The sequence below is a fragment of the Opisthocomus hoazin genome, chromosome 3, assembly GCF_030867145.1.
Source record: "Opisthocomus hoazin isolate bOpiHoa1 chromosome 3, bOpiHoa1.hap1, whole genome shotgun sequence".
Lineage (NCBI taxonomy): Eukaryota > Metazoa > Chordata > Aves > Opisthocomiformes > Opisthocomidae > Opisthocomus > Opisthocomus hoazin.
Genome location: NC_134416.1, coordinates 21,767,179 through 21,839,267, shown reverse-complemented (window position 1 = coordinate 21,839,267; position 72,089 = coordinate 21,767,179). Strand labels below are relative to the sequence as shown.

At 40.7% G+C, this 72,089-nt stretch overlaps 1 protein-coding gene across 1 annotated transcript; it reads left to right on the top strand.

Annotated features, from left to right (window-relative positions):
• The first annotated feature begins 16,051 nt into the window (after window positions 1-16,051).
• On the top strand, window positions 16,052-64,855 carry EMC2 (ER membrane protein complex subunit 2). Its single transcript, XM_075415682.1, is given in 12 exon segments — window positions 16,052-16,084; window positions 16,086-16,140; window positions 26,909-27,022; window positions 30,444-30,508; window positions 34,189-34,274; window positions 39,212-39,269; window positions 52,140-52,225; window positions 52,396-52,455; window positions 54,869-54,950; window positions 56,095-56,205; window positions 58,566-58,670; window positions 64,746-64,855. Coding segments are annotated over 12 exon segments (942 nt in total). The 3' UTR covers window positions 64,833-64,855.
• The last annotated feature ends 7,234 nt before the right edge of the window (window positions 64,856-72,089 follow it).

Here is a 72,089-nt window from a genome sequence, read left to right as displayed (position 1 = left end):
TGGAATGCAGGGAGGATTACCTTTGCGGTTTCCCCACAACTGAGCTTTGCCTCCTTCTAGCAGATCATGAAGGCTGCCATTGACTACAGCAGTCTTGTCTCCTTTGATAGGCTGCGGTGTTCAGCCAAGCACATGCACATCAAGTACAGGGCAGCCACAAATTCGTAATAATTTCCAATAAAAATAAAATGTGTATGAAATCTTTGCTTTTCATTAGCCAAATGTTTTTACAAACTATTCATTATAAAACTGATCAGTACAGCTGTTCAAGATTTTCAAACCTAGGAATCTAAAGCTGAGGGCAAAGTCATCTGATTGAATTATTGTACCTATGACAGTGGCTTCTTGGGCTGGGACTTACTGGTTGCATCACTGGCTAGTCAATTTTGAAAACTGGAACTATTAAGCACACAGAGTAGTTGAGATACGGAATTTCTGTAGTAAATTAGTGACTTGTAGAGTTCAAAATGAAACAAAAAATGGAGTTAAATCCATTTGACAGCTGGTCACAAGTGGTGTTCCGAGGGGGTCAGTGTTGGGGCCAGTCTTGTTTAACATCTCTATCAATGATCTGGATGAGGGGATCAAGTGCATGTTCAGTAAGTTTGCAGATGACACGAAGTTGGGCAGGAGTGTTGATCTACTCAAGGGTAGGAAGGCTCTGCAGAGGGATGTGGACAGACTGGATCAATGCACTGAGGCCAACTGTATGAGGTTCAACAAGGCCAAGTGGCGGGTCCTGCACTTGGGTCACAACAACCCCATGCAATGCTACAGGCTTGGGGAAGAGTGGCTGGAAAGCTGCCCGGCAGAAAAGGACCTGGGGGTGTTGGTCGACAGCCGGCTGAACGTGAGCCAGCAGTGTGCCCAGGTGGCCAAGAAGGCCAACAGCATCCTGGCTTCTATCAGGAATGGTGTGGCCAGCAGCAGTAGGGAGCTGATTGTGCCTCGGTACTCGGCACTGGTGAGGCTGCATCTCAAGTGCTGTGTTCAGTTTTGGGCCCCTCACTGCAAGAAGGACATTGAGGTGCTGGAGTGTGTCCAGAGAAGGGCAACGAGGCTGGTGAAGGGTCTGGAGCACAAGTCTTATGAGGAGCGGCTGAGGGAGCTGGGGCTGTTTAGTCTGGAGAAGAGGAGGCTGAGGGGAGACCTTACTGCTCTGTACAACTACCTGAAAGAAGGTTGTAGCAAGGTAGGTGTCAGTATCTTCTCCCAAGTAACAAGCGATAGGACAAGAGGAAATGGTCTCCAGTTGCGTCAGGGGAGGTTTAGATTGGATATTAGGAAAAATTTCTTTACTGAAAGAGTGGTCAAGCATTGGCACAGGCTGCCCAGGGAAATGGTTGAGTCACCATCCCTGGACGTGTTTAAAAGACGTGCAGATGTGGTGCTCAGGGGCATGGTTTAGTGGTGGACTTGGAAGTTCAAGGTTAATGGTTGGACTTGATGATATTGAAGGTCTTTCCCAACCTAAAATGTTCTATGATTCTATGAAAAAAATTTTACAAAAAGGAAAATATCGAGTAAACCTGTTCCCTGCAAGTGAAATAGGGCATTGTAAACATGGTGCCACTGAAAATGAAAACAAGGCATTACCACTCCCCCCTCCACTGCAGCGTTGGTTTTGTGGTATCTGCGTGTTCCCAGTGCTCTGCACACATTGCTCTCGCAGAGTACATGGGAAGAACAATGATGCTGAGCTGATATTGTAACCACACTGCTTCTCGAGCATACTAACCTTGTAAAATGTTCACAGTGTAGTCCAGCATCTAACTGTGTTTAGCTCCTGCAGGGTTTTCCACCCTCTCCCTCAGGATAAGGCAACAGTGTGGGGGAGAAATTTATGCTGAATGTAGCAATAAGGCATTTGTAGTCTTTACATAATTGCTTTTTCAGTCTCAGCTTTATCAAACTCAGCAGATAAATAATATATGCCTTTCCCATTTCCTATGTGAGATCATGAGTGAGGAGGTGCTTCCTGACAGATGTCCAGTGAGTATTTTCAGAAGTGATTTTTCAGTCAAGTGTAACTGTTATAGCTGTCTAGTCAATTTAACAGTGGCATCTCAGTTTTCAAACTTCAACCAAATTTTCTCATAGCTGTGACCAAAGCAATTCAGACAGAACTTCCTAACAGGACAAAAGAGTTCCTTTTTCCCTGATAAAATTATTTCAACACAATTTTTTTCATCTTCAGAAAATAAAAGTTGATGTCTCTCAACCAGGGAAGGAAAAAAATCAAATCTTTTTGATGGCCTGAAGAGAGGAGTGTAAAACAAAAGTAAGTATGGCACAAATCCTAAGTCTTTGCTTAGAATTATTACAGACATTTAGGTACAACTTCTTTTGGCATCCATAGGACGTCAGCACTTCTTTGATTCTCCAAAGGATTTTGGGCAGATCCTCTCCTACAGAAACAAAAGGCATTTGTGTTATTGAACAAAGATGGAAAATGAGAACAGTAAAAAGGCACTAGTAGAATATCAATGCATACTGAGTTTGACCTACATTATAAAAGTTTCTCTTACGTTTAGTAAGAACTCATCTCATTAACTGTGTGTAAAAATACAAGCAGTAAATCCACACAATTACAACTAAGAGTTGCAAACAGCTCTCATACCATCTCTAGCATCCTAAGCTGTAATTTCTAAGGAATTAAGACATTCCTTGATTTTTACAGTTATGAAAATGTTAATTTTCTTGTTTGCTAGCAGGAAGTATCAATATAGTAAAACACATTCTGTCTAAAAATTGCCCATTTTAATACGGGTTGTGCCATTTCATGTGAACTCCCTGCAAATGCCTAAATATACCATTCCATCATTTTATTAGTACGTGAATGGTGCTTGATGCATCAGGATCACAGCAGAACAAAGCATGACCCATATGCTGACCTAAGAAACTATATACTGGTAATATACCATGTTGTCTCTTCATAACAAAAATATGGAATATAAATTGTGTAAGAGGTAACAAGAGCACGCTGTATAGCTCTAGATGACTTATTAACACTTCGGGCAGTATTAACATACTGCCTCTTGCTTCTGACTTACTGGAAAACTATATCGCAGTATATTGCAACCTCTTGCCATTTATAGAAATAGAAATTAAATTTTTTTAGTAGGATGAAGTTGAGTAAATTCAGGACTAAATAAATCCTACACATTATCTGTGGATCTCTTCAATACACTGGTGAACATCAACTATTTAATGAGGTCATACTTACTAGTTTGTCATCAGATTATAAAATATTTCATCTAAACTGTCAGTAAATGTAAACCAAAATAAATACTGAGTAAAATGAAAGATGATACTCAAGCTAAAGATACATTCCCTTCATCAGTAGAGACTTTTTCTTTCATTCTGATTTTCAGAAGTAGAAGATTTTTTGAGCAACAGCCTGAACTACTCAGGCAAGAAGTGATCCTGTTACAACACTTTATGTATGGTGTGGTTCACAGTAGCTACTTTTTTGACAACTTTTGCACATTTTTAGTTCAGAAATAGTTTGTGGTTCATGTAGTGGAATAAGTTCTTGTTCCTTTCCACTTAATGACTCTGGGGTTTCTAGCAGTGATACCTTTGAGAAGAATGTTGTGGCTGAAACTTTCAGTTGCTGTATGAATACATCTCTGGTACTCATTGTAGAACTACTGTGGAATTGAGGGGAAGACAGTAACAACTAGTATTTTTAGCAGCCATCTATTTGCAAAGCGAAGTGCTGATGACTCAATAATTTGTTACACGTGTACTGGTCCAGATTCTGTTTGTCTTTTTCAATCAAAGCTCTCCTTGATGCGTCTAGGAGAACTGAGAGTGCAAGCATAGGCAATTCATTCCCCTAAACATTGAAGGACATGTTTTTCTACTTTTCTACCCATTAAGCATGAACATACCCTGGAAATAATATTTGTAGGGTCAGTCACAGACTAAAAAAAAATTTACTGAAAGTGAAAAATTTTGCCTTGGATTTATAACATGCTTGTATAGACAGAAAAAGTATTAAGACTACAAAAAAAAAACCAAAAAATACAGTGACAAACCGTATTATCATCTAAAAGCAAGGATGTCACAAATCTGCTGCCACTCATTGGTCAGTATCTGAGCTCAGTAACTGGCTGTCATTCCTTTGATCTCTGCCATATCTCTCAATTTACACATGCTGGTGGTCTCATTCACTCTTCTAAATGGTATCCAATGGCTACATCTAGATTAGTAAATCAAAGAGTGTTCCCAGAAGCAGGAAATCAACTGTCTCTACTATTAAACTGTCAAAACAGTCCCTGGGATGGCTGTGTCCAAGGCCAGCTAGCAATCTCCCAAGTAATTCCTGGGTGCAATTCAGGAAGAGGCATAGCCCAGAGACCATTGCGGTATGGATGCGGCCACGATGTTTTGGAGGACAAGAGAGTTTAACAGCAGAGATGCGGACCCTTCAATGCCAGTTTGCATCAGTACAAAACAATGGTCCTGCCCACATGGATTTACTTATACAGGCATAGCCAGTGAGGACCATGTCAGAGCACAGCCTCCGCGACCTCACCCACAGTAGATGCAGTTCTTTCACCAGGAATTTCAGGATACGAAATATGACAGTCCCAATAGCATAGCCCACAAGCATGAGCTTTTTTGTATTACCAGAGAAGTACATGAAGTTTTAATAACCCTTTTAATTCTCACTACAAGGGGTCTTTCACCAGAAAGCTCTCACACACTGGCAGCCAGGTTTGAGTTCAAATCCTGCAATTAATTCACTAGAGGCAACTCCATTGTAGGAGTATCCTGGAGATTTTTCTCTCCTAACCTCCACATGGTTGCTATTATAGTTAGGCGTGATCTAGCCATCAGATCTTACTTCTGTTTCTATGATGCCAGTTCTTCAAGAGATGTTATGAGTGTAAATCACAACACAGTATGGTTTCTTATGCTTGAGAGGGGTTGCTAAAATATGTATATTCACCATGTTTTTTCCTCTTGCCTGTGGAACTAGGCTAAAGACATACGCACAGTTCCTTTGGGTTTCCACAATAAGCAATTGCAGCACACAAGCGATGTTCCTTTCTGGTCAAAGTTTCCATCTGCGGCTTACTTTCAGAAGCTGGAAGACAAGAAGCTGTTTTGCAAGGAAGGACTGCTGATGTCAAAACTGTGTTTGAGGCAGGTCTGGAGTGCAGCTTGAGATTATAACTGCCCTTATACTTTGGTCCTTTTGAGAAAAGTTGTAGTTAGACAAAAGGCAGGTGGTTATTTCATGTGGTTTTAGGAGTGTATGGGTTCCCTGGTAAGTCTGGATGCACAGCCACACATAATCATCTGGAGACATTAAGATTTAAGACCTGGAGATGAGTGAAACAGAAATTTAAAAAATGACCATATGCAATTCCTGAGGGAAAGGTTTGGGAGGGCGGGTCTGGTTTTTGTGGTTGTTATGGTGATTTTTTTGCTGGTAAAAGTAAGACAGAGAAGAGAAGACAGTAGCTGCTCAAAGAAGTGGAGGAGATCTGGAAAATTGCAGAGATAATGAAGATTATCCGGACACCACAGCTGCGGGTTGAATGTTATCCTTAAGCATTCAACAGCAATTATTTAAGCCATATCAGGTCATCTTGATAGACCCCAGGGAAGAGAAGATCCAGAAATCTGGAAATGGAGTCCACAGTGAAGTCGAGAGAGGGATGTAATGCAAAAAAAAGGAGAGGAGAAACTAGATTTGCAGAGAAGACCTGAAAAACTGGTCTGTGAGTGGTAACAGTAACCCATCATATGACCAGGAGCACAAAACAGAAGAGAAAGGAGAATTATTGCATATTTGCTTCATGTGAGAATGGAAAGGATAAGCAAAAGATGAAGACAAAGGACATGTTGGATCAGGAAGAAGAGAAGAATTATGGTGGAGATAGTCAACAGTCACAGCTTATGCAGAAATCATGATATTTAGGAGATCATCAGAAAGAACAAAGGGCAGAATGACAGTCACAAAGGTGGGAGAATAGAAAAAATGTACTTAAGATCTACGCTAAGAAAAGGCAGGTCTGCCTTACAGAGGAGCCCTTGCTAAAGATTAATAGATGTGCAATGGCAGAGGGCAGAAGGGTAGAACAGAAAGGCATGCGCAATGGTAGTTTCAAGCCTTGGAAGAGTAGGCCAGCAGGCAAAAGAATCTTTCTGGGACCAGAAAAAGGCATTCTTCACTTTGGGTAAAATGCCATGACGAGGTTCCTGTTACAATAGATGTGAAATGACTGTATCATCTTAAAGAAAATATTAGCAGAAGTGCTGTACATCAAAGTACAAAAAATAGTCATGTGGTATAAAGCAACAACCACAGATCCATCAGAAGAACTTCTTAGAATGTGGACCAAATGTTTGTGAGGCAGGCAGATGGTCAGAGAGAAGCTGAATGTCTTTGACGAATTTTCCAGGATGTTCAAGGCCAGAAGATCTGGAGCACAGTGACAAAATACAGCAGATTTGGAAAACACATTGCCCCAAATGATCTCCTATCCCTTAGTCAACCTAAAAAGTCTACCCATCACTCTGCTATTGAAGCAGAATATCAAGACGTGAAAGCCACTCAAGACTAGCATTTGTTCTTGAAAAACACTTGCTCATATTAGTACATATTTGTGATGCTATTTTAAGAGCTGTTAAACTCTTAGCGATAAATCCTGGAGTCTGGCTTTCAGAGAATGGGGCTTACAAACTGCGCTAAGGCCACAGGTGGTACAAACATACTCATTATTTGCCCTTTCACCAAAGGAACCAGCAAATAAGTGAACCTTAAGACACTCTGTAAGAGCCCTGAGGACCACAGAGCAAACTTATGAGCACCAGCCTGGGAGGCATTGGCAAGATACACAACAACTGTGTTTGGTGCAGATAAGACACACAGACCCTTGGACAAGCTGAGATCTTTATTCTCTCCCACTAATAACACTCCCAATATGGTGCAGGTGCCTCCTGCTATTTTGAGGAATTCCATCTAGCTCTCCTGCCAGGACTTAAGAAGCCAAGTATACACAAAGTGCGTCCACCCAGTGCGTACGATTACAGCCTGTAATGGTTGCAGAATGGTGGTGGATTATTCACTGAGCAGGCTGGAGGCAAGAAGGCATGGTTTCCAGAGTCACTTCAATGCCAATATTATAAATACTATAAGTATGTTGATGACCTGCTTTACCTTTTTGCAACTGGAATGTGAAACTGGAGGTAATTTTTTTTATTATTAGAATAATATCTGGATACTGATGAACTCATTAGCTGATCTGAAAATCTGGAAAGGGCTCCCAAAGGCAATGCAGTTCCTAGTGCAAGAAACTAGGGAAATTAGGAAAATCACACTGGAACTTTAGTGTATAATAATTACAAATTTCTCAGGATCACTTTATGGTCAATAGCATTTTTATAGCACCTTTTGTTATTGAAATTCTTCACATTTTTCTCCTGCTTACTTTTTCTGCCTTCACAGAAAAGCATGAGAAGGACAAAAAGTGTTTTACAAAAAGCAGCAACACCTGTTTTATTATATGAAATGTAACACATACAGTTCTTTCTCCTCTGCATATATACACCAAATAAATACAGCCCATATGGCACTCCGAGTATGTATGTGTTCACATTCATGCCACACATAGTTATCCTTTCAAGAAGTCACCTGCTAACTCATGTGCTGTTCTGCAGACTGGAAGTGCTCCTACTGTTGCAATACTGCACTGAAGAAGATGCTGATCTGCAGGGCAGATGTTATCGCGGATAAATTCTAAGTCTGGTAGTGCATAAAACATTGATTTTTCTGCTGAATTAAGTACTGACTTAATTGGAGCTTTCTCTGCCTGCAATTTTGAGATCATGGAACACCATTTGTGAGGCTTGTACATATTGCTTGGTGGTTTGTAATATTTCAGTAATGTCTTCAGGCTTTCTGTTTCATTGCAATTGCATTTACAGCAATAAATTGTTTGACAAACACTGAATTTTATTAAACTGGCAAAATACGTGATAAAGCAAGCTAAACAAGCCCACAGTTAGCTGTGCCAAAAGCAAACAAGTGTTTTCTTTTAAATGCAAAAATAATGTGCAAATGACGCTTGGCAAAACTAACATGCAGAATAATTCCAAAACTGAAGTGTGTATAAAATTAAAGTTCAAGAGAAGAATGGTCACACCATCCAGCTGCAGTTCCACTATAGAAGGTATTCATCACTCCACGTGGCCGGAAAGCCTTAGCCATGTTTTCCTATCCTTGGCCACAGTGTATTGCTCTTTCAATATAGTTCACTTAGCCGGGAGACTAGATCCCTGGCCCTGAGCTGGAGCAAATGTTTCTCCTTTTCTAAAGCTTTTTTGAGGCTACTTTTCACCTGCGTGCATTTATTGGCTGAGAACCATCAAACAGCTACACTGACACAAACGAGGACACACTGTGTTCTCAGGGACGAGATAACAGGGCTGGGTGTGGACAGGCAACTCTTGACACCAGCCTGGCTGCCTAATCGTATACAGGGAATAAGTACAGCGCCCCCTAGAACGATGCCCTCTACCATCTTTTCCCTGCGCTTTCTGCTTTCCCTTCTCATCCTTCCTCCAGTGAACAAGTGTGAAAGAAGAGGTGACAGCCTTGGCCTTGCAGTTGCTGAAATCTCTTTCACTAGCCAGAGCTCCGTTGCTCTCTTTCAAGCTGATCGTCTTGTTAGGAACATAAATATTTAACAGGTTCCTGGCTGGAAAAGCATGGTGGCACCTCACATCAGTGAAGAACTTTCTTCAAGGACACTCACAAGTCTGGTGACTGCAAAATACATACATGAACGAAGGCGGCATGATTATTTCCTTAACTCACCAATTAGTAGATGTATAAAATCTTGCAAATGTCACTTCTTCACAATGGTGAGAGAAAGGGCCGGGGAGAAGAAAGAAGACTCTCGGGAGCTTTGTGTTGAGAACTTTAATGACTCCTTCCCTAAGAGAGAGAGAGTTGCTAAAAGCATTGTTTTCTCTCTCCCGTTTTCAGGGGCTCTAGCAAGGCTCAAGCAAGGACAGAAGATACTCGTCTAGGGAGAATTCATCTAACTAAACATAGACATCGTCAATGAAGAGATCTGTAGCTGAGCTAGTCCTCTCAATTCTCTTTACAGTTAATGGAAAGAAAGAGTTGCTTTTAGGTTGTGATTTAGCTTACACCTTGGATACCTACTTTAGGACAAGATGGACCCTACAAATGCATAATTTGCTCCACTGACTATAAATTGAACCAGAGACAAATAGCTTGTATATAGACATCTAGACTGTATGCATTTAAAGTGAAGTAGGATGAACTCTTCTGCTGCTGACTTTTAATGTGAACAGTTTCCATGGAAGGAGTCATATTATTCGCAGGCAAAATCACAGCCTTGTTTTGATTAAATTTTTTCTGAAGCTGCAGTCCATTAACATTCATGCATGCAGATTGTAATGATGTATTGTATACTCTTTTTAAATCTTATGTAACAGCTCTAGTGTGTAACAATGTCATGGTAATTAGAATCACAGTTTAGATTATTATGAGGCATTTTCTGCTTGGCTTGTGCTTTTAAAATCTTTTTTCTCTCACTTGGCAGCCATACTGCCAAGGATGTGGCAAGCCAGGTGAGATGTGTAAATCATCCACCAAAGCTTATATCCCAAATCAAGGCTAGTGACACCCCAAGAAAGTCAGAATCCTCCTTAACTCTTCTTCCTTAACTTCCTCACTCTTCCTCCTTAACTTCATTATCAGTCCGTAAGAAAACTTCCCCTCCTCCCCCCCCTTGAAATTTTTCTTCCAAAATCAAGTAAAGAGGGCAGAAATTGAGACTACCTGGTAATGGGTGCAGCCAAAAAGCACCTGCAGGGAACCTCCCCAGGTCATCTCAGGGGACAGGTTCAGAGCACATCGCTCTGCATTTACCGAGGAATATTTGCTATTGCAGTGTCCATGTTCTGCCATTGCTCTTCTACAGTCTGCTTCTGCCTCCCTAAAGAAGCCCCAGGTTGAAGAAGAACCGGACGAAGCAATCAGCAGATTAGCATTCGGAAAACCAGCAAGTATCTAATTCAGGTTTTTGTAGCAGGGTATGTAGTCAAGGCATTCTGGCCCTCTAACAAATTTCTTTTGATTCCCAGTTGAGCCATTTCAGATGTTTGGTGTGCTCATGGCTCTGGTAAAGTGAAAATGCAGCTGAGGAGGCTGCTGCCAGTAATGAAGTATGTTACTGCTGCTCTGACTGCAACGGTGGTGCTCACTGTAGCTCCTCCAGACACGCCCCATCCTTTGGATGCAGACTCTGCTTTTCTGACCAGTGACTTGGAGTGTGAGAGCAATTGGTTGGACTCATAAAACAGCAGCTAGCTAGCAGTGTGGAAACTCATAAAGGCTGGCCAAGTAGCCTGGAACAGTTTGTAAGGAAAATGAGGGGTTAAATGACAAATAACAAGGTATACATTGCCATGAACTTCTTAGAAGTCGAGGCAGGAGAAGGACTGGAATACCTAGAAAAATTAATGTTGAAGTTTGACACCTCACAAACCTACCTTAATTGCAGCAGGACCTGGCAGCATACGTTGTGAACGGTGCGTAAAACAAATGTGTGTGAATACCAAATAGCAATATGGTTAAAACCAGGAATAAGGACTTTCAAGTCGGACAATTAGATTGTACGTGAATGAGGGGATAAGTCCTTTGTTTTGCTGTAGGAGTTTAGGTAAGGTACGTCAGCTCCCAGTATTTTGGTTTTCCCATCTCTAATACTGAGATGAGAAACACATACGCAGAGACTTCTTATTTTTCTCAGTGTGAAGAGACGCCTTGCTTGAGGAACAGCATGGCAGTCATTTCTGCCTCTGCTGAGGAGAGAATGGATTAGCTACCACCGCCAAGCCATCACCATCATTTTGCCGTGGCAGGTATGATAACCAGTCCAGATAAACCTTCCACCTCAGTTTAGCATCTTTTTAAGGGAGGAAACACAAACCGCTGTATCCATGAATAAAACATGCTGCCCTACGAAGAGATCATTTCCCCTCCAAGTACAGCAATTGTCCTGACCAAAGCACCTCAGATACGTCGCAAAAATAATGAGACGTAGCTGAACACAAGGAGAGAACTTGGGAAAAGGAACAAAGTTAATAAATAAGGATTGGGGTAAAGCACAGGAGAATTATTTGTGAGGCAGACACGAGGTTCAGAAATGAGAAAATTTTTAAATGGTCAGGATGTTGGGAGGACGTTAAAAAAACATTCCGAGAGCAGATTTCAGCTAGGGGAGAGCACCGCAATTCCCTTAACTTCAGCACAATTTATTTCAAGTCAGTCAAAAAAGACCCCAAACGTGTATGACAGAGTGCTGCAGCTATGAGGAGATGAGTAAGGGCTGGGAGCCTCAGGGTCGAGGGCGGGAGGGACCGCCCGGGCCCCCTCGGCTGCAGGCCTGCGGGCGTGCAGCTGCCTGCCATGGCCCCCACCACCCCTGAAGGAAGGCCCTGGGAGCTGCTCAGCTGCAGACCCCCGGCTCCGAGCCCTCCCTCCAGCTCTTCCCCATCTGCTGCCCCGGGAGAGGGGCTCTCTCTGGTCCCCCTGCTTCTCATCCTTGTTTTTTGTGCAAGAGAGACGTCCTCGTCCTGGCAGGCACGTGGGCACGACGTCCATTGCTTCTGCTCTGCCCTCAGAGGAGCATTGCTGCCTGCAACGGGAGGGCACAAGGCTGCCACAGAAACAGGGCGAAAACCGAGACTCAGCCTATTTCCCGCTCCCCCATCCCCGCCGTGGCACCAGGTCGGCCGGCAACCTGCGCACACCGCTCCCTCCCACCCCCAGCCCCGCCGGCAAAGGGGGCCGGGGCCGCAGGGCCCGACTCTGCCGTCTCCCAGCCGCGCTGACCCATTCGGCACCCACCCAGCGGCAATGGTGGCCGCCAGGCAGGGGGGGCTGCGTCCCAGCCAGACGCCAGCTCCTCAGCTCCCTCCTGCCCCTCGCAAAGCCGACTCCCGACTGTGAATTCCTTCACTTCAGTGTATTGCTATTAATGAAGTCTTGCATTTAATTAATGCCCGCAGGATCTAGGTAAGGCTCTACAAAAATTCTTAATTAAGCACGCAAAGGAAGGTCTTTGGGACAGCGGTTCCAAGCTTGCATGTACTCAGCGAGTAAATGCGAAAATTTAAGCACGTACAATCTTACCACACGAACTCAGAAACTTTGGTCTGTGGCGTTTGTTCGCTTCACGGCCATTTTAAAAACAATCTCAGGAAGCTCTCAGGATACAGCTTAGAGCATCAAGCTGTAGAGCAAGCGCTGGTCAGCTTGCTTAAGGGTTGTTAACATTGTCAATTCATCAAATTGATTTATATTTCTTGTTTTCCCCAGCTTTCCAAACGTTCCTTCTCTTTGTCTTTTTCATGGCACGCTGAATGATGTAATTCTGGCAGTGTTCTCAGTTTGTGAGTGTCAACAGCAAAGAAGCTTTGTAGCTTAAGGATAACAAAACTCCTCCGGCTGTGGTCTCCTCTTGTCCTTTACTTTGGGAATCAGAAAGAGGGAATTCATTTTAAATTGACTGTAAATACTAATGCTGAATTAGAAATTCAAAATGGTACTGCTTTGCTACATATGTTGCAATATATAATAGTTTGTGCTAGTCAAAATGGTAAGGATAAAACCTCAAAATTTTTCAAGATTATTTATAAAATTTTTGCTTGGTGTTTCATATTTGTGGTGATGCTGTGATAAAACTTAAAAGCATATTAAAATGTTCTCCTTTACATATTATTACTCATCATAGTAATTCCCTTAAAGCAAATTTATTCTTTTATTTTCTTACCTATTTTTCTTTCATACTAGGAAATTTTAAACTTGGTGTAAGAAAATATCGGAAGTTCAATGCTAATAAATGAATGCCTAGTTGGATCAGGCTCCAAGGCACCCGCATGAAAGCACAGAGTCCTTAAGTCACATGATTCAAATTTCTTGAATTTCCTGTATTTTTCTTCCACTAATTTATCTTCCAGAACTGATCCTTACCAGTGCGGCACAAGTTAATAGTATCTGTAAATCTTCCTTGCATAAAATGAAGTTTGTCCATACTCTTGCATGGGGGGAAAGTGCATCTTAACAAGCAAATGAACCATTTGGTTCATGCAGAAGACAAATTGGCACTTTATTAATTCACAGTGTACACGGATCCTACCCATGTGCATTCTTTCCGGCGCCATGGCTGTTTCTGAGTTGTTGTCTCCTATCTCCTACCTACTGGAAGGATGCCACCATTGTTACATTACTAAACTAACCCCAACATTACTGAACTAAAATAGTTTCTAGATTTTGTTAGGTGACAAGCCCAGATATTTCCATATGCCCCGTATCTCATGGACAGGACATAAGACTTCCATACTTTGCTGGAAAACTGTGTTCTTCTTCCTTGGTAGGTGTCACTTCTCTGAACCGTAATTCTGAATGAATTATTATTGAACTGACTGATGGGTTTCATAATAAAAGAGAAAGGTCTTTTAATAGGAAACTGAGCAAAAACAGATATCTGTTGATTTTTTTTTTTAATTTTTATTTGGTAATTTGTAGAACTAGCTGTGATACCTACAAAAAGCTTATGGTGATTTTTCTGCATTTTAAAATAGTCTACTCAAAACACCTTGCATTTAACATCATGTGAAATTTGGATCACTACCTTTCCAGTTGGTTCCTGCAGAAATGGCAGAAGAGCAGAACATGACAGATCCAGAAAAGATATTTTGTACAACTATTGCCTTTTTTAGAGCATTTTAAGCTTTATTAGCAAAACACTTCAAACTTTGAATTAAGTGATGGAACTCCTTGGCATCAGAAAACATCTTTCAAAACCACTGTTTCAGTTTCCAAGAAGAAAAAGCTTCATACCAAAAACATTTCTGTTTCCAACTATAACAGTATCTGGAATAACGGGATATTGTAACAATAATTCCCGGCTCTTGGTGAGTGTGGATGGTTTTCTCTTCCACAGTAAGAGCAGAGGAATGCAGTGGAAGGGTCAGTTTTGAGCTCGGCAGAACACGGTGTATGTGATTTTAGGCAAACCATTCAAGACTGTGTCCAAAAAAGGCAGCAGGCACCGCTTACAGCACATGACTTCAGGATCCAGGCTCCTCTTAACACTGCAGGTGGAGGGCTGCATGTCTGAGGAAGCATTCCAACACAACCAGGGAGCCGTCTAAATCTAGCTAGCAGAGAGAGCAGAGTTCTTGCTGAGAACAGGAACGGGACCGAGTGCCCGTGATGTGCCGTCTCCTGCCGAGACAGAAGGTTGTGGGCAGGTGCAGAAGCACAGAACTGATGTCCGGGGAACTGAAAGTCCAAACCCCTCCCTAACACTTTGAACACACATTTCTCAAATTTCAGTTCCTTCAGCATTAGGTGGCAGCTGACAGGGCTTTTAAAAGGATCGAAATTTCGGATTTATAGTTCTGTCTGTGTCCCATTGTAATGTTAGGCATTACAGCTGGCTCAGCAATCCAGCCGCACTGAACTCTGCAAGCTGACTTCTCATTTTACCTCAGCTATTTCAGTGATACCCTGTAATGTGCAGAGCAGGTGTGTGGTAAGTCCTTTATTGATCTGGTGTGTTACCATTCTGCATTCATTCGTTTAAGTGTAAAAAAGGAGTAATAGTTCCCTACCCATTGGAATTTAACAAAGACAAGTGCAGGGTCCTGCACCTGGGGAGGAACAACCCCATGCATCAGTACAGGCTCGGGGTGGACCTGCTGGAGAGCAGCTCTGCAGAGAGGGACCTGGGAGTGCTGGTGGATGACAAGCTGACCACAGGCCAGCAGTGTGCCCTGGCTGCCAAGAAGGCCAATGGGATCCTGGGGTGCATTAAGAGGAGTGTGGCCAGTAGGTCGAGGGAGGTTCTCCGCCCCCTCTACTCTGCCCTAGGGAGGCCCCATCTGGAGTACTGAGTCCAGATCTGGGCTCCCCAGTTCAAGAAAGATGAGGAGCTACTGGAGAGAGTCCAGCGCAGGGCTACAAGGATGGTGAGGGGACTGGAGCATCTGTCCTATGAGGAAAGGCTGAGGGAGCTGGGCTTGTTCAGCCTGAAGAAAAGAAGGCTCAGCAGGGGTTTATAAATGCTGATAAATATCTGAAGGGTGGGTGTCAGGAGCATGGGGCCAGACTCTTTTCAGTGGTGCCCAGTGACAGGACAAGGGGCAATGGGAACAAACTGAAGCATAGGAAGTTCCGTCTGAACACGGGGAAGAACTTCTTCCCTCTGAGGGTGATGGAGCACTGGAACAGGCTGCCCAGGGAGGTTGTGGATTCTTCTTCTCTGGAAATATTCAAGACCCACCTGGACAAGGTCCTCTGCAGCCTGCTGTAGGTGACCCTGCTTTGGCAGGGGGGTTGGACTAGACTGTATTAAGAATTGGTATTTTATTCTAGTTCAGAGGAAGCAACACAATAAATAAACAGTTTTCTTGATACCGGGGTACATTTGTTGATCGAGCTAGGGGATTGAGTATGGAGTCTGAGGCATTTCCCAGCAGAGATCTCGTCAGAGCTGAGTGCCAGACAAGTAAGTTTATGGTGATATTTTCTAAATCCCAGTTCCTTTAGCATACATGAACATGAAGTCAAAAATCCATTGCCATTTTCTGAACATCTTCAGTGCAGATAAAGACATTTATTTCTTAACAGCTACACAGTGTTGAGATCAGGAGCCTTCTTTGCTAAGCAAACCTTCATCCCCGTGACTGGCGGTCAGCAGAAGCCACGGCGCCCGACGACAAAGGGCGGCGGGGAGGCAGAGGCGGCCGGGCCCGGCGGCGAGCCCCTGGCCCCGCTCCCGGCTGCAAGGCCCTGCGGGGGCGCTTCTCCCCCTGACAGTCGGAAATTTGTCGCTGTGGCGGTTCACGCAGAGGCGCGGACGGCTCACCTCGCTGGTCAGGCGGGTCGGGCGGCCCAGGCCTCAAGCGGGCCGGGGAAGGGGGGGTGTCATGCGGGCCGCTCCGGGCAGGCCGCGCCGCGGGACACCGCCCGCCCGCCCCGCCAATGACGGCCGGGCCCGTCACGGCGGCGCGTCACGGGGGCGGCCGCCAAGATGGCGAAGGTGTCGGAGATGTACGACGTGACTTGGGAAGGTAACGTCGCGGCCAGCCGGCGGCCTCTCCCCCGGGGACGGGTCGGGCCCGGGCCGACCGAGCGAGCCCCGGGCGGGGGGCGGCGGTGCGCAGGCCCCCGCGGTGCCCCCGGAGCGCGGCTGCGCGGCGGGCCCAGGGCAGGCCGGCGGCGGTGCCGGTGCCCGGGCGGGAGGTCAGGGCGAGGGGCTCCTCGGGAGCGGGCGGCCGGCCGGCGCCGGCGGGGCGGCGTGGCCGGAGAAGCGGCCGGGTTCCTGGCAGCCCCGCTTTCCGACCCCTCGGCACCCCCGGACAGCGCTTACGAGGAATAGTGGCCGGGGTGTGTGTCTGTGTGTGTCTGTGTGTCTGTGTGCGCGGTATGGAGCGCCTGGACGTTCCCTGGTGCTCTCCTAGAACTTGGTGGTATGGAGCGTTTATGGAGGAGCTCCCAGAAGCTCTGGAGGGACAGAAAAGGTTTTGAAATCCTGCTTCCCTGGGTCTTGGTAGCTGTCCTATCCATTTGATCATAAGGATTGTTTAGTTTTCGTGTAGCAGTGCTTTTTGAGGTTTACCTGAGGTTCTCAGTGGTTCTTCTCTTGTAAGCAGCACGTGGTCGACTGCGAGTTCATACAGACCTCAAGCCCATTCCATTCCCCTGTCAGCAATAAGTTCACGCTTCTCCAGAGTTTTGACCGTAACAGGGGACCCTTTAGCTTGGTGGTCCCATACATTATGAACATTATATGCTAGAGAAGATAATGTACAGAGAAACTGTGTGATCTTTGGTTTTTTAATTATTTACTGCCAATCTGGGAGGAAATAACTGAGCGATAGAATAATTCCCCAAGCATAGATTATTGGTTAGTTTGGTTTTTGTAGTACGGGGATAAGAGGAGGAAAGTTGCATGGGATGTATTTTAGCAGATGCCGGTAACTTGCCCATCAGAAATAGTGCCCATGTTGTCTTTCCGGTACCTTTTTCTGTAGGACTCTGAAGCAAAACAAAATGGAATTTAAAATATTAAATTTTCAGTTCAAACTGCATCAATCTCAGAAAATATTTTAGCTGGTATTGAAGAAAACAGTGCTGTAACCAAATGATGAAGAAGAGGGCTTTCTTGCCAGCGTGTCTGGTGGTCAGTTTATACGTAATTTTGCCCTGATACCTGGTTGCATCGCTGTGATGTCACTAGACTAATTTAGCACTTTGGGAAGAGCTTGGTTGCCCTTTCTTTTGTATTTCTTGTGGCAAGGTACAGTGTTCGTGAACTAAGCTCGGGTAGAGAGCGGGCAGGCCACTGCATGGGAAGGGAAGTTGTGTGGAGCGTTGCTGGTGTTATTGTTAGGCTTTCCCGGAAATTGCCCTAAAACAGCTTATGTAAAGAACTTTCCCGGTTTTTGCTTTGCTTGAGCGTAAATTGTTACAAAAACCAGAGATTTAGGGTTTTTTTCTCCTGTTGTTCTCAAGTGTCAGTGACTGGAAAGAGAAATGAGATTTTTCACAAGCTAGGTAACGTGCACTGTGGATATGTTTCTGTACATTTAGCCCTAGATTGTTTTGGCTGAGAGTATCGCAGAGTTGGTGTCTTTATTGTCTGATGTAAAGGCCAGGTGTGGGATGCTCAAGCTTGCTGCTTTTCGACTTGGCTGATTTATGCTGAGCTGAGCATCCTACTCTTTGAATTAACCTCCATATTCTATTTCCAAGAATTTTGATTGACATTTGTGGCATCGTGATAGGTGCATGGTTTTGAATATGGGTATGTTGAACGAGAAAGTTTTGGGGACCACCTGAGGAGTTTTGTCATGTCAGCTTCTCAGTTGGTATCTTCCAGTTTACATCCAAATGAAAGAGTTGGAGAGTAGGGGAAGATCTGTGTCGGTGCAAGGGGATGTCTCCACTTTAGAAGCACACCTTCGAAAGCAAAGTTTGCTGATGACACAAAACTGGGAGGAGTGGTAGATATACCAGAAGGCTGTGCTGCCATTCAGCGTGACCTGGACAGGCTGGAAAGTTGGGCAGAGAGGAACCTGATGAGGTTCAACAAGGGCAAGTGCAGGGTCCTGCACCTGGGGAGGAACAACCCCATGCACTAATACAGGCTCGGGGCTGACCTGCTGGAGTGCAGCTCTGTGGAGAGGGACCTGGGAGTGCTGGTGAACAACAGGTTGACCACGAGCCAGCAGTGTGCCCTGGCTGCCAAGAAGGCCAATGGGATCCTGGGGTGCATTCAGAAGAGTGTGGCCAGCAGGTCGAGGGAGGTTCTCCTTCCCCTCTACACTGCCCTGGTGAGGCCCCATCTGGAGTACTGAGTCCAGTTCTGGGCTCCCCAGTTCAAGAAAGATGAGAAGCTACTGGAGAGAGTCCAGCGGAGGGCTACGAGGATGATGAGGGGACTGGAGCATCTCCCCTACGAGGAGAGGCTGAGGGAGCTGGGCTTGTTCAGCCTGAAGAAAAGAAGGCTCAGCAGGGGTTTATAAATGCTGATAAATATCTGAAAGGTGGGTGTCAGGAGCATGGGGCCAGACTCTTTTCAGTGGTGCCCAGTGACAGGACAAGGGGCAATGGGCACAAACTGAAGCATAGGAAGTTCCATCTGAACATGAGGAAGAACTTCTTCCCTCTGAGGGTGATGGAGCACTGGAACAGGCTGCCCAGGGAGGTTGTGGAGTCTCCTTCTCTGGAGATATTCAAGACCCGCCTAGACAAGGTCCTATGCAGCCTGCTGTAGGTGACCCTGCTTTGGCAGGGGTGTTGGACTAGATGACCCACAGAGGTCCCTTCCAACCCCGAACATTCTGTGATTCTGTGAAAAATTATGTATTCTTTTCCTCTGTTTTAAGAGATGTAAAGTGAAAATGAATGGAGTCCTGCAACAGACCATGCAAAGACACTTCTCAGCCAAGGCAGCTTTTCTGTCTTCTCCATGTGTACTTTAACAGATCCCTGGTGCAGTGAGGCTTCTCGTGGGTGCGGTGATCCCAACAGTGTGGTGACCTAGCCCCTAGAGGCAAACTTGAACACAGTTCTAGGAATTTCGTGTAGCTCATCTTGAGTTTATCCAAAATGCTTAATTTCTGTGAAACCAGGTGTATAATTGATATTTACCTGAAAAATATCCTTTATATACTCGGTCTTTTCTGATCAAGACAGGTTTTAGTTATGTATTGCTCAACAATGAGACTGTGATTGGAGTTTAGGGAAGAAGAATAACCTGAGATAAATGAAAGACAGTTTGTACCTTGCTTTGCTTTTCAATCAGGTTCTTTGTGAAAAAGGTGGGAGTTTAACCATGATTAAATTTTATGCTGGGTAAATGCATTGAATGGGTGGTTAGGAAAGATGACTGGAAGTAACTGTGTTTTCCACTGTTGGAACTGTTGTCTTTACATTTACTTTGTCACCTGCTGTGTCTTGAGCATTAAAGTGTATTTTACAATCTGTGAAGCAGGAACACCTCTCATGTAACTTCAGAGTCTTGATCAATGGTCTTGGATGATCCAAACATGGCTTCAAGGTGCTATGGTATTAAAAGAAATGCTTATATGTCAGTATGCATCATATATTTTACAGCTTATTTATTTGAGAGAAAGTGATGTGTTGCTCCTTTTTTATGGTCACTGTTGCTAATTATCCTGTAAATAAAGACCTTCTGTTTCCTGCTTCCTGTCTATTTACAGGAATTAGAAACTACATGGAGTGACACAGCGCCAAGAATTGCAGGTGTGGCAAAGCAGCATGATGTAGCAGTTCGCACATCAGTTGTAACTGGTGATGTGCAGCCTCGTATAGGAGTCTCTTAAGCTATAGAGAACTTTATAGAGACCATTCATAAATATTTAACATGGTTTCAGTGATACACTAAAGATGAATTTGGCCCATGAGCAGTAATATTAAAAAAAATATAAGAAAAATGTTATCTGTATAACTTCGTTTTAGGAGTAGGTTTTGGAGCACATGAGTCAACGTGCAGCAAACAAGAAGCAGTCCTGATAGTGAACTAATAAAATAACAGCTGACTTTCACTGAAAATTTATCTGACATACTGTCAGAATTGGACACAATAAGCCAGGTTTTGTTTTCTTTCTCTACCTTGCACAGAAGCATAATAGCATTAACATCTCAAACCCAGCTACAATGAAGCAGTGACTTTTGGCTAGTGGTGGATGGGCTTTCTGGACATCTTTGAATGCTGTCACCTCAACTCTTGTTTTTGTCAATGATTCTTCTTCACTAGATATCTAAACCAAAAAGAGAAGGGAATGGCATATTCTCTAAACTAGATTTCTTTTAATATAAATTGAAAACAAGTGAAAAGAATATGTTGGAAGATTTTTAATAGCTCGTGGTGACTGTTGCTTAAGTTGCTTAAGTTTTCTGGATCACTGAATTAGTACTACTGTTTTCTGTATTAAAAACTGTGCTGCTTAAGTAGTGGCACATTAAGAGTTTTTGTTACATATTCATGTGAGACTCTTTGCAAGGAATTCTTTGTAATTGTAATCATGGAGACGTGGGACAGCTCCTATGACTGGAGCATTGGGATGGGATGATACAGGCTCTTTAGGAAAGACAGGCAGGGGAGACGAGGAGGAGGTGTTGCCCTCTGTGTCAAAGATCAGCTGGAGTGCATGGAGCTCCGCCTGGGATTGGATGAGGAGCCCACGGAGAGCTTATGGGACAAGATTAAAGGCAGGGCAGGTATGGGCAGCATTACAATGGGAGTCTGCTACAGGCCGCCTGACCAGGACGAGCAAGCAGATGAGGCCCTCTAAAGGCAGATAGGAGAAGCCTCACGTTCCAAAGCCCTGGTTCTCATGGGGGACTTCCGATGTGGGTCATCTATGTATCGGTAGCCAAACGAGACCTTGTGGCCATTGGTGCCACTGTGGCCATTGGTGCCACTGAGTGCTGGTGAAAGAGGGAATGGAACTGAGTGGGTTGGAGTTTGCGAACTCGGGATTGTACGGTTTGATTGTTTGACTCTTTCGCTGTTATCCCCAATGTTGTACCCTAACTGTTACCAATAAAAGAAAAAACGAAATGATGACATTGTGGTACACCCCACACTACACCTCCGGTCTCCGTGGTACGTAGGGACTATATTGGGCACTTGTGATCATGACGCGTGGCATACCAAATTGAGACAAATCTACCGGACTTGACTCCAGGTGGACGGGCCACCTTTACTTAACCCGGAAAAGGAACATGTATAAATCTTATATATGTTCAATAACTAGCCCAACCACCCCGACATCTGTTGGAGGGACAACACAGCAGGGCACAGGCAATCCAGGAGGTTCCTGGAATGCTTTGAGGACAACTTCCTCCTCCAAGTGGTGGAGGAGCTCACAAGGAGAGGTGTGATGCTGGACCTTGTTTTCACCAACAAGGAGGGGCTGGTGGAGAATGTGGAAGTCAAGGGCAGCCTTGGCTGCAGTGACCGTGAAATGGTGGAGTTCAAGATCCTTAGGGCAGTGAGGAGGGTGTGCAGCAAGCTCGCTACCCTGGTCTTCAGGAGAGCAGACTTTGGCCTCCTCAGGGATCTGCTTGGTAGAATGCCATGGGATAAAGCCCTAGAGGGAAGAGGGGCCCAAGAAAGCTGGTCACTATTCAGGGATCACTTCCTCCAAGCTCAGGAGCAATGCATCCCAACCAAGAGGAAGTCAGGCAGAAACACCAGGAGGCCTACATGGAAGAAAAAGGAGCTGCTGGCCAAACTCAGGCAGAAAAAGGAGGGCTACAGAGGATGGGAGCAAGGACAGGTAGCTTGGGGGGAATACAGAGAAATCGTCTGAGTAGCCAGGGAGCAAGTTAGGAAAGCTAAAGTCCTGACAGAATTAAATCTGGCCAGGGATGTCAAAGTGAACAAGAAAGCCTTCTATAGGTATATCCGTGATAGAAGGCAGACTAGGGAAAATGAGGGCTCTCTCCGGAAGGAAATTGGAGACCTGGTTACCCGGGATGTGGAGAAAGCTGAGGTGCTTAACAACTTTTTTGCCTCAGTCTTCAACAGCAGGTGCTCTAGCCACACCGCCCATGTTGCAGAAGGCAAAGGTGGGGACTGGGAGAATGAAGAACCGCCCACTGTAGGAGAAGACCAGGTTCAAGACTGCCTAAGGAACCTGAAGGTGCACAAGCCCATGGGGCCTGATGAGATGCATCCACGGGTCCTGAGGGAACAGGCAGACAAAGTTGCCAAACCACTCTCCATGATATTTGAGAGGGCGTGGCGATCTGGGGAAGTCCCCACCGACTGGAGAAGGGACAACATCACCCCCATTTTTAAAAAGGGAAAAAAGGAAGACCTGGGGAACTACAGGCCAGTCAGTCTCACCTCTGTGCCTGGCAAGATAATGGAGCAGATCACAGAATCACGGAATGAATCACAGAATGTTTAGGGTTGGAAGGGACCTCTGTGGGTCATCTAGTCCAACACCCCTGCCGAAGCAGGGTCACCTACAGCAGGCTGCACAGGACCTTGTCCAGGTGGGTCTTGAATCCTCGAAACCATGCTGAGGCATATGGATAACAAGGAGGTGATTTGGGACAGCCAACGTGGCTTCACCAAGGGAAAATCATGCCTGACCAACTTGGTATCCTTCTATGATGGGGTTACAGTGTTGGTGGACAAAGGACAGGCAACTGACATCGTCTACCTGGACTTGTGCAAGCCATTCGACACTGTCCCGCATGATGTCCATGTCTCTAAATTGGAAGGACATAGATTTGACAGATGGACCACTCATTGGATAAGGAACTGGCTCGATGGACGCACACGAAGAGTTGCAGTCAATGGCTGGATGTCCAGGTGGAGAGCAGTGGTGAGTGGTGTGCCTCAGGGGTCAGTACTGCGGCCAGTGCTGTTTAATATCTTTGTAGGCGACATGGACAGTGGGACTGAGCGCACCCTCAGCAGGTTTGCCGACGACATCAAGCTGTGTGATGTGGTTGACATGCTGGAGGGAAGGGATGCCATTTGGAGGGAGCTTGACAGGCTGGAGAGGTGGGCCTGCGTGAACCATATAAAGTTCAGCAAGGCCAAGTGCAAGGTCCTGCACGTGGGTCAGGGCAATCCCAAACACAAGTACTGGCTGGGTGGAGAGTGGCTCGAGAGCAGCCCTGAGGAGAAGGACTTGGGGATGATGGTGGATGAGAAGCTCAACATGAGCCGTCAATGTGCGCTTGAAGCCCAGAAAGCCAACTGTGTCCTGGGCTGCATCGAGAGAAGCATGGCCAGCAGGTCAAGGGAGGTGATTCTGTCCCTTCACTCTGCTCCCATGAGACCCCACCTGGAGTACTGTGTCCAGCTCTGGAGCCCCCAACATAGGAAGGACATGGATGTGTTTGAGTGGGTCCAGAGTAGGGCCACGAAGATGATTCAAGGGCTGGAGTACCTCTGCTATGAGGACAGGCTGAGGGAGTTGGGGCCGTTCAGCCTGGAGAAGAGAAGGCTTCAGTTCCTGAAGGGGCCTACAGGAAGGATGGAGAGGGACTTTTCACAAGAGTGTGTAGTGATAGGACAAGGGGGAACGGCTTTAAACTGAAAGAGGGCAGATTTAGGTTAGGTATTAGGAAGAAATTCTTCACCATGAGGGTGGTGAGGCGCTGGCACAGGTTGCCCAGAGAAACTGTGGATGCCTCCTCCCTGGAAGTGTTCAAGGCCAGGTTGGATGGAGCTCTGAGCAACCTGGTCTGGTGGAAGATGTCCCTTGCTCATGGCAGGGAAGTTGGAACCGGATGATCTTTAAGGTCCCTTCCAACCCTTACCGTTCTATGATTCTATAATTTTTGAAAATATAAAAGGCTTTATAAGGTGAAAGTCTGTATATGTGAGGCCATTTTCTTGCAAATGTATGTATCGGGGAACATGAGATATAATGAAGAGAAAATCCCAAACGACTTTAAAAATTGAACACTTCTGTCTTTAATGTCTCTAGTTATTAGTGTCCACTTTAGATGACAAAATTTCTTCCTGCCTATGACTTAGATTCTGAATTCATACTTAGTTTGTATGGAGAGACTCTGGGAAATAGAAAGCAGTCTAACATTTTATCTCTACCGTAATCTGTGTGCAGTTAAGTGCCGGTGAGGTGTGTTTGTTGTGTTTGCTTGCTTTTAGGTGTTCTTAATTTTCAGTTGTAATCAAAGGGACAGATTAGTTTATTCTGGATTTTGTGTAGGAAATTATGGTATTACAACAGGCAATGCCAACAAGGTGCTAGGATTTTGTTTGAGGCCACTCTGAGCTCTGAGTTGCTATGGTTGGAGACAGCATCCGCGGTGCCCAGCTGAGCTGCCTTTGCCTCTGCCTGCGGCTGCAAAGCGCCGGCCGGGCGTCCAGGTAAGGAGAGGGGTCTGGAGACCCGCAGAGAGCAGTCGCCAGGCCATTGCACACCCTGGGTGTTTGGGTAAGCTGACTGAATAGGTGGATTTGTGGGGTTTTTGGTTTGATTCGTGCTTTGTGAGATGTGAGTGAGTGGAGCTGAGGTGTGGTGGAAGATTCGGTGTCTGTAACAGAAGAATAATATACGAATGAGCTCTAGGAATGTCACGGTCATGGGGTCCCTGAGTGAACTGCCAGTGGTAGCAGTTGTTACGAGTCGAGGTAATGTTTTGGAGTATGCAGTGTATGTCTCTACTGATTGGGGTGACTTCCTTCATTTCGTCAGGTGCTTTGAGATATCAAGGATTTGTAAACTATGATCCAACTAAGTAGTTGATGTATAAGTAGTTATAAGAGGATTACTCCATATCTGGTTGCTCAGGCCAAATTAAATGACGCCTTAACAGACACAGAAATAAAACACAGGTAATTTCTTCTGGCTTACAGCAGACTGCTTGCATGTTTTTAGGGAACAGCAAACATTGTGGCAAGTGCTTCTGCTCCTTTGAACTTGTAATGCTTTGATTTGTATGTGCAAAGCTTGATAATTTAACAGAACCTAAGACGAAAACAAATGTGTCAATTGCTCGGGACCAGTCTATATATGTGACAGGAGTAATTGTAATTAAAACTAGACATTTCTTTAATTTTTTTTTTAAATCCTCGACTGCTACTGCCCAACCTTGTGTTATGTGCTGTATGTAGATTGGCCTCCAAAACTTGAATTTTTATTGGCTGACTCTTTTGATGGCTTTCTTAGTAAAAAATTCATTAAGTTTGTCAACATTGTAAAAAGCCTTGTGTAAGTTTTGCTGCAGTTTTGGGCATTTTCTTTCTTCTACCTTACTTAAATTTCAGTATTTCTAAAACTAACGAGTTTCTCAAGATTCACATCAATGAGAACATTTTTTTTCTACTGTGTTTTTCAGTGATTGGCTGATACACTATTCTCTGTCGTGCAGTTTTTTTTCCATCTCTGTAAATGCTGTACTTGGGTAATGAATGGTAGATGCATGCTCTGTTAATACATCATTCAGACACTATTCCATTTGGAATCACACTGGAATGGAGACATTGATAATTTCCAAGTAAATGAGTGGTAGAAATCAGACAGCTTATTTATTTTTATGCGTTTAGCTTGTCAGCTTTTGTGAGTGTTTGTGTTCTTTCACATTCTTGCTGTCTAACTTTGAATTTCCAGGGATCATCATGTGTCTAGAACCATTTAACTTTACTCATGCTTGTGAAATGTAACCCTGTGGTGGTTTTGGTTGAATTTCAAAATACAAAGTGTAGCACAGTAACAGTCTTGTGAGCGATCCGAGATCACTTCAGGTAGATGGAAGCAAGTTCCATGCTTAATTTTTAACTGTCACTTATGTTAACTATGCGTTTTGAAGTGCAAGAAAAACTGACAGTGTTTAGCTCTATCATTGTGTTTGTTTTTCCAGCTGTTGTAAAGTTTAAAAAAGAAGTATTGGCAGTAGTTATCCTGGTACCTTCATATTAGTAAGGCCACTGTCTAGTAATGAAAACTGTTTTCCTTAAGTTTCCTCAAAACTTGTTCTTGCATGTGGAACATTTATGTGTATATAAATGTATATGTATGTATAAAATCACATTCTTAGCAATTTCCTGATGCAGAGGATAAATAATACCTAGGCTAGGTAGTGCTCTCTAGCTGACTTCATAAGTATGCGTGCTCTCTTGGCGATCTGGTTCATAGTAAACGTGCTCTTGAAACAAAAATCTTGGTGCTAAAATAAACTGTCTTTTCTGTCTTACCTAGATAAACAGTGATAATTTTTATACCTTTGGGCACTTCCCTGGTGTAGAAAGCCTTCTCTTCCGTGACTGCCTTTCTTGAGGCTCCTTTCTGGAGGAGCATGTAGATTCTTTTTAGAGTAGAAGTTCATAGCGTTTTGCTTACACTGATAAATGTGAGCAGTGGTTGAGTTATCATAGTTTTTTTAATACTTCAGGTGAAAATTTATTCACCTGGAGCAGAAATGCAGTTTTAGTATTGTTTGTAAGTGTAAGTGTGAAACTGCTTGGGAGAAATCTCTTGTAGCCTATTTTTCCTAACCGCAGGTAATGCCTGTTTATTTTTATTAGTTAGTGGATAACTAGGTGTAACCTTTTTTTACTGTGTGTGTTACTAACCTGAGAGACTGCAAACTTAGAATTTGAATCTATTATGTCAGAGCATGAGCATGGTTTGTATGATACAGTTTCAGAGGTCTAGTACACCTATCTGTTGTTCTCTAGTAGTTTTCTAATATTAGTAGAAGTCAGTTTTTAGATCTATGGCTCTCTAAATCTATTCTTCATATTTTCCGGAAATAAAATTCAACTTCCTTGACTATCTGGAAATTTTTTTCTTTTCCCCTCCCCTTTGCCCCCAGATATGCGTGATAAAATGAGGAAATGGAGGGAAGAAAACTACCGAAACAGTGAACAGATAGTGGATGTTGGAGAGGAGTTAATTAATGAATATGCATCTAAACTTGGAGATGACAGTAAGTAAACAATCATTATTTTTACAACTTGTATTGTTTGATTTTGTTGTTTCTTTTCAGACTGTATTTTGTACTTCTCGGTTGCCTTTCTGTATCTACGGATGTTGATGAAATATATATTACTTTAATAGGCTGCTGGAATTCCTAGATTTTATTTCTTTCCCAAATATGGGCTGCAGTGAAAACAGATGGAAAAATTGCCTACTTGAACTGTTAGCTTGCTTAATTAGTAGTTAGACCATTATGTAAATACTTAGTGTGAAACTGTTTTCTAGCTGTCACGTGACTGATTTTCTGTTCTCAACGCTGTGGCAAAAGTTGAAAAGTATCTTTTTGTAACAGAGAAAGCTGTTTCTTTATCAGGTTGTACATGCTGCAGGAATTAATAGTAAGGCTGTTTTTATTATAACATTACGTTTGTGATATTATAGTTGAAGGCAACTCTAAGCTTCCACTACTCATGAAATAATTTTCGGGGGATTTTAGCTACCTTATACTAATTTCAGTAGACAGAAGCGTGGATGTAACGTTTTACATTAAAAGAGAATTGCTTAGAAACATGTCACAATAGAACTTTTTACCATAACCATAAAATAAAACAAAGTATAGCAAAGTGCTATCAAGATTGTATAGGTTTGCATATTAATCTCACACAGATTTTTATTTTAGTGCTTATTCTTTCTTCTTTTTCACTTTTTTATGATTCAGGTAATTTAATATAGACAGTCTTTAATACATTTCTCTTGTAGTTCTTTCATTTGATTCACTGCTGTCACATAGTCACAAGTGGATTTTAGCAGCTTCAGTAGTGCATTGTATTCACTAATAAAAGTTACAGTATTCCATATGATTAACTTCGTACAGTTAGTTAACTTGTTCAGTTAGTTTAGTAAGTTAACTGTAATTTCAAATACTGAACTTCTTACAGTGTCCCAGAAATTAAAATCCACATAGTCATTTCAGAAAGACACTTTGCCTTCCTTTCTTGCCAGGTGAGAAGTCTTTTGGTATTGGGTTTGGGGTTCTGCAGGTAGGATTTGTTTTATATTGATGCTTTGCTCTGGTTCTGTGTTGCATCCTCCGAGCTAGAATTCTGTTGTGGAGTTCCTTCCGTTGTAAGGAGCTTGGCCACTGCAAATGTTGTACTTTTTTGGGTGTAAATACATGGATAATCTACCCAAAGTATCATGTATTGAAGACACCTCTGTGGATCGCAGTGAGTCATGAAGTGCGTTTGGAGATTTGGTGCCTGAAGAAGATGCTGCACTGTGAGAGGGTCTTGCACTGTAACTGTGAGGAACATGCTTGTTTGTGGACTGCATGGGCAGGCTTGATGCACCCACCTGCAAGAGAGTTGTCGTAGGTTCCTTCTGCTTCAGAAGAACTTTGAGAACTAACCTTGACTGTACTTTCTTCTTACCATGTTGGTAGTAATTTACGAGAATTGTATTTTGGAAAGAAATTGTTGAGGAGCTTGGTGTTCCTCTCAGATCTTACCGATGCCTTTCTGAAACAGTGTTCTCAGTAATAAAGGCTGTCATTCCTTTATGGTCAGGCTTGAGTTTGTCCTTCTGTTCAAGATGCATGCTTTTTATTCTTTCATGAACCTGAGAATCCAATAGATAAATTAGCTGCATTGTTCCTGAGGTTCTTAGCAAATGCATAAAAGTGTCTGAAATTTATTTTCATATTTGCATTCTGTTTAATATTTTTTTTAAAGTAGCAGCAGAATGGCAGCTGTATACAGTTTTAAAACCAAACAAATAAAAACCAACAACCAAAAAACCCCCAATCATCTATGGCAGGCCTAGAATTCTTTCTTGGGTAGCCATGGAAGGTGAATGAGTGGCATATGACGGATGTTAGTCTTGTTGCTTTGTGTATTTTCAGCAAACGCCTGGATATTACAGTGGCTGATTTCAGAATGAATGTAGAAGGGAAAATAATGAATGCAATAGATTATTTGGGTATCTCTGTAATTTGCTTCCTCAGGCAGAAGACACCCAACATAATTGGGGAAAAAACAAAAGATTTCATTGTTATTAAAGTTTTTAAAATAAAAATAACTCATTTAATGTTCAGTCTAAGGGGCAGAGATACTATTCCCCACATCATGATTTTAATGAGAAGTTGGGCTTTTCTAATGGACAGCCAGTAGTCCAAAGCTATAGATTGGGACTTCAAAGTAGAGGAATAAGACCTTTGGCTTTTTTGTTTTTAAGCTTGAACAAGAAGGGCTTAGTACAGATTAGAAAAACACATACCTCTGAATTGATTATTTTAATCTCTTACAAGTGTTCTTTTGCCTCGTATCTGACACTAACCTGGGCTAAGGTTAGAGTTCAAAATAGAGTAGACCGAAGTTTGATTCAATGGAGAGGGTAATTTCATAAACTGTAAAACTATCTTATTCTTGTGTTTAGATTTTTTTTTTAAACATAATATATAGTTTATATCATGGAAATATGTTATCTGTATTTTGTCTAGCTATGTATGTATTTTTACATGCATGGAAAAAATGTACACGTTTTATTATATAGTCTAGTTTTATTATATAGTCTAGTTTTATTATGTAGTCTAGTTTTATGTCTTACAAATAGTTCTAATGGGGAAGAGGAATTACAGGCAAATTAATGCCCGCTTCTCCTCTTCTGTATACTTAGCAAAAGACAGTATTTTCGTAAAAGAATAGTGGAAATTCATATCATAGAAACTATTTTAAAAATGAGAGGGCCTTTTTAATTTTATAGTTTATTTTTTTTCTGTGTTTTTATCTTGGAAGACATTTGCTTCTGCTTCAGTTCTATGAAATACTGAGTGCACCTGATTGGTTTTACATGAGTTCAGAGCACTCAGTACTTCTAAGACTCGCGTTACATGTTTCCCCTCTACCATAACCTTTCTTTTCTGCAGCTCGTGTAGCTACACTGTTAAGTTCTTTACATTCAAGAACTCGGTAGGCCTAGAACAGAAATAACGTAATCTGTCATTGATTTGTAGAAGTTGTTCAACTCTCGGAAAAAGACAACCTTTGTAGAGCTTTCAGCAATGAAGTAGTTAAGGGAAGTTTGTTTTCTTTCTAGGCCAAAGGACTGTTCACCACGTCTGATTAGAGAGCAAGTCCTAATGGGGATCTGTTTAGAAGGCTGCAGCTATAACTTTAGGAATAGTGGAGAATTAGAGCTTTTTTGCCTTTCAAGATGTCAAAAGGTACTTTGTTACTAAAAGCAGTAAAATTGCTTAAATGCGTTTTTAATTGATTCCAGCAGTTTCTTAAAATGTGCCTGTTTCAGTAGTGATCCACGGGAGTAGAAGGGGAAAAATATACAGACAGAATTCATTAATCTTACTTACATTGTAGGTGTTTCCCATTACCTCAAAAAAATCAATTATCTGCATTTAATGTCTCTTTTGTGTCCAGTTTGGATAATATATGAACAGGTGATGATTGCTGCCCTGGACTGCAGTCGAGATGATTTGGCATTGGTAAGTTTTCAAGCTGAATTTCCCCTCAAACCTTATGTTTTCTTTCTGGGCATCTCTTCCAGATAGTTTTTGGATATTCTGAGCTCCACAGCTTGGACTTGCGGAATATCTAATTGAGAAGTGTACTGCTGGGAAGAAACCTCCACCACCCAGCTTCTCTAATGTGTGACTTTTGTTTAGACAGATCATGTCTCTTCCAATAGCCATGAAAATATTTACAGCTACTCTGGTATGGGCTAGATGTCAAGAATAATATTGAAGTTGCCATATTGTACAGAGAGTGTTTACTGAAAACCTCTCAAATGATATTGTTTTTTTGAATATTTTGAGGTAAAATGTCTTGTCATGAATATCATATTATATGTCATGTCGGCTACCATCAAAGAAAGTTGTTGACATATTGGAGCAAGTCTTCAAGATGAATAAGGAGCTGGACTACATAATGTTTAAGGGAAGACCGAGAGATCATGGTTTGTTAAGTCTTGAGAAAACTAAGAAAGGATTTTATTGCTATCTTTGAATATGTACTAATGGGAAGGTAAAAGGAAAGTGGAGATGGGCTTATGTAGATGTGCAGCGAAAGACACGTGTGAGAGACATAAGCTGCAACAAAGGAAATGCCAATTCAATGTTAGGAAAAAGTTTTTAACAGTAGAGTTAGCGAACAGTTTGGGACAAATGGCACAGAGAAGCTATGGAATCTCCTTTGGAGATGCCCAGAGTGGATAGGGATGTGACCCTGCACTCACTTGGAAGGTGGCTCTGTTTTGAGTGGGGATTTGGAGCAGGTGTCCTCCAAAGGTCCCTTGCAATCGAAATTATTCAGTGATTCTTGATAAGAATATTCTTAATGGGTATGTGGGTTTAGTCAATTTGAATGTGAATTTATTTGAATTACACAAATAACAATTTAGATAAAATGAGTTTATTTAGAACTATAACACCTTTTCACTAGATGACAAATAAAAGAACACCAAAATAAACAAAAAAACCCCAACTAAGCTTTGCTAATCCTTTAAAGCCAGGAACTGCAAAAGGCAAAACTGTTTTGCAGACAAATTTTAGTAATCTTTTCATCCTGCTTTCACAAACCTCTGGGGAAAAAAACCCATTTGCTTGTCTTGTGCCCTGAAAGCCAGCAAGTTTGAGCTTGTTCTAAGTAAAAAGAAAGATATTTTCAGGAGTCCAGGTCTTTCATGGGGATTACTCTTCCAGTGCATTGTTCTCTGTCAGGTGGCAAAATACCTCATAAAGTCTTTGAGCTTCATGTGATGTCATTTGGGTGAAACTTAATGGTCTGTGATATACAAGGGGTCAGACTAGAGGATGTAGTTGGGAGAAGGGCAATGTGAAACTAGGCAGAACTAGACAAGTTTATCTCTCATCCCATATGTGTATGGTAAAATGGAGTACACTGCAAAATAAAGCCCAACACTCTGAACGTGTTGTGAACCCTCTGAACTTTCCTTTCCTTTGTTCCTCAGAAGAAAACACTGTTGTAGTATAGCTGTCTGTTTAAACAAAAACAAATTGACCTACTGTTTAAATAAATATATTTCTGGATTCTGATTTATGTCTAAAACAGTTTTGGTCTTTATTTTCAGGATCTTTTTAGGAAGACTTTCACAGAGTTGTTGAGGGAGCCAGTGTTGAAAGATCTGTTGTGAAACACTTACTTGTTTTTACTAACCCTGGCAGAGATTTTAAGTTTCATTTTCTGTGCCCTCTGAACAATATTGATTGAGATGAGGGAGTGCAACATTTTATATGCAGCTCAGAGAGGAGGTTAAAAGCTTAGAGGGAAACTTAGTTGTTTTTTTATTTTTTTGAATTTGAGTGATTTATAATAAAGAAGTAGTTAATTCAAAGAAGTCAACGTCGTATGTGGCTTTTTGCTACAGCTGCAGCCCCAAAGTAGACAAACAGCTTTGGAACTTTTTAGCAGTGAGCTTTTGACAGCTGTGGTGCATTTTGCTGAAGGGGAATAGGTCTCATCTGCTCCGAATGAGGAGGCTGAGGTGGTTTTCAGTCATTTATCTGACTTTTGTTTTTTCTTTTTCTTTCCTCTTTTTATTACTGTTGTCCCATCTACCCTGCAGAAAATGACCACGCATAGTGGATGCCCCTGCTGCAATCAGCCAGTTGCATGTTTTAGTGTTGTCACCTACTGTTGGCAGGCATTTGCACTACTAGTGTTTTACATGCTGAAGTGCAGGTTTATTTCTTTGCCTTTATCAGACCTTTAAAACCCAATGTGATTAAAAAAATCAGAAAGCAAATTAACTGCAAATTAAAGTTTCACATACAAATGAGATTTGCCATTCTAACTGCTGAGTTTCTGAGAGAATCTCAAAAGTAGATTATTGACATAGTGTAGAGCCAGTCCTCAATAGCATAAATGATTATGGAGATAACAAGTTAAATTTAAAAGGACAGTTTTTGTCCGGAGCAGCAGCAGTTCAGCTAGACATCACTGAAAGTGCCAGTAAAATGTTTCTGTACTAAACCTGAGCTTTGCTATGTGAAATTGCATTGCGAGATCTTGGTTCGTTGGAAACTAAGATGATCATGATGAAAATAGTCTGTGCTTACTTGAGTCTGAGCATTACTTCTTTGATTACTGTTTCCTTTCTCTCTTCCTTCTGTTTTTTTGCATCTGGGAGAGACATGAATATTTCTCTTTGCTGCGCTCTAGCAACTTGTTTATCTACAGAAGCAGAGAGAGAACTTAGGAATTTTTACTGATTTGCTTCTGTATTTTTTTCTTTCGACCGGTGGGTGTGATGAGGTGGAAGAGATTATGAGATAGGCCTCTGCTAGAACGTTAGGTCTGAAGGACAAGTTCATAAGCTGAGCTGTATAAATAAATGCGTGAAAAAGGAGGGTTCTGTGTGAAGCTTTTAATGTGATTCAAACCACTGGTCGTTTTGGGAGCCTGGGGACTGTCCTGCCTCCCACCATAATGAGTTAGCTACAAGCTTTGCAATGCTATCTAGCCACATTCATGATGTGGTTAGAGTTAGTTTGCTCTGGGGAAATTGTGACTCAGTCCCTATACCAAACATCCTTTTTCACTAATCCAGAGAAATCTGCCTATGATGAATTCATTTTATCCAGCCCAGGTGTCTCATTGATTTCAGGGGTTAGAAGCTATGCCTATTCTGCCAGCAGGCTCAACCCAAGCTGGTGACAAACATTTTCTTTGGATTTCAGAGTTTTATTTTAAAAATAAACACAGTGCATAGTATTAGCATAGTTTGTTCCACTGTGAGATATCCATTTATTAAAGAAGTATCACATAAGCTCTTGCTGTCTTTGTTTTTTTACTGTCTTGTGTTGTTGAGGCAACTAAGTAGACTTCAAGTTTTAATAGTATCAGAACTGTTTTAGTAGGTGAGTTTGATTTTTCTAGACAAACCACTGTTTCCAAGAAGGCCTGAGTATCTAATGACCTGTATATAAGGTATTTCTTAGAATTAGTCTTCTAACAGACAAAGTTTCAGTTTCTGAGCTAACTGTTATCAATATATTTTATTGCCTATTTCAAGATATGATATTTGCTTTTGCTCAGAAGTGCCATTTCAGGTTGTTGAACGATCACCCAAGGACTTCTCTTTTTTCTTCCAGTTTCTGTGCAGATAATTATATTCACAATAGTATTTTTGGTTTTATTTGTGTAGTTTTGTCTTCAGGAACTGAGGCGGCAGTTTCCTGGGAGCCACAGAGTTAAACGATTAACTGGAATGCGATTTGAAGCTATGGAAAGGTAAAACCTGAATTTAAAAAAGTGTACTTTTTGTCTGGAAAGGTGCTTGCTGTTTCTTAGAAAGGTGTTAAGGCACTATAAGAACATGACAAGGCATTGCTGGGCAGTTTCTTTATAGAAAATAATGGTGTGCATGATCATATTATAAAGTTTAAACATTTTTATTGCATTTTTGCATGTACTGTGCAGTGTTACATTTTTGCAATCTTCCCATCAGACTTCATAGATCAAAAACGTCTCTTACCTGACAGCATAAGTCATTATACAGTAAAACACTGGGCACTTTTTTGGCAGTCTGAGGTATACGTTTCATCTCACAGAGCTATATCAGCATATGAAAATCAGTGTCAGCGATTTTTTGCTTTCATTGTTCTCCGATGCTCCTAATTACTGCAGGATGTAGCTCTTTTCCCTTGTTTTCTGATTGTGGATAAATCCAGTAGAAATTAATAAGGATTGAATCTATAGAGTTTGTTATAGAAACAACTCAAAAAATGTATGAATAGAATGGCAGAACCTAAAAATCAGACTGACCTTTTTGAAATATGCTATAGAAGGGTTATAACATGCCAAGTTTAACAGGAGTTATTAAAATAATGAATAGCTTGAAAGCTTGCAGCTTTCAAGATGAATGAACTCAGGGCTTGAAGGTGCTTTTTTAGTCTGTTCAGGATGCTGGTTGAGAGAGTCCCCTGGGAGAGAGTTCTGAAGGGCAAAGGGGTCCAGGCAAGCTGGACATTCTTCGAGGAAGAAGTCTTAAAGGCACAGGAACAGGCTGTCCCCATGTGCCACAAGATGAACCGGCAGGCAAGATGACTGGCTGAACAGGGAGCTATTGCTGGGACTCAGGAAAAAAAGGAGGGTCTACCACCTGTGGACGAAAGGGCGGGTGACTCCAGAGGAGTACAGGGGTCTCGTTAGGTCCTGCAGAGAGAAAATTAGAAAGGCAAAAGCCCATCTAGAACTCAGGCCAGGGTTGTAAGGGACAACAAAAAATGTTTTTACAAACACATTAACAACAAAAAGAGGGCCAAGGAGAGTCTCCATCCCTTATAGGATGCGAGGGGGAGTATTACCAACAAGGCTGAGGTACTTAATGCCTTCTTCGCCTCAGTCTTTAATAGTCAGACTTGTTATTCCCAGGGTAGTCAGCCCAGTGCTGGAAGATAGAGGAGAGCAGAATAAACCCCCTATAATCCAGTAGGAAGCAGTTAATGACCTGCTATGCCACCTGGACCCTTACAAGTCTATGGGGCTGGATGGGATCCACCCAAAAGTGCTGAGGGAACTGGCAGAGGAGCTGGCCAAGACACTCCATCATCTATCAGCAGTCCTGGCTGACAGGGGAGGTCCCAGATGACTGGAGGATCACCAGTGTAACACCCATCTACAAGAAGGGCTGGAAGGAGGATATAGGGAGCTACGGGCCTGTCAGCCTGACCTCGGTGCCAGGGAAGATTATGGAGGGATTCATCCTGAGTGCGCTCACCAGGCATGTGAAGGACAACCAGGGGATCAGGCCCATCCAGCATGGGTTCATGAAAGGCAGGTCCTGCTTGACCAACCCGATCTCCTATAACCAGCTGACCCACCTAGTGGGTGAGAGAAAGGCTGTGGACGTCATCTACCTGGACTTTCGTAAGGCCTTTGACACTGTTCCCCACAGCATCCTCCTGGAGAAACTGGCTGCCCATGGTTTGCATGGGTGTACTCTTCACTGGATAAAGAACTGGCTGAATGGCCGAGCGTAGAGAGTGGTCGTGAATGGAGTTAAATCCAGCTGGCGGCCGGTCACAAGCGGTGTTCCTTAGGGCTCAGTTTTGGGTCCGGTCTTATTTAACATCTTTATCAATGATCTGGATGAGGGGATTGAGTGCTCCCTCAGGAAGTTTGCAGATGACACCAAGATGGGTGAGAGTGTTGATCTACTCAAGGGTAGGAAGGCTCTGCAGAGGGATCTGGACAGGCTGGATCGATGGGCCAAGGCCAGTTGTATGAGGTTCAACAAGACCAAGTGCCGGGTCCTGCACTTGGGTCACAACCACCCCATGCAACACTACAGGCTTGGGGAGGAGTGGCTGGAAAGCTGCCCAGAGGAAAAAAACCTAGCAGTGTTGTTCGACAGCCAGCTGAACATGAGCCAGCAGTGTGCCCAGGTGGCCAAGAAGGCCAACAGCATCCTGGCTTGTGTCAGGAATAGTGTGGCCAGCAGCAGTAGGGCGGTGATCGTGCCCCTGTACTCTGCACCAGTGAGGCTGCACCTCGAGTACTGTGTTCAGTTTTGGGCCCCTCACTACAAGAAGGACACTGAGGTGCTGGAGCATGTCCAGAGAAGTGCAGCGAGGCTGGTGAGGGGTCTGGAGAACAAGTCTTACGAAGGAACTGGGGCTGTTTAGTCTGGGGGAGAGGAGGCTGAGGGGAGACCTTATTGCTCTCTACAACTACCTGAAAGGAGGTTGTAGTGAGGCAGGTGTTGGTCTCTTCTCCCAAGTAAGTAGCTATAACACGAGAGGCAGTGGCCCCAAGTTGCATCAGGGGAGGTTTCGACTGGATATTAGGAAAAATTTCTTTACTGAAAGAGTGGTCAGGCATTGTCACAGGCTGCCCAGGGAAGTGGTGGAGTCCCCATCCCTGGAGGTGTTTAAAAAACCTGTAGATATGGCACTTCAGGATATGATTTGGTAGGCATGGTGGTGTTGGGTGGATGGTTGGACTTGATGATCTTCGAGGTCTTTTCCAACCTGTGATTCTGTGATTGATATTTAGTGTCTGCCTTGCTCCTTGGATACACTTTTGATATCAACATTCTGTTCTAAGGCACTTGGTCTTGGGTGTTGAGAAGGACTTCCAGCTTGCAGTGCCTTTGAATGCTAACAAATCTGTTCCATGCCACAGAGTTGGTGAGATTTGGAGCTTTTGGGCCATCTTGATATGAAGGAATTGGAATGTAGAAATAGACTCTAAATGCTTTTTTTAAAAAAATTTATTTATTTATCATAAGTTCTTCATCCATTACACTCTTGCAAAATTAATTTTGATAATATTATATTATGTGAGCCACCAGTGAATGTCCATTGCTTGGATCGGAGAGTGGATAACTGGACTCCACAATCACAGGAGCAGTCTCGAGGCAACTAGATATTCCACATTTCACACGCACTTTATGTCAAATACACTTTCAGGAAGAATTTCCATTAAACTTATCTCTTTTTCTGTCTTCATTTGATATAGGGTAGGAAGACAGTGAGAGAATGACAACAGATTTCCCCTCTTCCCAAAACCTACTCACAAGTGCAAAAGATCGTAATTCTGTTCAGGCTTATGTGACTACATTGAAGATGTTGTTGCATGGGAACAGATCTTTGTGGGAAATGACTGCTGCACAAACGTGTTGTTTTAGCAGTGCAGTGCTATTAAGCCATGTTTTTCTGAAAGTGCTCATGAAAATTCTTGACAAAATGTCTCTGTCAGGTTAGATCCTTAGATTGGAATATCAGGGAGCAGAGGCATTAACAAAAGCTGAGGTTTTGTCTTCATAGATTTTCTTCAGAAGTCAGAAAAGAAAGAGGTTTCCTGTCTTGAACAGGAACCCATCTGCAGGTGCTCTAAGCCATGCACTGGAGAAGCCTGTCTCTCTCCACTGACTGTAAATGAAGCGTAGGGAGACTTAGGCTGGAGGGGTCACATTTTCAACTGAAGAAGTGAGCTGCTTGTTAAATTCTAAGTGACTTCTAGGATCTAGGAAGGATCCTGCCTTCCCCGACAGGAAGAGGAAACAGTGAAGAACATCACTGTAGACTGAGACATCCCTGTAGACACTTTCACATCAAAAGAATGATATTCTGGAACTTCACCCCGTAAAACTGTGGTTGTGGACGTCAAGTTCAGTCTTGTAAAATATGTTTCATAAAGTAGAAACTAACAGAGAGCATGAATACAGCACTTTACAGCATGTCTGCTGAAGTCTTTAGTAGTCACCTTCTACTCATTTCTGCTTTTGTGCTTGCTTTCACATTTGTGCTCGTACCTTCTGGTGGCTGGACTGAACAGCTGAGCTATGCTAATTTCAGCAGTGCTTAGGGAGCAGTGAGTGTACGTAAATGAGTGTCCAAGGTGAGAAGGGGATGTGTAGCATCAAAATCAAGCAGCAGTACCTCTGAAAAACTACATGTCAAACTATACATGAAGACATAAAGTATGCCCTAGTCATATGGTGATAGGACAACAGCTGTGTAGTCAAACGTGTTTTGAATTGAATTATTTCATTTGTCCAGTTTGGGTCATGTACTCAGCTGGCTGAACACACAGACCTGTTTCCCAGGAGGTTTAAAGCATTTATAGCAGCTGGAGTAACCTGTTTCAAGTGTACTTCAAATAGCAGAATTAATTAATAGAACCTATGTAGTGATGGTGGAAAGCATTTTCTTTCAAGATTTGTGGTATGGTCTAGGGGTGGACTCTTCTGTGAATCCCCCCAGTTTGCTGTATGTGGCTGCTTGTACTTTATAAAATCATAACAGAAGAAGCTTACATGAAGTTTTAAACTACAACAAAGGAGTGAAAAGTCACTATTTCGGATGGCCTGTCAAATTTGCGGGTTTCTGTTTCTTGGGAGAGGTGAATGGGAGAGCTAGGCTGTGATCATTGGACCTACTTGGTATAGGAAAAGAGAGAACAAACGGGAGAGTAAGAAATTGGGTGTAAAGTATGTAAGTTTCTGCTGAAACAATATTCCATGAAGTAAGTACGATGTGTTTGTTTTAACTTGGAGATATAAAATACTGCTGTTCATATTTAGCACTCACTGAGGAGAATTTTGTTTTAATATAGTTTGCTTAAATATATTCAGTATAAAAAGTGCAGCTATTGCTAGGACAGTCAAAAAAGTCAGGAGTTCTGTCTTAGCAGAAATAAATGCGAATGATTTCTTTGAACAGGTATGATGACGCTATCCAGTTGTACGATAGAATTTTACAAGAAGATTCAACTAACACAGTAAGTTTAAAAGATTTTTCTTAACTGCAGTGGTTTGTTGTTTGAAATTGTGATTGCATTTGGTGGGTTTCACTGTGGAAAGAAGTGTGTCTGTATTACTGTATTTGTTTCCTTTAGTTTCCTAGTGTAATAACCGATGTTGCCTTCATTAGAACAAATGAGATTCACGATGAGAAGGCATGATGTACTACCTGCTTAATGTGCTACCTACTTAAACACTGAATTTAGAAGACAGGATTATAACTAGCAATCTTTCCAGCAGTCTTAGCAGGGTTTAGATTGGGCCTTTCAGCTGTTCCATTTTCCCTGAATATTAAGTATTTGAAGGACCAACACAGTCTGCCATGTGTCTTCTGTCTTCCTAATGTTTAATCTTAAAGATGAAGTATGAATACACTCAGGTAGTGCTTGAATCGCAGTTATTTTGATTAATTGTCTGGGACACTTCACTAGCTTTTGAACCAAAATGCCATAAAGCTTGCCAAGCGTATTAAAACAAAATCTGAGACAGACTGTACTTTTAAGCATTTTTTGAGTACTCGTTGCGTAAGCCACCTTAAACTATTAGATGACAAAATGAAAGTCAAGGGAAACTTGTAGCAATATATTTTCATGCATTTTATTTTACAAGGATATAACTAGAATTATGAAGAAGCTATGGAGTTTCAAATTTTTGTGTCACATTTTGACGAAGTCAATTTATTATTATTAACCATTACCTGTTTGGGGATATGTTAGTGTGTGTTACTTGGTTTCAAGGAACTGGTTCTCTTTATTGGGTTAACTTCTATGTAAATGTCATACTTGGGCTATTGGAGTTGTTTTGGTGGTCTCATGTAAACCTTCCTTGGTGCATTTTGGACCTCTGCCTTTCTTCAGTCAGCTTGATGTGGTCTCCTGTTCAGGAGGGGAATGCCCACAGAAACACAGATAACTGAGGTTGACTAGGGTATGACAGAGCTGGATACAGATGAAGTGCCATCACTTAAGCTAAGTGAACCATTAAAAAAAACCCACAAAACAAATTAGAAAAACCCAACAAACTACCAAAAACCACCCAAAACCACCAAACCAGAAAATTATTTGCAAGGCAACGCATCTGAAAACATTAATACAAGTTAAGCACTCGGATGACAGTGGTAGATTAAAGTCTGTGTCTTTTAGCAGTGATAAAACTTATGTTTTTTGGGGGGGGGGGGGTAAAAAGAACTACTTCAATTCTTCACTCTCATTTGTTCGCTCTCCCTAGAGCAGTATGATTTGAAATATGTTCTGCGAGACAAATGCAGGTGATCTGCAGTTGTCCTTTGAAAGTCTCTAGTGGTTTTGAGTAGAAGTTTGAGCACAAGGTGCGTAGCTGTCTGCAGTAAATCTTGGTGGGTTTTATCAGTGTATGACCCAAAGAGTTTCAGAGACATGAAGTCTTCCGAGTCATGTTAGAACAAGATGGAACCCAGGTGCAGCGAAGCCACAAGAATAGGTCACCTAGGTGCACGTTTTATGACCTTTTGCTGAAGCCAGTGGAAAATGAAGCACCATATTACAATGACTTCTGTGGACCACAGATCTTTCCAGTGTGTGTTTGTGGCAGTTTTACTCTTCAGCTGTCTCAACATTGCTAACGTCATCTGAATGGTTTGTTGGATGGTTTTATAAAACAAAATGATATATTCAAATAAGTAATATGCGTGAGTATTACCTCGTTTGGATTTCCTCCTTAACAAAATCATAAAGATAATGAAATGGTAATATTTAGAAGCATAAGATGTAAATATTAGAACAGCTGCATGATCTATTTGATTTCTTAAGATCTGAGAATAGAAGTGGAGAATGTTAAATGCAAAGCAAAGGTTCCTTGCTGTATAACTATAGAATAGGTTGGCAAAGCGTTGCGTGTGAAGTGAAAGTTAAATAGAAAATTTTGATAAATTGTCATGTGCAGATTTCTTTGTGTCTTTTACCTGTTAATTATTTCCGTGCACACATGTGGCTGCTGTAGGAAAATAAATATTTCAAGATTTTAAAAAAGAAACTCTTGCTGAGTTTGTCTTGGCACTCACCTTACTTTATAGCAATTTCTTTTGGTCTGCTGACACATGGAGTTGCTTATATACATTAAAGATTTTGGCAAGTGCTGTAAGTGAAACAGACATTTGTTCACACGAATCATGTAAAAATCATACTTTGCATCAACTGACAGTTTCAAATTGAAGCATGGAAAAAGCTTTCTCAAAAAAATATTTATTTTAGACACCTAGTGGACTTTTCCATTATGAAAAGTGAACTTTGAACTCAAATTACGTAATGGACTTTCACTTTCAGATGAGGTTTTGTTGCGTGCAAGACACTAAAGTTAAGATAACAGTAATTATTTCATTTCTTAGGACAGAATTCAAAGCAGTCTTTGGTTTTAAAAGATGACCATCTCCCAATGTTTTATCTCACTCTGAGCATGCTTCCTGAAAAACATGGCTCAACAATGGAGAAATGTTAATGTTGTCACTTCAGAGATCGTGTTTGGTTTTTCAGAGCATGCAGATGTCGATGAAGAATCTGTCCCTTCTCTGAAGAGTTTAACATTAGTGAATGAGAAGTGAGTCCTATGAAAAGCACAACCTGTGTGTATTTTAATAGGATAAGAATGGGAACATTTTCCATTCTCGTCGATTTTGGCTGAAATGAGGGCTTATTAGAGCTGTAGTTGGCGGAGTACTCTATTATTAAGGCCGCATAACATTTTCATTTGTAGCATCTTTTTATTAATTGAAATTTAATGTAGTATCCAGTTGAAAATCTTTATACTGTTGCTGAACGGTGACTGAGTTGTTTATAGATCTTCAGATAAAATGGTTAGTCTGTTTCTTGGAAGAAAATAAGAGGGGCATTGGTGTTTTTAGCAGAGTTGGTAGAAAGGACTTTTTTGTTTGGTGTTGCTGTTAATGTATTTAATTGAGAAATCCTCATCCTGCTCTGCTTTGGAGGAAAGCCTTGGGTACCAACAGGATAAGAGCTCTTGATAAAATGCAGCTTTTATTTTACTATGAGAAAAACACCTAAACTGGCCAAGTTACAGTCATTTGAAAATCTTCACTTCATGTTCTCAGTAGAGACTTCTGGAATTTTTATTAAATACATCTTCTTAAAATCCCAGTTGCATAGAGCATGGTCTATGCCAGGCTACAGAGACTAAGCAGGACTTCCTTCTAGTTGCTCCTCATGGCCGTAGGACTATGGGGAAGGGGCAGAAAGTAGGGAGACTCCTTTCTTTTCTGAGTTGCACCCAAGCGATGAGCTGGAGAAGGAAAAAACCATCCAGAAGGAACTGAGTAGAAGGAGAAGGAAGCAGAACTGTGAGGACCAAAAGAGAGAGGAACAAGTAATGGAAAGATAGGTGGTTAGTTAACAGGAGAGGTCAGGTCAGATGTAGGGTAACAGATGGCTTGAAGGGTGGGTAGGAGGTCACACCAGATGGATTTGTATTAATATTTAAGTTTTGGGTGCTTTGGGTTTTTTTTGCCTTCCCTAAAAAAAATAATTTAAAAAAAAAATCACATTTTGCCTTGAGGCATTTTTTTTTCTGCTGTCAGCTCTGAGAGCTACTGGTGAAATGTCTCTTATTCCCGTGGTACCTGGTGTGTATTAGTTCTGTCAGTAGCTGTTTTAGCTCTAATACTGAAGGCGTATACTATTTGAATGCTGCAGGTGACCAGACTTGTGGTTCTGCAAGAAGGAATTCCTGTTCTTTCATCACTAAAGAAAACTGAGGTACATTTCATAGCTGGAGATAAGGCTGAATGCTCAAGCATGCTACTGAAAAAATGCCAATATCCGCCTGCCCTTAAAATGACTGGTAGTCTTTTGAAGTAAATAGTTATTGTTTAGTGGTATCGTTTGTAAATTCAGATAATACAATGCCTAAACTTTGATATAATATTGCAATATGAAATGTAATGCCGCGTTCAAACTCTAGGCATTTTTTAATCCCAAGTTGATCTTCACAGTGTTCTCAGTATCTTTATTAGTGGCCTGGATATTACATTAGGGTTTATGTTTTGGGTGGATTGCTTGTGTAAAATTCAGTAGGAAACTTTTGTGGAATTGATATATCCATATTTTCTGTAAGATAAGCAAGTCCGCATTTCTGGGAATGGGGCTCTTACATAAGAACCTTACAAATGGAAGCAGTATTTGAATGTCAGTTTTTTCTGTCATTTGGCCCCAGCAGCCATGTGAGATGGAACAGTACTGACATTTTACATACAGAGAGCAGATGAAAGCCCAGCTCTGCGAAATTATTTACGACTCAGTTCCTAAGCAGGCAGTTAGTTCTCTGATTTTACTATTGATTTCAATTCTATAACGAATATTAAATGCGGAATTTTTTACTGTATGTACATGTCTGTATGAGATTAAGTTGAATGCCTTTTTGCATTATTTTACCATGGAAAAGATTCTGCTTTTGGGGAGCAAATTGGCTGTAGACCCATCTATTTAATTAGATAACTAAATATTTTTGTCCATCGGGCCCTTCTTGAGGTGGCCTGTCCAGGAGCGCAACGAAGATTGATGAGGAGAATGGAAATTGAGTTCATGTGTTGAAGACTTAGGCTGGTGTCTGACCTGCTCCACTGGCATCCTGGTGCATCTGCAGTTTCTCCTGATTCTTCAGTTCAGTCATGAAGAAGATTGCAGAGCACTTGGTCAGCACCAGGGGAAAGTGAGATAAGACACAAAGTTCTGCCTTAATTCTAATAGAAAATCCGATGTCTTTATTGGGATAATTCTTCTGCTGTTTTTCTTGCCACTTTTTCAAACAAGCTTTTAATGCAACAGGATGCTGTATATGCTTGCTTAGCTTAGGGCATGTGAATAATCTCATTGACTTCATGGGTCTAGTAATATAGTTGTGTGAACGAAGAATTAAAAATAGAATTTTCAGAACAAGATGTTATTGTAGATGAAGCTCTTTCAGGGCTCATAAAATCAATCACTAACAGCTCTGTTGTTTATGGGAATGGACAGGAACAAGTATGTGGTCAACAGCATGGTCATATGAAGTTACACCTTCCTGTACTGTTTTGAGATTCTTTTTCTAGTCAAGCAGGGCATGGTTCAGAAAAGGGACAGGAGGTGGTTGAAGACATGTGGGAATCCAGATACTAGAAAGATTCAGAGCAAGATCATAATACTTGGTATCATGTAAAAAGGCAACAATTCTGTATCATGAATATCTGAGTTCATGCTTCCTAGCATCTCTTTCTGTCAATGTGCATTACTACCATCTTGCCTGTATCGGTGACTTCCTCCCCACCCCCCCAGCTCCTTGTCTCTGACAAATAAGATCAGAATAATAAGCACTAAGTCTGAGCATTGGATATCCATTTATCATCTGAACAGTGATAATTCTTCAAAACTCCTGCAGCAGCTGTGCACGAATTTTGAACAGACAAGAGACCACCTGTTAACTTTTTGCAGATCTGTACATTTATCTACTTTAAGTTTCAGAAAGGAAAATTGCTCACCAAATGAACTAACAGAGGGGAATTTTCTGAGATGATGTGTCTGTGTTTCATTAAATATGTTGCTAGCGCTGCCAGGAAAGACACAACCAGTCCTAAGCTTTAAGTTTGTGTGGTGGTAGTTTCAAACGGAATTAAAAAAGATAGCTCGGCACTGTGTCTGATACAGGACGGAGATGGTGAGAGGTGTGAAGAGCTGCAGCTGCTGCTTCTGATAGTCCCCAAGGAGGATGGATGATTAAGCTGGGGATTCACTGCATGGATCCTAAAAGAATGTTTTCTGCTTTTGACAGCATCATTTACATTCGCTAGGTTGTTTTTGCGTCTTGTTGAATCATGATCAGTGAAGTGAGAGAGCAGAGCACATTCCAGCATTTTTTCTGTGTTTTACTTTTGTGAGTGTAGCACTTCTAAATGTTGAGGGAGATTTTGTTCCTTGAAATTAAGTATTTGAGAATGTAAGAACAGCTATACGGGAGTCATGCCAAAAGTCCATTTTGCTTGTCCTTTTTCCGACAGTGACCAATAGCAGATACCAGGAGAAATGTATAAGAACCAAGGCAGTCATACAGTATGCTCTGGTCTCTCCTGCCAGTTTCTATTCATCTTCATGTTACAGTTTTCCTGTGCCAGAAGTGGTAACTGTTTTTAATAACTCTTAATGACATTTCTGCATAGATTTTTTTTTATCTGCTTTTTTGAACTTGTATAAATTTGGTTGTGTGTGTCTACAACCTCTTTCAGAAATGAAATTTCATCATTTATTCATGGATTGGGCAAATTTGTCCCCATTTTTTTTGTTCCAAACCTTCAGTCTAGCAATTTTATTTGATACGCCTGTTTCATCTGTTACAGTCAACAGTTTTTTCCTGTTCACTTTATTAAAACTCATTATTGTAGGGTCTTTTGCATTTTTCTTCCCTCTAAGTTGGGAAGTCCTAATCTGTCTAGCACTTCTTGTTGCCAATTTGTGCCCTGAAACCCTGTGCTCTGAGTGTCCTTTCTGGTTTTTTTCTGTATTTGGATGAGGAAGGAGAGAACAGAATTACAGTCAGTATTAAAAATGCAAGAGCATTATGGAATTGTACAATAACAAAATGATGCCACTGATGTGTTCTGTTCTGTATTTTTTTCTGATAATTCCATCATCACAGTGTGGTGGGTTTCGGTTTGTTTTTTAAGACCTCTTCTGAACATTGAACCGACATTTTATAGAACAGTTTATTGCAACTCCAGCCTCTCCTTCCTAGCTGGGCAAATTCAGAGAGCTTTTGCTGTGTACATTAAATTAGTATTGTTTTACCCTGTGTGCAGCCCTTTAGCTAGATTAAATTTCAGGGCTTTTTTATCATACTGACATTCGCTGTTGTAAATGCGGTTGTTTGAAGTTGACTTTCGTTCTTTATGTGTAAGTAACTCCATTATCATCGATTGGCTTTAGCACATCACTGTGAATTCCCTTGTTAGATCAGGTCTGAAGATACTGAGCAGTAGTTTTTAGTGTGGGCGACTGGTGTTCTCAGTGCAGAGAACTGACTAGTAAACAAGAACTCTTTTCTCTTCTTTCATATCTTTTAGCTAATTTATTTATCCACATGAAGACCTGCCCCTCCTACCCTGTGGCAGCTTAGTTTGCTTCAAATCTTTCTGCTTCAGAGTGAGAGATCTTGTTGAGATTAGTTTTGAAGTCAAAGTTTACTTTTAGATGGATCTTTATTCATGCATACTCTTAGCAACTCCTTCAAAGAACTCCAGTAGATCTAGGAAGGCTTACTTTCCTCTCTGTAAACTGTTCTTGATATATAGCATTTTTAGCTATAGGTATATAGGTATTATATAGCTATAGGTATATAGCATTTTTAATATTTTCTGATTCCAGGCTTTAGCTTTTTAGCCTTTATAGCTTCTACCAGTTTGCTGTGTGCTGGTGTTTGTGCTAGACTTTACAGGCCATTGTTTATTGAATTCCCTCTAGAACCCTGTGAAAAGCTGTGTTCACCATTGCTACTTAGGCTTTGACATTATCCTTACAGGAGCAGCTTCAGCTCGGCAGCTCTGTGCTTGCAGAGATTAGTTTGCAAGATTTAAGTGTCGTCCGTTGTTATCTATGAAAAAACTCCGAGCCTGGTAAAAGTACATTCCTTATTGTGGTTGTATTCAGATTATGTGTTATTTTTTGACGTCTGTGTAATTCCTTCTCTCTATTTTTGTTGTTGTTTACACTTCTGTTTTGATTTTCATTTTGCAATTTGAAGGAAATTATTTTACTGTGTCAAACTCTTAAATCAAACACATTTTCTAAAATGTTAAATATATGATAAAAAAAAATTTAAAAAATCAAAAAGTTTAATTTTGAGATGCAACATATAATTTGTTTAATGCTGCAGCAATTAAACAGATAGGACATCGTTTTTTTCTTAGAAGTGTCAGTCTCTGAAAATTCTCCTACTAATAATTTCTTTGCAACCATGAAATTTAGAACAATCTTAGACTCTCTCGGTACGTTTTAGTAATCAAATGCAGAAGTTGATAAATGTTCAAATCCTCACTTTGAGTCTGCTTAATGCTAATTAAAAGGAATCATGACAAATGGATGATTAGTTCTTCTGCCAGATTGGGGATTATTAGCCTTTGAAAGAAATAGCTTGGAAAGGTTCGCTGTTTAATAAATATGTGACATACTGAAGTGCCTTAGTCCATATGATACTGATTACAGTAGAAGTGTTTCTCTACGATGGCATATATCTTTCCATTAAGAATGCTGGATTTACAGAATCTGCCAATAACCATTCCAGCATTTTGTTTTGAACTCTGGAAAATTGATAGGGGGAATTCCGTGTCATACGTTCTGCATGGTCAAACACTGCAGATCCTGTTGCAGCACTGAAATTTCTGTCTTTTCCTTTTGATTTAAGGTGGAAGGAGAAAGGAGATTGAGTTCACTTTTGCAGGCTTGTTCTTAAAAATCTTGCTGGTGTGATGCAAAGAGCTGAAATGTCACTCGTGAATGTTACTTTTCTATCTTTGTTAATAGAATTATTCCAACTACTTTAGTATGCTTCATAGATTTCAAAATAATCTCAAATCTTGTAGTTAAAATTAGGTTTCTTATGGCTATTCTTAGTGGACTTGAAATTAATGACTGAACAGATTTGTACTCTGTACTCTGCATATTTTTTAGTATCTTGCAATAAGTCTCTTAAAAATCACATTATATTTTGAAATGTGAGATTTTTACTAAAAATAGAGCCCTGAAACGTAATAAAACATATGAAGTGGCCTCTTTTTTTTGTATCAGCTGATACTAAGAGAGGTAATAAATCGGATGTATGAAATAAATATTAGGCAAAGCTTCTGTAGAATCGGTGGGAGTGCCTTTCCTTGAAAAATAACTAGGTTTTGTCTGGTAAAGTGGTTGTTAGTGTTGGCAGTGGTTCTGTGCAGTAAAACACTTTGTTTAATTTGGTGGAAATAAGGAAAAATTGATGCAATGTGTGCAAATTGTTGTTAGTTATGCTGCTTTCCTCCGGATGCTCAGTAAGCATTCTGAGTGTGAGCCCCAGCTCACTGAGGACGAAGCTGATACGCAAAGGGAGCTCGATAGGGGCTCAAGGACTATATAAATCAGAATAATAATTAGAAGTTTACAGCACACAGAGTGGCCCGTGTCCTGGTTTTAGTGCAGGCCGTGTCGTATATGTTTTTCTTAAAGCAATGTCTAGTGGAGTCATACTGAATTTCAGTTTTTGTTTCAAAAAAACCCCTAACTGATAGTCTTCATGATTCAAAGAAAGCTGTAAAGTCAGGTGGGAGGGTAGTCTGTGAATACAGATAAAAGCAGTAGTGGTTTGTTTTAATTTCTTTGTATTTCAGTCTTTCTTACCGCTCCTAGGAATCACAGATCTGAATACTTCAGGTCTTCTGAACACCTATGTGTATGTGTCTTGGCAGTGCATTCAGAATATTTGCGTTACAATTTTATTTATGTGATTGAAGAATGTTAGTAATTTCTTAAAAAACTCCTACACCCTCCTTGACTTCTTCCCAGCAGTTTTAAAGAGACTTTCAAGAACTCTGTGCTACTATACAACATTTTGGTCATCCTTTAAATGTCAGCACCGTTTCGAGTGTGTGAGCCTCGTTTTTGTAAACTAAGAGTTCTCGGTAAATAAACTGATTTATCCTGGCATTTTTGAAGGTTTATTTGAGGATGAAGAGAATGCAGATTTCAAGCCCAGATGCTGCTTTTTTTTTGTGATAAGGAAGGTGGATAAAAAAAAGGAAGATTTAAATTCTACTTTTCTCAAATGAGAAACAAAAAATATAATTTTGAAGAAATATTGTGGGATTTGGTGCAGTTTAGAAGTAAGTAAGCCTTTTCAAATGTGCATGTAATTCATTTTACTCGTAAGTGCTACCATCAGAACATGTTAATTATGTCTGATTCTTTTATTCTCATTATTTGATTGCATTAGATGATGGGCTTGTTATAGGTAAACATCAGTTTATGTTTGTGACTAGAAATAGTTGTAGCTTTTCATAAATTCGTGTCTTGATGTTACAGTGATTTACGTAATTTGGGAGTGCTGTGGTTAAGAAATAAAGCAACCGTGGAGAAAATCTGTTTCCAGACTCTTTTGGAGGACAGACTTGCATGCGACTGAAGGAGTTACATTAGAAACGAAAATGGAGGGTGGCTCCTGTTTGCCATCACAAATTAAGTTGTCAAAGGCAATGATTGATGTTCTATATTAAACAGATGATTGCAGTTCTCAAGCAATTTAGTTTTGATCAGTTCAGTCCCTTGATTGTTTTTTTTATTTATATTTTGAAAATAACAACTGAATTTTTAATCCAAAACCTACTTTTTAAAGTAGATAGTCTGTCACCTGCAGAAAACCTGCTATTTTCATCAGTGGTACTTGCAAGGCACGCTTCTTTGGCTGTGCACGCTGTTATCCCCACTGTCCCTGCTTTCAGTTTTCAGGCTCAGTGAGCAGGTCACTGGGCTGTGTATAATGTCAGCCCTGGGTAGTGAGTTGAGCACAGCTCTGGTGTTCCCACCATAGCAAGGATGCTGACTTGCTTTATGAAATGCTTTGAGACCTCTTCATAAAATGTGATAGAGAGCAATGGCGTTGTTTGTGTGGGTTTGGGGGTTTTTTTTAGTTAGTGATAGTAGCAGTATGATAAGCGTATGGGATTATTCTTTTTATATTTTTTAAAAATAAGTTTAATTATGCTGTTATCTTAGTTTTAAAAACTCAAATAAGCAGTGTGTATTATTGTTATAGTGATAAATGTGGTCAGCGTTAAAATTTCCAGTGTCAGTTATGGCTTTTAGACAAATGTCTCCCAGTAAAAGCAGAATGACGAATGTAACTTCACAGGTTGCAGTTTGGCAAAGCAGTGGTGGACGGACAACAAAATGACTGTGGGTAAACCCACCATGCTGCTTGCGTCCTAATTTGTCTCGTGATCATTCTGATGATTTTTCTCTCTGCCTGTGCCTTGCGTTTAAGCAGACGAGTGAAATATTTTTTTCCTCACTTGAGTCATTTTCACTGAATTTTCATTGATAATATGTTTGTGTGGGAAGTGAAGGGGATGAACTCAAAGAATAAACCTACAGTTAGTGTTAAAAGCCTTTCTAGCTATGCTGTTTTGGTAGTTTGAACTAGTTCACTTGAATACTCTCCTCTTCTTCTGAAAGCAATAAATTTGTTCAAATGATGATCAAAGGATAAGAAATTATTTAAGAGCATAGTTATGTTTAAAATACTGTAAAAATACAACTCCTTCAGAGTATATTGCCCAGAGAACTTGTGGATGCCCCCTGCCTGCAGATGTTCAAGGCCAGGTTGGATGGGGCTCTGAGGAACTGGTCTGGTGGAAGGTGTCTCTGCCGGTGGCAGGGGGGTTGGAACTAGGTGGTCCTTAAGGTCGCTTCCAACCCAAACCAATCTATGATTCTATGACTATATATGACTGTGGTCTTGGGAAGGTACATCATGCAGCAACTAATTTCAGAGCTACCTTAAATTATAAAATAATTGAAGATTTTGATTCCTGTGCTGTCGAGGCTTCTGTAGGATGATACCCAACTGTATAACTTCTCTGTAAGATGTGAAGTGGCATCAGAGCTGTGAAGGGAATAAGCAATGGGACTTCATTACTGGAAAAGTGGGTGCTTTTTTTTATTGATATTATCTCATGGAAAAATGGTGTGTATGTGTGTGTGTACACACAGACACGTCACACACACCAGACCATCTTTCTTCTCGTGTCTGACTACAGCAGTTGGGAACACCCAGGAGATCAGTAGCTATAGACAAGGCAGGAGGCTGGTGGCGTTTGCTCTTTGAGGCATGTTATGCTGGAGTTTGGTTTTGCTTTCATTCTGTTGGGATTCCTGATCTGATGATTTTCAGGCTGGCTGAGGTGTAGTGCTGTTTGCTTCAAACTCTGTTGGACTGCTAGGAAGATGTCCTCTGTTTTGAATTGCAACTGCAGTGTATCTTGATTCAGAACTCCGAGAGGTCTAAAAACTGCTTTTAGAGAACTGTAACCAACATGCTTCAGAAACTGGAATATTGGATTGAAGTACAGAATAATCAACTGTTAAAATTCTGTGTATCTTTTCTCCTTGTGGTGTGTAACAACATTTATGGAGTTCAAAATTTAAATACATTGTAATTCTTACAAGTCATTCTTATATTGTTTGTACTGATATATATTTTCCACCTGCATATCGAAGTACTGCTCACTTTTGCCACTGAAATGGCTATTTTGTATTCCTTTGATGTTGAAGAGCCTACTTTGTGCTCCAAGAATGATGAGAAACTTATGAAATTGGTGTGTATTCAACATTAATTAGAGATGACATTCAGCACTCCAACAAGAATCTTTAAGAACGGCTGAAAGCTGTATGTATACAGTGTCAAACAAGATGCGTCTGTGGGATTCTCTAAGACTCAGTCACCATCTCTCTAGTCATCATCTCTATAGTCAAGGATCTTGTGAATGATAAGGTGGGGGTCTTTGGAGTGGCTGAAGATTAGCATCCCCTGCTGTTTTGTAATTACCAGAATCTGGACAGTCATTTATTTGAATGAAATAATACATATAGTTTGTGCCTTCAAAGAAAAGCATACGTAATGTGATTGTAAGAAGAGGTTTTCAGTCTCTCAGTGGGGTGTCATGGGGTATATTTATAAACTTCAACCTAGCAGTTGCGCTGCAGTGGAATTCCACTGGTATTGAGATAATAATTTGCACAGTCAAATTGCTTTCTTTACAAAAAACCCAGGGAATTATGAGACCCTAATCCTTTATTAATGTCAACCCATAGGCAGCAAGAAAGCGTAAGATTGCAATTCGAAAAGCCCAGGGGAAAAATCTTGAGGCCATCCGAGAGCTGAATGAGTATCTGGAACAGTGAGTGTCTTACAAGAATACGGATTGTGTTTTGCTGTTCTGATAAATCTTTTTAATTAAAATGGAATTTGCATTTGATTTACGCTTTTGCTTCCATGCTGATCATTTACAGAATCCCTTGCACATTCTTTTTTTTTTTCCTTTTTTCCTCTCTTGTCTTCTCTATACAGATTTGTTGGAGACCAAGAAGCTTGGCATGAACTTGCAGAACTTTACATCAATGAACATGAGTAAGTTGTTTGCTAAGTCCACATAAAGACTGTTAAATTGAAACCTACTCTGTGTAAGTCAAAGACCTCAGTGATTTTTTTTTTTTGAAGGAATGATGTTAGCAAGCATGCTGCCTCATTTCCAATATAACAAGCATCAACAAGAAATAATTACCAACCTTATTTGACTACCAATGCTTTAAGAAGACATTTGATTTTAAAACAGAAACAGTTTACTTAATTACTTGTATGATTCAGTCATTTTTTATAAATCTGTTATTTTTAAAGAAGTAGTTTGAGGGTAGCAGGAAACAGCACATTTCCCATAGTTTTTCATTGAAGTGATGTTTTTACTAGTTATAGATTTAAATTCTTCTAAAATCAGGTGATCACAACGACTGATATTCTGATTTTCTTTTAGCCTACTTCTGCAAGAACTTTTAGTAACCTTTAAAAAAAAAACCAAAACAACCAAAAATACAAAAACCAAAACATGATTCCAGAGTAGAGGCATCTGGTTACCTGGGTGCAAAACCCAATGCAATCAAGAATGCTGAATGTTGTAGTAGCTTGCTTATTGGATATTTAATGTTTTTGTTAGCTTTTTATATTGCTGTAGTGACAGGAGGAAATCCCAGTGCGAGAGGATTAGCTCAAAGCCTTAGTGCAAGTTTTCTAATATCGCAGCATTAATTCTAACCTCCACCCAAAGGCATATCTTTTTTTTCTCCCTTCTATAGTTCTTCAGCCCAGCCTGAATTATATCACATTGTTTCCTTCCTTCCTTCCTTTCTAGAGAGCAGTAAAAGAATCAAATTCTCAAGGAAGAAATAGCCATTCTCACTATGATGAAAAATTTGTTCCCCCGTCACCTCTCTTTCCACCCCATTCCCAAAGATAATTATTAAACTCTTTCAAATGCTGACTTAAGGAATCGTCTAGAATTTTGATAGCCAGATTTCCATTAGTTTTGGGAAACTCACCAGCCGCTTTTCCAAGAAAATAGCTGGTTTTTTTCTTTTATGGTTAGAAAAATACTTAAGCTTGTCAAATCTGTCAGTACGAAAGTGAATGATAGAGTGGTGCAAACATACGTATTCCGTTACTGTTTGGGGTTTTTTTGCTATAATTTTTATTGTAAAATTGTGTAATAAAACCTGAGAAATAAATTGCTTTTGCTTGTATTTGTCTTCATCTGTAACTCCAATAAAAAATAATATGTAGAAATTTCTCCAGTTCATTGAAAAAATTGACTGTGCTCACTGTACTTTTATGGGAATCATTATTATTATTATTATTTTAATGATTAAATGGGGAAAAAATTGGAATCTTGACTGAAAAGAACTAAAGGTTAATTTTAAAAAAGGGAAACAATTCAGCAGTGTATTTGCTTTATCAGTGTCCTCAGTTCTGCTCTGTGTTCCATTATGAGGACTGTGGCTTCTGTTTTTGAAGAATGAGGTGGATATCCTTTTATCTCCAAATTAATATTTGAAATACTTCCATGACTATCATAATGTGCACAGGAGAAAACCACGATATATTCATTTTAAGAAATAAGATTTTACATATTATATGGTTTAATACTATCTCGTAATTGCTAAATTGCTTTTACTCTGTTATTAAATATCTGCCCACACTGTCATTATAACCATTGTGTCTCCGAGTTTTGGAGTCCTGTCATGTAAACTCTGTGCAACAGTGCTGCCACGTACCTGCAGGAGATGCAAATTCTGCAGGAAGCTCTGTTAGTTGAAAGATTATGAAGCTAAGATTTTTATAATTAAATAAACCTACATCTTGAGCTTGCCTTCTTAATTCTTTCTGAAAGCTTTCATTTAAAGAATACGTACTAGCCTTTTCTTTTGCCATGATAAGTTGTTGCCCATTTGGACTGGTGTAATGCTTTTTTCATATACGGAGTTGGACTGTTTGATTTTTAGAACTGTTCTTAGTGTGGTTTTTCGGTCTCACTTCTGTGGTTGACTGTAAGCAGGTAAAGTTAACTGACACTGTAAGTGCTGTGGTTTGTAGCTTGGTTTGTGAATCCTCAGGTAGCTGAATTTTCTTGTAGAAAAAATGAACTATTTTGTAGTCGGAGTTCAATGTCTGATACTTCCTAATCCTGTTTCTACTTGTCACTCTTGTTGATCAGAAATGACGCTTATTAATAAGAAATGAGTATATGAAGTGCTTTCCATGAGCTGTTCCATATATACCTAGACTATTAAATTTTGTATATTTTTCACTATCTATGATATAAAAATAGTAACTTGATTTTCAAACATCATTTCAAAATAAAACGTTTTTCTTAATTGTGAATCACGTGCAGTTACAGGGGAAAAGTACAACTTCTTTTATTGTGCTGTAAAGAAACTGAGGGAAAGAACTGTATTCTCTGTTTCATTTTGTCACTGTTTTTTGTATTCCTCAGCTATGCAAAGGCAGCCTTCTGCTTAGAGGAGCTTATGATGACTAATCCACACAACCACTTATACTGTCAGCAATACGCCGAAGTAAGTATTTTCAGAAAAATCAATTATATCTGAATACATATTCTGTTTTTGTGTTACTGAAGTGGTGAAAATAGAAGAAAAAATTGTTTCTTTAATTTTTTTCCCTAGGAGATTTAAGAGAGTACACAGGGAACGTTAACATCTCATAGAACTTAACATGTTAAGAAAACTGTGTTTCCTTACGCAGTGTGACTAAGCTAAATATAAGAGTAAGGGCGGGAATTATTGAAGATAAAAATTCATTTTAAATGAACTATTCTTGTTGAAGTGTTTATGCACTTTTCAAATGAAGTGCAGGAGAATTTAAGCTTTTTCACAACAATGCTGCCTAGGAGGTTGTGATATATTGTCTGTGATTGTGGAACCAGATCGTGCAATCCACACAGGCAATTTTGCCTGAAAGAGCACTGGGGGGAGAGAGGGCCCTTAGAAGTTTTAGCTTAAGGTTTTTAGCCATTTGCACTCTTTTTTAAGGCATATATTATTTTTTTTCCCAAATTGTACTGTTAGCTGCTTACAATGGGTTTAATTTGTTTTGATAGTATGGACAAAATTGGGTTAACGTTACAAATTGAAAGTCTAAATAGCTTTCTGGTAGAAAGACTGTGAAGCATGTCTGCTAGTATTTCTCTCTCTTTTTATTGATCTAATAACAGGAAAAATTAATAGAAAAACAGTGGAGTAATCATCTAAACTTTGTGCGCTGTTTTGCAGTTCAGGAGATAATGAAAGGCATTGTGTCGGTTTGCGTACCGGTGTAGTGCTGTGGTGAAGGAATATAGAGCTAGTGGGGATTTACAGCCGCCAGAATTTAGCTTTAGATTGAAAGTTTGTGATACTTTTCATAAGAGACTATCCCAAGGTTGTAAGTATGTCTAGATGCAAAATAATCACTTTTTATTCTTGTAGCAGTAAATTAATTAAATTAATGCTGGTCTCTTTTCTCCTACAGTTAAATATTTTAAAATTTGTGTATTGAGCTCATATTTCTCCCAAGCCAATATTTGGCATTTGGTAGGACTTGCCCTATTTGAAATATCTTGTGAAACAAACCTGGAGTGAAGTTTCGTAGTATCTTTGCTTCAATAGTGAATGCCCGAGGTATGGATGACATGCAAGTTTCAGGAGCTTATAATTTTTACAGGTTAAATACACTCAAGGGGGGCTTGAAAACCTTGAGCTATCAAGAAAGTATTTTTCACAAGCACTGAAGCTTAACAACAGAAATATGAGAGCTTTGTTTGGACTTTATATGGTAAGCATGATTATGTATTTTCCATGATAATTTTGAATATGTTTTTGTGCATGTATATTATCCTTCACCATTTGCTTTTTGTTTTTCTTTTGGTTTAACTTAATAGCTCAGATTGTTAACAGTGTTTTTAAATACCAGGTATGGACAATTTTTAGGCCAGTAAGTACTCCTTACTTGAAGTTCTCTTAATCTTTAAGTCTTGCCGGAGTTTTCCAAAGAATTATAATTACTGGCATATGAAGGTGACTTCCTGAAAAATGATTTAAAATCATACTCCTTTCTGCAGGATGGTAAACTGCCGAAGGGTACCAGCACAGTATGGTGGCTGCTTTTTTTTTTTTCCTTTTTATTTTTTTTTTTAAACCAGCCTGGGTTTTTTCAGTGTTTTTCCTCACTCCAACTTCTAAATACATCTTTCTACTTTCAATTTCAATATGAGTCTTTAGGTTGCACAGCATTGTTGGCTGGAGTGTGGCCATGACTACAGTAACTATGGGTAGCATGTACTGGCACCACTTCTTCAGTTTCTCCAAAGATACTGAGGCCTCGTGAAGATATTCCTTTAGATCTTAGGTCTTTTAAAAGATCTTTTAAGGGGCAAAAGCAGAAAGGTTCCATGTGTTTTTAAAGAAAAAAAAATTCTAGGCCACCCTTTTGTCTCCTGGGAGGGGGGCAGTTTGCAGGGACGTGTCAGCAGATAACTTTGAGGCTTCCTATGAATACCAGGCAGTAGGAGCTTCCTTTCAAGGACTTGCTACGCACCACCTTAAAGACTCGAAGAAACTTGGACCTAGTCTTCTTAGCCCGTCTTGTTGGTGCTTGTATGTTCAAGAAGGAACAAAGACTGTATCTTTGCTGTTCCTTAGGTCATTTAGCTCTATATGCGTAAGTTTTGTAGCAAATCTGTTTATTGGCCTAAACTGATTTTTAAGGTTGTATATGCATATAGACTTCTGCATTGGTTCTAAAACAGGCCTGAGGGTTTATTGTGACTGATGCTTGCGTGTCCTCTGTCAGATCTTATGTCCTGCCTGTTATTTTCAGTCTGTAAAGTATATTCAGAGCGTGTTACCTATGATGATCTGGCTGGCAACCTTAAGCTAATATTACCCAAGCATTTGAGAAACGTCTTTGTTTTGACAGTGCTTGAAAGTCATATGTGTAAACCCTGATTTGCATAATACAAGCTTGTTACTGGGAAAAATGCGTGTACACTCTGCTTCAGTTCTTCAGTTTTGCTCGGCTGGCTGCTGTCACATTTCACTAGGTGGTTTTTCCAAGCACAGCTTGCCATCGCTGCTTCTATATCTGCCATTTGGCTTGTAATTTCTTTGTAACGCTATTTCCAGGCTTTAGGATCTGGTTTTGCTGCGGCGGCTGCTTTGTGCTTGATAGACATGCCCAGCATTTGTAGTCCCCAGAGAATGTCCATAACCTGGTAAATCATCCACAGTCCACAGAGGCTTTCAGCCGTATCTGCCAAGGAAGCTGGTCAGTATTTCATCGAGTTCAGGAAACCAGAGAGAATGATGCCTCCTCTTAGGACCCTGACCTTGTGCTAGTTCACAAATTCAGTTCGTGCGAGCATGGCTGCTTTGACAATCCCATGGCTCTCCCATTTCTGGAGGTAGTTTCAGGGAAGTAGCTGCAAGGGAACGTTCTTTGAGTTTGAAATGTAGTATTCACGTAGACATTTGCTTCTATGCTCCGTTTTAAAACCTTCTGTGGAGGTTCTGTATTGATGGGTGAGAGTAGGGTTCTGTGGTTCTTTACGTTCAAGTACTTTTGCACTCAGAAAGATGTTCTGGGATGGAGTTACAATGATTCCTTGCAGTGTGGATTCATATAAATAAGTGGAAAAGTCTCTGAGATGAGTTTGATTCAGGTTTTTTTTTTTATTTTTTCAGGTGAAGATGGGCATAGGCTATGTATAGAGTCTTATCAGATTTTAAAATGTGTTTTCTGATGCCACAGGGAAAAATGACATGTTTTTAATGACAGTTTGGACACACAAATGATGTATTTTATTTCATCTCTGGTAACAAATTGAATGGGGAGAATTAATTCATAAGTTTCGCTTTAGGAAAAGTAAATTAGATTAACTGATCGTGTCCGGGTTTGGTTCCTAACTCAGCACACAACTGAACTGAAGCCTAGTTTATCTTTAATTAGAACAAACAATTGTTAAAAAGTTTAGCTAGTTCTTAATTGGATGCTGTTTACCAGTAACTGTTTTTAGTTTTTCTCTTTTTCCGCTATCACTGTGCGTGGGGCTCTGAATGCAGAGGTGCTGAATGCTCTCTGTTTACTTCGTGCACATACATTTTATAGTTACATTGTTTTTATTTTTGTATTCCTAGTCTGCCAGCCATATTGCTTCCAATCCAAAAGCAAGTGCAAAAATGAAAAAAGATAATATGAAATATGCCAGCTGGGCAGCTAACCAAATAAATAGAGCATACCAGGTTAGTACATCATTCTTTTATGATACTCTTAACATGTTCTGTAGTTCTTTTCTGCAGTTTCACCAACTGGTGTTCAAGAGATTAGATACAATGTGTAAATCAGCATAATTTGCTTGGATTTTTTGTGTTCTACTTTTGTTTGATTTCCTGGAAGCCTTAATTAATGTAAGGTTGGTATTTTATAGTTATTAATTACTATTATTTACTTACCAGCTTTAAACAGATTTTTTTTTTCTACTGACATTAACTGAATGTACACTAGAGTAATGTTGACCTCTAAGACTCAGTTCTACAGCTAAGTATTTCAATAAAACTTGGTATGTCTTAATTCCTAAGTGACTCGGTCATCAAATTCTGTTTTACTAGAAAACAAATGCAAATTCTAGAAATGTATTTTCCTTCATTTTATTCTGACCTTTCAAAATCATATTTAATGGTGTTCCTAATAATTACTGTAGTAATTGTGACTGAAATTGGTTTTGCGTAGTTTTGCAGAAAAATGCCCATGGAACTGTGAAAATGTAGACTTTGTAGGCCACAATCAAAGCTTATTGAAGTCGTTATGAGTCTTTTCAGCTATCTGAAAAGTTATGCATAAACATCTATGTTTGCTTTTGTATTACGAGCCTCTATATCTTTTCTGTAACTATGAATGAAAACGGGTTTTAGGTCATAGGCTCTGCTCTCCGTGTATCCCAAGCATAGTATGTCTCTTTGACTCCCATTCAGCTATTCTGAGTGATCTGCCAATTGAAGTTTATGTATGAATAATCCTGAACATCAACATCCTATTGTCCAGTTCTCCCCAGAACTTATTCTGAGAAAAAATGTTAATATTAAATCCAAAGACTTTATATACATGTATCGCTCCTTTCTCTCTGTAATATTTCAGTATTAGAACCCAATATTTAATTTTCCTCTTCCTGCTATTGTTTCACAGTTAATACTACCAAATGGCCTTTTGACCAGCTCCATCTATTATGGAATTAAATTAGTATTTTTTTTTATGGCTAATGCAGTTTTCTTAATACACTGTATGTTAATTCATTGCAGAGAGTGCAGCTTCTTGTGGCTGACGTGGTTTTGCTGTATTAGAACTTTGAAATATTTTCCATTTCCCCTGATTGGCCCTGTAGCTTCTCATTGTACTTTACAGTGAAGAATATTGTATCCCTGTGGACATAATTAAGCATTTTATACTTGCGTGCCTAAAGTTTATTTCTCTGTTTTGCTTTTAAAATATTTCTCTGTGTTGCTGTTTAAATGACTCCCAGTTTTTCATTAGTAAACCATTTACCTGCTCCTGACAGTAAGGTGTGTATGACTTACCACCTCTGTTTGATTTCCCATAAATAAGCAGGATTTCTTCTGACTTCAGTATGTCTGACATTCCGCTAAGCACAATATTGATGAAAAACCCAAGTGTTGCAAGATTTAAAAATAACCCAACAAAACAAACAAACAAAATAACCCCCCAAAACACCCTTGAAGAACGGAATGACAGTGGATTCACCGTTAATAGAAGAAAACAGGTTTTAAAAGATGTGTGAATTTTGAGTGAAAACCATTATTGCATGTTTTAAATCTTCATCAAATAAACTGCTTTTATGTTGGAGGGGTTTTGAGCACATGCTGTAAGTGAATATTACAACTGAAGTTTCCAGTTCAAATCACCAGTAGAGACCTGTTAGCACTTCTGCAGGTGGGAAACAGCCACTTTCAGGGTGTGTCAGGATGAAAACGTAAAACCAGTGTTGGCTGTGGAATGGTGACATACCAAGATTAAGACCTAGAAATAGGCATCTCCTGATTCCAAATATAATGAAAGTTTAATTGTGACAGCTTGCCTTTTTTTCTCTTTTTTTTTTTTTTTTTTTGTTTTGTTTTTTAGCTCTCTGCATGGCTTTCTGATAACATCACAATATCTAACAAAATATGACATGTATTGGGAGTGGTGGTGGTGGTGGTAGGTTTTCCATGTGTGGGGGATTTTTTTGGTTTTGCATTTTTGTTTTTGATTTTTAATGGAAAGTGCAATTCCACGGTTTCTGTGAAGCACTTTTGGATCCTGCATCAGGCGTTTTTGGTTGATGCTTACAAGAAAAGATCACGTTAACACGACTGACGTATATTTAAAACACGTCATAACTTCTTTGTGACTTCATAGTTTTGTGATACGTTGCATACTTCGGCTGCTCTTCATAGCTGTTTGGGACAGAGTGACGAACCCCATATCTGACTGGAATCACAGGGGGAATCTAGCTATACAGAAAATCTAAGTGCTCAAGCTAGGATCTGGCGAGCAAATGGTGTGAACACCCCCTTCCTCTTCACAGAAGTACCACAAGAAGCCCTGGTGACCACAGGTGGCCAGGATTGCCCCAGCCCAACCCTACTGAGCTTCTTACGTGACTGCAGAAGGGTTTAGCCATTCCAGTGGGTCTCAGACACTTAAAACGTCCAGCTGCTACAGCAAATGGCATTTGGTGATGTAGTAGGTGGCAGTTTCCCCTGTGAGTCAGTATTATTTGTTGCTCTCTTAGCATGTTGAGTGGTTGGAAATTGTCGTCTTTTGGACCTAAGGATGAAACCTTGCTGGCTTGTGCCAGTGGAAGCCCCTACAGCGTTCCTCTATTAGTGGAGGGTTACCTCTATAAATCCTCCCCACTTTCCTTGCGTTATCCAAAGCGCTTTGTAAAGTGTAACAAGATCCTTAAGAGCTTGTTGAGTTTGGCATTGATTTGTTTTATTAGTTGGACCTTCTTATACTGTTAAATACAATTTTTACTGTACTCATGTTCTAGAGAATAAGGAACATTTAGAATCCTGACTTGGGTGCCTAGACAAATGACATGAATTTGTGACTTTAATATATGAAGTTACTAATTCAAAAAGTTACTTTTGAGCAATTGTCTTGCAGTGAGACCACTCCTCATTTTCAGTCTGGATCAGAACTTTAATTGCAAGCAGTTTGCTCAGTAATTTTGGACGTCTGCCTTTATTTTTTCAAATTCAGCACTGGCTATAGTTGTTTTTTTTTATTTTATATGTAATTTACTTGAAATATTTTTACTGGTCCCTTTCTTTTGATTTATTCTTCCATTCAGAAAGTTTGCTTTGGCACTTGATTTGTGTTTTTCCTGTGCATTCCTGTATGAAATCAGAGGAACTTTTTAGTTTATTGTCACTTAAAGAAAACAATCTTTGGGTGTAAAAAGAAAACCTTACTTTCACCAGTGTTGCTTAGACTGTACAGCAGTTTCTTTACAGGAAGGTGGGTGATAAACAGTAGTTGAATTAAATGATTTTCTTAAAAACATAGATATTTGATGCTCCGTCTGGTTAATGTGCTTATTTTGATGTTAAATATGTCGCGCTCCGTGCTGATTAGTACTTCTCATCTGTGCCTAATCTAGGAGAAAAGTAAACTTTCAAAGGAAGACAGAACGGTTTTGTAGCTAGGGCTGCTGCATGGACCTGGAATTCCTGGCTGCTAACATGCTCTGAAAGAAAAGGTCATTACTCTCTAGGCCACTTAAATTTAATTGACTGGGTGAAAAAAACAATGAAAAAAAATATTAATCTTTTATTTCAGATGTTAGAGAAGTACTCATTATTCAAAGAACTATGAGTTTATTATTATTATAAGCTTAGTTTTGCCTTATCAGCGAGAAACTGGACTATATTCTGTGTGCAGACCCTGTGAAGAATGTGTATCTGTTCTGACTGAGGACATGAGTCACAGTTACTTTAACATCGAAACAAAATATAGGTACCTAGCACTCTTCAATTAGGTAATTGGTTTAGCGTGTCCTCTGGTAGAAGTGTTTCAGCAGAAGCAGGCAAGTTTGATTAATGCTTACAAAAATCTTCAATGTGATCCCACTCACAGTAATTTTCCAGATATGTGCTTCTTGGGTGCATCGCTAGATTCTGTTGTGTTAGCAATCCACGTGTTATTTGTGGTTGGAGGGGTGATTTTGTTACAAACCATTTGGGAAACAGAAAATTAAATCATGATTTTAAGAAATGGATTCCGGCTCAATCAGTCAAATTGCTGTGTAATGGCAGAATAGACAAAATAATTGTTCGTCAGGGCAAATTTGAAGTGATTACATTTCCAAGTATACTTCTGTTTGTTATGTCGCAGAGTTTGGTTTTATTTGTTCAGCTTAAAGTACACGTCAGTATCGTGAAGGCAACCACTCTTGAAATTAGCAAGTAACATTTTTTAAACTAATGTCTTATGTCAATTTTGTTTTCAGTGTCCCTGAAGAGAGTAAAATAAGTAAAATTCTTCTTATTTTGAAGCTTTGCTTTGCGTGCTTTCTGTGTGTCTTGCCAAGTGTGCCTTTCGACCACAATATATTCAAGCTTCTGTGCTTTTTATTGAAATCTCTGAATGCTTTGAATCAAAACAAATTTTCAGTGGAGGATCTTGAGTTCTGTTTTTTATTTGCTTGTTTTTATGAAAGGATTTGGACTCCCCATGTATCTGCTTGGGACTGTTCTTGTTTAGTGTGAACAAAAAGAGGATATTGTATTGTCAGATACAAAAGTTCCTTCTCTCACCTGGAAGAGTGTTAAGAAATCTTAAATTTTCCTCTGAAGTTGACTATTGCAGGTCACTATGGAAGCTGCCCAACCTAAAGAATGGGTTTATACATCCTGCTAGGGTCAAAACATGGCACATCAGTTCATCATCTGGAAATACGAAATAGGAAAATATGGTGTTTTCAGTATGTCTCTCAGCTATAAAGTGTTGTCACAATAACAACATTTTGTTCTCCTAACTATTTAATTTGAAATAGCTTTTCATTTGCTGTGCCAAAAATATTTTTTTAAGAACTCAGGACTGATTGGGAATCCCAGTGTTAGATTGTAGCCTGGGGGTCAAAAGCAGGTTGACAGGTCCTGCAGCTTGTTGCTGGTGTGATATTACCTGGGTTTGATGTCTTAATCTTTCTTAACAGGTCATGAAGAGTTTGCTAAATTAAGTTAATTACGAGAGAGAAGGGACACATTATAAATCAAGGACTAACTATGCGAGCCACCAGTGGTATTTGAAATAAAAAACATTGAATTGAAAATTTATTGAGTGTTCAGATGTTAACATTTAGGTGGAGAATAGGCTGTTTTACTAGCAGCAAGTTGTAGTTACTCCTTCTGTATTTTTTTTACCACTCCTCCAACCCCAAATGCAAAACTTTTTAATGCAGATACATTAAAAGTGGTTGAGGGTTTCATTTGACTGAAGACTAACCTAATCAATCAATCCACTGTGTTAGCTGTGGCTGAAGAGTGATGGGAATCCTCCGTACAGTTAGAAAAACCCCTCTGAGGTCAGCATGGAGCGACGAACATCTCCTACCCTTCTACCCCTTTCTTTCCCAAACTTGGCTGCCTGTCTCTTTGGGAATCTAAAGCCATAAGTAGTATTTATGAAGCTGTATCTTCCTTTGTTAGCAAGACAGACTTTATTTTAAATACCCTCTAAAATTGCTGTTGTACTAGTAGGTTACAATCAAATACAAGGTCATTACAGTTACTTTGAACCATAAAATATAATGATATGATGACTGGATAATTTTATAGTAGATTTTCTCTGTCTCACTATAACAAGTATAGAAAATAGATTAGCTTAAATAACAGGTCCAAGTCTTGCTACTATTTAAATTACAAATATAATCTAATTTGCATCACATACAAAATTCAAGTCTGAACTAAAAATTAGGTTAAACTTTACAGAGCAAACAGCGACAGAAAGATCTCTTTACAGATAAATGTTAAGTTTTGAAGTGGAATACTTGTTAGTGCTGAATATTCAAATTCAGAGCAGATGAGTGAAATTAAGGAGTTGTGTTGTATTTTTCATACTTACTAGAGGAAGGGTGATATAGTTTGTATTCTGGTAAAAATGCTGAGTTTTAGTGAAACAATAAAGAGGCTGTGCTTTTAGTAATTAGAGTAAATTTTTGGTACTTAAAGTACAGTTTAGAACTGTTATTTGTACAGGATCTATGCACAGTATTTCTGATATATGACAAATGATAATCCTTTTTTGTTATTGTTTAGTTTGCAGGTCGCAGCAAGAAGGAAACTAAGTACTCTTTGAAGGCAGTGGAAGACATGCTGGAGACCCTGCAAATCACTCAGTCTTAGGTTGGCATAGAGGTCCAGCGTTACATTTTCCAATTCCATGATCAACCTTTAATGACCTATGGGTTATGTTACTCTAGTGCTGTTAAAAGTTAATTTTGTATTGATTAACATGCTATCTAAAATAATGTTTTATGAAAAGTAAAATGCCTATTTATTGCTGCTATGAGAAATGTGATGAATACCCACTGAAATTAATAACTTATGCACAAAGACAACATAAAGAAATAACATGTGCTGCGCATCAGTCTCTTAAGATTTTTTGTATCTACAGTACCTGCTTTTAAGCCATAATTTATAGAAATAAACTTGTTAAATGATTAAAAAAATGACAGTGATTTATTTGACTTGCAAATGGAAGTGATGAATTTATATATGTAGGTGAATAACATATGTTGGAAATTTTTATCTTATTTGCATATTTAAGAGTAAAAGCATGCTACAGATGTACACTTTCTGGTAAATATGTACCAGCAAGGAGTGATTATGAATACACATTATTAGAGAAAAAAGTTGATGTTAATAGTTTTATTAGCGAGCTGATACCCAGTGATGTAGAAATGAAGAAAACTCATTCAGAGGGGCTCTTGTGGTGGCTTAAGGCCAAAGACATTCTTCTCTGTGACTTTGTGGGCAAATGCTTCCATGTCCATGTAGTTCTCCAATCAGTATATGCATATGCACTATTTTATGCCTTCCGGGTGTCCTTTGTTGTACATATGTTCCACATCATGAATTTCAAAACCATCTGAACGCAGGGCTGCGTGCTGGTCTGCACTGATTTTGTGCCTATGATGTGGGTGCACCTTCACAGTGGTGTAAGCGATGGTGGATGAGCTTCTCCACTGTCACCAACCGTTACTGTGCGGTAAGGATGAGATGGATGGTTTGACTGCCTCGTGCTTGCTGGAGGATAAAAGTGGTCTTACACCATTAGCATGGAACATCTAGCACACTGTAAATCTGTGTCATATTTGTCTTTTAGGCACTGGTTTATTTATGCAGATAATTACTAAAACAGCCTAATTCATTAATTTGCCGTTCTGATCATTCTGGATGTCGTTCAGATGTGTGCTGTGGCAATTCAGTTGCACAGCTATCATTTCCTTTATTACAGCTTCAGTAGGTTGCATGACAGCAGCAACATGCCCTTGACAAATTCTAATAAAGATACTGCGGTGTCATTTTCATGACTGCTACCATCATCCAAGCTGGTCTGAGTTTCAGACTTTATGCTGCTTTCTATCTGGATGGGTAGGTTAGAGGCAGTGTATCAAAATGTCCTTTTTATGACCCTGCACTTGATGTAATGAAACAAAGCTGAGCTCCTGCTTGAAAACAAAGCAGCAACAAAAACTTCCCCTTCGAGTGCAAAGCTTGAAAATGTGCGTAACTGAAGTGGTAGTTGCGTGAGACTGTGCCTTTAAGAAATGGGTAAGATCTCATTCCCATTATCCACAAAGTAGACTGGAGTGTGACAGGATGGGTGCTGTGCCATGAGACTTAATTGTATGTGGAATCTTAAACTAACTTACTTCAATACTGTTCTAACACGAAACTGCAAATACTGCAGAGTAATGCAGTAAAACACCCATTTCTAAGTTGGGGGAATAGTGCAGATCCTTTAATAACAGTAATTCACAAATGGGCCTCAGAACAGTATTTGCAGGTAGATTATGTTATGTTTCAGGTGGAAAACCACGAAAGTATTGTAGGTGAACCTACGTATTTCTGTTCAGATGTACAATCTTTTACTGTATGAGTGTGCCATCTAGAGTTTTAAAACCCTCATTAGTCTTTTTTTATCTCACCTACATCTCAAATAACTTGGTTGCATTCTAAAATTAAAAATGGTGGGAGGCCATGCTGTAGACTAAATTTGCTTAGCAGTGCAGAACATTTTACTTCCAAGGCATTAAAAACTAGCATTGCCGTGTTCTTGTGCAGCGGGTATCTGTGCTGCTGGAAGGTGCTGCATATGATGTTCTATTCAGAGGCAACTTTCAACATAACCGTGTCAGACTTGGTCATATAGTATGTCAGTTTCTCTGTAAGGACGTTTGCTCTGTTTCTTGTTTTCAGTGATTTAATGACAAATCTCATCTGATTTGGCTGCTTAGAACTTTCTAGTTTTCACTACTGCTTAGCATCGTTTTGAAATTACTTTTTAGCACTTTGGTTTGTGCTTGTATTTTGGCATGATTCCCACATAGCAGAGCTTACAATTTGACCTAGTAAATATTTCTGACAATTTTGTATTTACTTCAAAGGCAAAATAAATAACTTCTATGAAAATGCTTGAGAAGTTTTTGATAGAACTATTCAATTGCAGCAGTGGAAGTTCAGGGTTTTTTCCGTATTCAAATGAAAAAAAAAAATTAAAAAAAATCCTGTGTCTGCAGGGGAAGTAACTGTATGAAATGCCTTGCAATCTGAGCAAGGAAAGGGTACAGAAGAGAAGCTGTGGTATAATATGTTCTTTATAAAATTAATTTTCCAGTTCTAGTAAATGATTTTTTAATATGTCACTGACGCTGCATCGCATTGAAGAATAGGTTTTCAAAGAATGGGTTACTTAGTTAACAAATGAACTTGATTATGCTCTGTATTGTGCTCTGACAGTGACAAATGCTACACAAAAATACTATTATCAAGCATGCCGTCTCCTCTTTCCAAATTAAAAGGCTGCATTTTCATATTCTTTCAGTCGACAGCAAAAACAGTACCAAACTGTGTAGCAATGACTTGTGTCTTTATTTTATGCAGTCGTACTTTGATAATAGGCTTGATAGGGAGATCTTAGTGTTGTTATCTGTTGAAGTAGAGGTCGTTGAAGAGCCAGTAAAACCTCTAGTTCTGCCTTTGTAATAGAAGTTACTGGTGACTTTTTAAAACCTTTTGTCCCAATGTTATACAATTCATATTCTGTATTTGCAAAAAGCACATCTTGTTTAGAATATATCCCTAAATCTCTTCGGTTCAGTGCCCAGAATATCTTGCAGTTGCTACTGGAAACTCTGTTATTAGTCAACGGAGGACTTCCTCTTGGCAGCGCTGTATTTGTGATGGCACCCGTGTTTGCTAGTCACTGCATTTACGGTGGAACTTGTGTTTCGGCCAGCTTCAGGAGGGAGGGGGAAAGGAAAGCAAATTAAACTTGACTTACTGGCATGAATTTGTTAGCTTCTTGTTACTTGCACCCTCATCTTCCAAGAACACCAACTGTAGTTGTAGTCAGGTTTGCAATAATAATTCTGCTTGTAACTCAAGAGCTTCCATATATTCGGCTCTAAAACCAACACCTCATTAAAGTCTAAGCCATACATTCTGGTGAAGCAGTGCTGTGCACTGCACACGTACCCCGGTGTGTGGGGAGAGGACAGTTCTCCCACCCTCCCTCCAGTTAGCAGCAGAGTGGAGGAGCCTTAGAACAGTTGTGAATGTGGTTTTGTCTAGAAAACTAATACTGCTTAGTATGTCTTGAAATACTGCTTAGTACTTGCATTGCTCAGTGCACGCATAGATTTTAGGACTAACTACTGTTTAACTACAGATAGTTGAGTCTACATGGAGAGTAAAGGACTTGAAATCAGTCATTTGCCTTATCTGGAATGACTCTGCACCCTTACGGGTCTGTATCCTCTTGGTAGGCACCAGCTGGAACTTGGGTTCGACCCAGAGACTGGTTTTCAGAAGTGAATGGTCATTAATCTACCTGCCTCTTAAAAAAAAAACCAGAAACAACAAGCAACCAAACAAAAACCCCAAACTCTCAAACAAACAAAAAAAACCCAATGAAAAGGCCCACGCCAGAAAATGCCAAGCACCACCCCACAACAACAGAACAAAAAAGCCCCAGTCCCCCAAAAACCGCCTCTGGTAGAGAAAATTGTTTTTCAGCTCCTGGCTGTGAAATGGAAAACCTTTATCAGTGTGCTTCATAGGTGAATTTATTTTGTTCTGTGGTGAGGAAACCCCCCGTAAAGCAGTGCCATCCTTTTAACGCATATCTGGAAGGAGGGAAGGAAGGAGGGCTGGAGAGCGGCACAAAGGCCGGTTCCCCCCCTGCGCCCCGGAGCAGGGCCTGCTGTGGCAGGCCCCAGGGAGCGACCGTGGGTCTGCGCCACGGGCCCCGGCCCCAAGCAGCACAGGAATCACTGCAGCGGCACCCGCGCAGCCCCGCGCCTGAGGCTGGCATGTTGGCCTTTGCCTTCGACTGAAGGGGCACCAGGCGACAGGCCTGTCCTCTTGGACACCTGCCGTTGGCTTGGCTCCTTTGCTCGACAAAGAATCGTAGATTCATAGAATCATTAAGGTTGGAAAAGACCTCGAAGATCATCAAGTCCAACCATCCACCCAACACCACCATGCCTACTAAACCATGGTAGTGCCATATCTACACGTTTTTTGAACACCTCCGGGGATGGACTCCACCACCTCCCTGGGCAGCCTGTTCCAATGCCTGACCACTCTTTCAGTAAAGAAATTTTTCCTAATATCCAATCTAAACCTCCCCTGACACAACTTGAGGCCATTGCCTCTCGTCCTATCGCTGGTTAGATGGGAGAAGAGGCCAACACCTGCCTCACTACAACCTCCTTTCAGGTCGTTGCAGAGAGCAAGAAAGTCTCCCCTCAGCCTCCTCCAGACCAAGCAATCCCAGTTCCCTCAGCCGCTCCTCGTAAGACTTGTTCTCCAGACCCTTCACCAGTGTTGTTGCCCTTCTCTGGACACACTCCAGCCCCTCAGTGTCCTTCTTGCAGTGAGGGGCCCAAAACTGAACACAGTACTCCAGGTGCGGCCTCACCAGTGCCGAGTACAGGGACACGATCAGCTCCCTACTGCTGCTGGCCACACCATTCCTGATACAAGCCAGGATGCTGTTGGCCTTCTTGGCCACCTGGGCACACTGCTGGCTCATGTTCAGCCAGCTGTCAACCAACACCCCAAGGTCCTTTTCCTCTGGGCAGCTTTCCAGCCACTCTTCCCCAAGCCTGTAGCATTGCATGGGGTGGTTGTGACCCAAGTGCAGGACCCAGCACTTGGCCTAGTTGATTGGCCTCGGTTCATCGATCCAGTCTGTCCAGATCCCTCTGCAGAGCCTTCCTACCCTCAAGCAGATCGACACTCCCGCCCAAATGCAGGAGGGTGGTTTTTATCCATGACAAACAATGTGTAAATGCGTAGGCAGATCTATTACTCATGGTGTCTCAGTGATCACCATTTGGTTCTCGCAGCCACTGGGCCTTTTTGTGTGTGTCTGTGTGTGTGGAAGAGCATGGAGTGAATAACCTGGGGAAAATGCTTCCAGACAGGAGGCCCGTTATCCAAGGACGAAGGGGTAGCCAGAGGGAAGAGTCCCCTTTCCAGCTTGCATGAGGCTCCAGCAGCTCTCTTCGCTGCAGAAGGTGACAAAATACGCTGCGCTTTTGCATTGCCTAAATGACGAGAAGTGCAAGGCTGTCTTTAAAAAAAAACATTTGAAATTGTAGCGCAGGATTGTTTTTCTCCTCGTCCGCATGTGTTCTAACCGCTTTCAACGTGACCTTTTCAGCGTCGGGGTTCTCCTGCCGTTTGGCTAGCACGTAGGCATCTGCCGCAGGGCTGCCGACGGAGAAAGGCCCATTGAGAGCGGCTGCTCGCTTGGGACGAGTTCCTCCTGGGCCTCCACCGTGGCAGGTCACGACCTGTTTGCATCTGCAATAGAGGCACTGCTTGTCCCACAGATGGGGCTTGCTTAAAGAAGATTCCTCTTAGGATCAAGGCTAATTTTCGCCAAAGAATGAAGGACCTTTTCCCAAATTTATATATTTTTTCTGTAACCAGCATTTAGGTTTTGGACATCATGTTTGGAAGGGAAATTTTAAACCAGGCAGATGTAATCCTCCCGGGAAGAGACTGCAAAAATCAACAGTGAGGCAGTTTCAAAAAAGTGAGCAGCAAGTAAAATTAACCATTACCTCTGTTTATTTAGGTAATTGAGCTTGACACAGTGGTGTGTCTGACAAGTTGGTTTGTGTTTTTTATTCCATTAAATACAGATATGACACTCGAGGCTGTCACAGGCCGTCTGAGAATATTTGTTTCAGTTTAGACTTTGGAAACCGTGTAAATGTGGATAGACCCTGATGTGGGCAGCGGCATAAGGATACTACCCGATAAAACAATGTCTCTTTCCCTGGACAGCTGCTGCAGTTTGTTCTGTTTAACTTAGAATCAAGAATGAAAACCATGAAAAATTGTTAATAGGTCTATTAAAAGTCAATAGCTGCTGCCTCCTTTTAATTCTGTAATCAACTTTGTTATTCCTTTTTTTTAGTTTAATGATTATTGTATGGGCTGCTTGGGCATTATTAGCAGGTTTATTGTAAGCTGGAAATGTGCTTGAAAGATTCAAAGGGAGGGTGATGATTCTGAAAAACCTACAAATACCTTGGTCTTGCTGACTGTAATTGAGATAAATTGTATATAAAATGAACACAGAATTTCTATTTTAAACATATCAAGAACATTTAGTGACTTGTAACAATATTGTAGCCACGCCAAGCTTTTTGATCAAAACTTCCCATAAATGTGATGTCTGTGTGGAGCCAAAAGCTCTAATAAGCTTTTAAATAAACTTTGATTTAGTTAAGTGTAGGCACCACCCAGGCTGAGAAAGGAGCTTTTGCTATAATTCACTCCTCTTGGGAAGCTCCCATATTCAGGTAATTCTGAGCCTGATTAGCCGTAGGAAAGAAAAAGCTACACCTATTATCAGAGTAGTTTGAAGGAATGTCAAGGCTTTTCCACATCCAAACCATCTTCTCAGTAAAGCAGAGATGTTGATGGGGCCATGTGGGAGCAAACCTTGAGAGCAAATCGATATGCGATGCCATCACTTTGGGAGGGAATTGGATGAAGAAGCCTCCAAGACACTTATGTCTATTTTTCTTAAGGCCCCTTTTTATTTTTAGGTGAAGTTTGCTGCAGAAATTCGAGCCCTCTGTGAAGAAAGTTCATTTAGGCTGGCTGATGTCTGTGTTTGAGCTGTCTAACTGCGGAACAAAAAGCGGATTTTCGGGGCATGAGACTGGCGGGCTGGTGGGTGGCTGAGGCTGGTGCGAGGAGCAGCATCTCAGGTGGGTTCCTGGCTGAGAGCACCTGGGCCTTCTGGGCCGAGGTGGCAGGGCCTGTTACCCAGCGCTAACGTCTGTCTTCAGGGCAAGAACAACCTTTCTTGGGTCCTCGCAACACCCGGCTGTCATCTCCAGTCTTCTG